This window comes from Gastrolobium bilobum, unplaced genomic scaffold (assembly GCF_033153095.1).
Source record: "Gastrolobium bilobum isolate Gb01-03AN ecotype WA unplaced genomic scaffold, APGP_CSIRO_Gbil_v1 utg26468, whole genome shotgun sequence".
Taxonomy (NCBI): domain Eukaryota; kingdom Viridiplantae; phylum Streptophyta; class Magnoliopsida; order Fabales; family Fabaceae; genus Gastrolobium; species Gastrolobium bilobum.
In genome coordinates this window covers 72,090-132,258 of record NW_026898419.1, presented here as the reverse complement: position 1 = coordinate 132,258, position 60,169 = coordinate 72,090, and the positions used below count along the sequence as shown (strand labels likewise).

Sequence of the window (60,169 nt, the reverse complement as noted above, 5' to 3'; positions counted from 1 at the left end):
GTAATTTGCTATTAGTCATAGCGAATTATGTGACAATATGGGAGCAGTCTGATAAAAAATACTATTCACATTACGTTTGTATAAAATTTTTGAGAAAAAATAACATTTTGAGCACTGTTCATCGTTCAAAGACTTATGGTAGCGATAGTAATCCACTCGCCTTTTGTTGTCACTTTTGTTGTCACTTTGTTGTCACTTTTTTGTTGTCACTTTTTTAGCCACACATTAAACACACACAAACCAAACGCACCCAAGTACGAAGAACAAGTTCCCATAATCATGTTGATAAAACAGAAAAGAGTTTGAATAAGCAAAATAAACAGCACCAAATGAATACCTATCAAGTTCACACGTTCCCCACTCCATTTCGCGTTCTGACATATCCATCCACAAAGCAACCAAACATGCATCTCTTGCTCTTGCTTCATGCCAACACTAACACCACCCTTTGTTCCTCACTCACCGATGACTCCTTTTCCATCCCAAAACCAACACAGGCACACTCTTTTTTTTGTCGCCCATTTTGTTTATTTAAAAAAACACAAACAAAACCATAATTTTTTTTTTCTTTTACTTTTTTGTGTGGATAATGTGATGATATTTTTGTGACAGTTGGGTTACAGTGCTCCAGGGGAACTGTTCGGACTGGATGAGGAATTTAAGCCAAGGTCTCTACTTTTTTATTTTTATTTATTTATTTATTTTTCTATTTTATTGTCATAAACCATAAATTTGCAGTTTTATTCAAGTGGAATTTGGGTTCTTGCATGTCTGAATTTTCTGCAGCATTGTAATGAAAATATGATGTTTATTAAGGTTTAGCTGCATGCGCCTTATGCTCAGTTCACTCAGCATAGAGAAACTTGTACTCTTTTGGGTCTGGGGTTTTGAGAAAACAAAAGCTAGCTTTAAGCAAAACAATGGTTTTGGATTTTTTACCATGATTGAGTCAGTTTATAGAGGTGCACTTAGTAAAGACTTGAAAAAGGGTAATCAGAATATTATTGAAATGTGTAAATAATCTGTACAAAGAGTTCTTTATTTATAGAGAATAAAAGACCTAATTCTTGACCTAATGGGTTTGGCCCAATACAACAAATAATAATAATAAAAGACATGATATTTACAACACTCCCCCTCAAGCTGAGGAATAGATATTTATCATTCCCAGCTTGCTAGTAAGTTCTTGAAATCTGTTCGAAGGAAGTCCCTTTGTCAATAGATCAGCTAATTGACGCCCAGTGGGAATGTATGGAGTGGTAATCAACCCGCTATCAAGTTTCTCTTTGATGAAATGGCGGTCGACCTCAATATGTTTAGTCCGATCATGTTGAACCGGATTATGAGCTATACAAATAGCGGATTTATTGTCACATAGCAGCTTCATAGGTCCCTCACATTTTATTTTGAGATCATCAAGTAAAATTTTCAGCCACACTAACTCACAAATGCCTTGAGCCATAGCTCGAAATTGAGCTTCTGCACTTGATCTGGCAACCACATCTTGTTTCTTACTTCTCCATGTCACTAAGTTACCACAAAGAAACATACAATAACCCGTGGTAGATCGACGGTCAGTCACGGATCCAGCATAATCAGATCAGTGTAGACTTCTAAAGAGAGATTGCTATCACGTCGAAATAACAATCCTTTACCAGGAGTAGCTTTAAGATACTGAAGAATTCTCTCTACTGCCTGCATGTGTTTCTCCTTTGGATCGTGCATAAACTGACTGACAACACTAACAGCATAAGCTAGGTCTGGTCTAGTATGAGCCAGATATATCAATTTCCCAACTAGCCGTTGATATTAACCTTTATCAACTGGAGGACTTTCCTCTTCATAGCCTATCTTGTGATTCTGCTCAATAGGAGTATTAGAGGGTTTACACCCGAGCTTTCCTGCTTCTTTGAGAAGATCAAGAACATATTTCCTCTGGTTGATAAAAACTCCTTTGCTTGAATGAACTACTTCTATCCCTAGGAAATATCTCAGTTTCCCAAGGTCTTTGACTTCAAACTCAGAGGCAAGCCGTGTTTGCAGAATTTGTCTCTCCACAAAATCATCACCGGTGATAATAATATCATTAAAATATATAAGGAGCACAGTAAGCTTCCCATTTTGGGAGTGCTTGAAGAAAAGAGTGTGATCTCCTTGACTCTGTCTGTATCCTAAGGTCATCATAACCTTAGTAAACCTTCCAAACAAGACACAACGTGACTGCTTCAATCCATACAAGGCCTTCTTTAATCTACAAACTTTATTTTCTCCCTTCACAGAATCAAAACCAGGTGGGATTTCCATGTAGACTTCTTCTTCTAACTCACCATTGAGGAAAACATTCTTCACATCAAATTGATTTATATCCCAATTGTAATGGGCAACAAGGGATAACAAGACTCTCACCGTATTCATCTTTGCAACTGGAGCAAAGGTTTCTTCATAATCAATGCCATAGGTTTGAGTGTAACCTTTGGCGACTAATCGAGCCTTGTATCTCTCAAGAGTTTCATCAGAATTATATTTCAGGGCATAAACCCATCTGCACCCTACTGCTTTCTTTCCGTTAGGTCTATCAATAACCTCTCATGTTTTATTTTTCTCCAATGCATTCATCTCCTCTTGCATGGCTTGAGCCCAATTCCCATCTTTCAAGGCTTCATGTACTGATTTTGGGATTGAAATAGAATCTAGTGCTAAAACAAAGCTTTTGTGCTGCACAGAAAGATTAGAAGAGGAAACAAAATGGGAGATATGGTATTGAGTACAAGAATGACAGGAAGAACAAGAGGAGGAGACATAGACACAGGTAAAGGAGTAGACACTGAAGATTCAAAGAAGGAAGGTGATGAGTTTTCTGGTGAATTATTCTCCCCCTGAAGATGAGGACCTTGGAAAAAGGACTCAGATTCCTGAAATGTAACATCCATAGAAACAAAAAATTTCTGACTCCCAGGGTGATAGCACTTGTAGCCCTTCTTATCAGGAACATAACCAAGAAAGACACATTTAATAGCCCTAGGGTCCAACTTACTGCGATGATGTTTATGAACATGAACAAAAGCAACACCCCCAAACACTCGTGGAGGAAGACTCATAGTTGAAATAGAAGGGAAAAAAGAAGTTATAGAGTGAATAGGACTTACATGGTCAAGTACCCGAGTGGGTAAACGGTTGATCAAGAATGCTGCAGTAAGAATAGCATCCCCCCAATAGTATTTGGGTACATGTGTCTGAAACATTAATGCACGAGCCACTTTAAGAAGGTGACGATTTTTTCTTTAAGCAACCTCATTCTGTTGAGGGGTGAAAACACAAGTAAGTTCATGACTCATACCGTTATTTCGTGTAAATTGGGAAAAACTGTGATTAACATATTCAGTACCATTATCTGTCCTTAGTCTCTTGATTTTTTTACCAAATTGGGTTTCAACCATTTTATAAAATTGAAAGAACAGTTGTGGTACCTAAGAGTTTTCACGCATTGAGTAAACCCAAGTTACACGAGTGAAATCATCAATAAAAGAAACAAACCATTTATTTCCAGAAGAATGAGGGACCTTAGAAGGACCCCAAACATCAGAATGAATAAGATCAAAAGGTTCAACACTCTTAGTAATACTAGAAGGAAAAGACACACGATGATGCTTAGCAAACTCACAAACATCACAATGAAAAGACTCAACAGACTTAGACAAAAAACAATGATGGAAATAAAGACTTGAGTAAACAAAATGGAGGATGTCCCAAGCGCTTATGATGAAGCCAAATCAAAGAATCAGCAGTTGATTGACCATGAGACAGCAAGATATGATCTGTTACTTTATTGGCGGGAGATTGTGACACCAGATAGTACATCCCACCTTGCTCTTTAGCACTACCAATCGTCTTCCCCGTGGCGAGATCCTGAAAAACACAATGGGTAGGGAAGAAGGTTACAGTACAATTCAAATCTTTTGTAATTTTATGAATAGAAAGAAGATTTGTGGAGAGTTTAGGAACATGAAGAGAATCTTTAAGATGTAAGGACTGCTGTAAGTTTATGTTACCAGAACCCGCAACTGATGTATGTGAGCCATCAGCTACGGCTAGGGCTGCAAAAAAAAATTGGTTCACCTCGCCCCGCCCTTGATCTGACCCATAATTACCAATTTTTTGAACTGGATTTAATACTGACCCACTTTATGTGGGTCAGGTTTTAGACCTGACTTATTTTATAATTAACCCATTGACCCAAAATTTGACCTATACCCATTATGTTAAAAAAAAACCTAGAAATCACGACAAATTGGGATTAGGTTCTCTGACTTCTCTCTTCTCCCAACACTCTTGAGTCTTCGCTCTTCCCTAATCACGGTATATTGTTTAGGTTCTCTTTTCGCTCTTCTCTCTTGACCCATACCCAGTTATTTAGGTTCTCGTTTTGGCGAGGAACTCGAAACCACCGTTAACGGAGTTTTATTGTTTACTTTGTGTGCAGATTTCGTGGCTGCAGATTAGGAGTTAGGAACAAGCTTTGTGACTGGGTTTAACGTCATTCAAGAGGAAGGAGAAAGAGATTTGTTAGGTATTTGGAACCATCACAGAGGAAGACCCTTTTCTGGATTTTCTGTAAGGTTCTATCTATTTTTTTTTTTGCTTGCTTACCTTTTTCACTGTTCTGCTTCTACTTGCTATCTTCTTGGTCAATTAGATTCGTGGGCTTTTGTTGTTGTGGTTTGGTTTTGTGCTTGTTCCATTACCCAGTTGATCTCTGATTGTGAAGTCTCAATTTTTTTGTGCATGTTGAAAATTTTATCTGTGCTTAGCTTTCTCATGTTGTGGGTGTTATTTGCTTGATAAGTTGCCCCGTCAATCTAGCTAATCTTTCTAGGTTTTTCACCACCTGTTTGCTGCTTGGTTTTTATGATTGGTTGATGAGAGAATCTTTTTAAATCATCATTATCTCATGGTCTATGCTTATGTTGCTCGAACTTTCGTGTTTGATTTGTGGATGAATTTGATCTATGAAATCAGGATTGCTCTGATCTAGTAGGTATATTGTTAGAGAGATATAATAATATATATATATATATGATCATGTGCTTGTGTAATATGACGTTGGTTCATTTTGCAGGTATCACTATTTATTATCCAACTTTACTTTTAGTTTGGATTTCTTGACATGATTGTGCAAGCTTTGCTTCGGCACATCATGTGTTAAGTGAAAAATTGCTTAGTTTGTACTTGGTGTGGGTGGTAACCTAAAGAGTAGTGTTGTACTGCCAAATATAACAAATCTTTTACATGAAAGATGTGTCGAATTTGTTAATTTGAAAGAGATAAATAAATTAGAAGTCCAACTTCATTTTGAAACATCTTATAAGTTTGATCTTGTAAAGTTAAAAAATGTACCTGATCAACTGAATTCTTGACTTTCCAAACATTTTCTTCTTTCTAATTTACTTTAAAAAAATCCTAATATCCACCACTTGCCCACTTTTTCCCTTTATGTACTGTTTAATTTTCAAATGCAAGCTTTATAAGTTTTATATTGCACAAGTTTGTTGCTTGTCAGCTCCGTGAATTTTAAAGGTCCTTTTGAATTTGGACTGACATAGGCAAGTTTGCAATAACTTTTAGATATTCATATAGTCAAAACAATGTTTTTTTAAGAACATTATTCAGATTGTGTTAGAAATAATTTGATTTCAGCCAGAGCACAACGTAAAATGGTCACAAGTTGTCTTTAAAACTGGGCCAGTAAATTATCCAATTAATAGCTTCAATATCAAAGTTATATAGTATTATGTATGTGTGTATTTGTATATATATGTCACTTTCCTTGTGTTTGTATATGTTGTTCCGTCTTTAATCCTTTTAAAATTAACCATTTGGATTATGAATGCGGTTTTGTTTTTTGTTCTGGTTTTACATGATCACCTCATTTCTTAGGACACGACAACAACTATCAAGGAACATATACTTCTCACATTCTGCAACAATCCCATCTTCTGTTTTTCAATCCTCAATATGGTTTTCTGGTTTGCATAGATTTTTTTGGCCTGTGGTTGAATTGGTTGTTTCATGTTAAATGCTAATTATCCTTGTTGGTGGCGAATCAAGGAAAGAAAGTGGCACTTGGAAGAAATTACTAGAGCTGCAAATTCTATTTATTTTGGTTAAGGCAAATTCTCTACAGGCCTACAAATGAAAGCCTTCTTCGTTTAGGCCTTTTGGGCATCTTTTTTCTGGTATGTGGTGTTTGTGGTGCGGTTCAGGTCAGATTTTTTTAGGGTGTTTTATTTTTTATGTTAAATACATAGATTTTTTTAGGGTGTTTGTGGTGCGCTTTCTCAGTGACGTTTATGTGTATATAATTTTTTTTTTAATTTTCTCTTAACCATGGCAAAGTACATTTCATTTTAGTGTCCATGGCAAAGTACATTTCATATTTTATTTTTTTTGCTTTCCAACAGATGGATGATGAATTTCCAGGCAGTGAGACATCATAGATTTCATATTTCATATTTTATATATTTCAGATGAATAAGATGTCATAATGTCTAACATGCAAAAACTTGATAACTGCTAAAAATATGCTGCACAGTTCACCTACTGTAGGTGTATTTTAATTTTGAAGATAGTATTATAATACCCTGTGAATAGTTTTGAGTTCTATAAAATCTTCCATCTCTAAAATCGTTCTATAGTTCACTGGGTTTTTAGAAATTTTGATTTAAAAAAACTAGCTATATTGACCAATCAATTTTCACAGCATGTGGCCAACCCACTTTTTTGAAAAATCTAATATTAGAAGTCATTTCTTGCATTGCTTTGAAATTTTCTTCTTAATGATTATTCGGAAGGGAGAAAAACCTTGCTTTTGTTTTTTGTTTTCTCCTCCCATTATCTGTATTTCAAGATTGATGAAAGAATTACAATTTGCTGTGTTTGGTCCAAACTTGTTCAGAAGATGAATAATAAGAGTTTCATAATGAAGACGCCTTCATAATGAAAATGAAATAAGAAAATTGTAGGCTTAATATACTTCTTCTCAGCATAGAGTAGAATATCTGAGCTTAGTAATTTATTATTGCAATTCTACAGGGGGCATTGGCTGATATATCTGATATTATATATTATACAATATTGCTAGTTATATATCACTTGCGTTTACAAATTTGGGTGCTGATTTGGTTATTTGGTTTTGACTCAGGAAATCTGGATGAGAAGGGTACAGAAGGGGGGGGGGGTTATATTATCTATTAATTCAAGTAGGAACACTCTTCAAAAGGCCTTGTAACTCCCGTTGAGACCTGGATATGTTTACATCCTTATTTGCAATTGTGGATTTGAACCTTTGCTTCAATGATTGCAAGTTTATAAGATTATATAAATTATCTTGTGCTTTTATTTGTTGTTGATCTTTGAATTCCAATGTTTAATTTAGCATTTAAGATAATATAAATTTAATTAAGATAATATAAATTTCATTAATTTAAAGAGTAGATCATATAAATTTTTAAAAAAAAAATACTTTTTAGCATTTAAGATTTTTTTGATAAAATATGGTATTTGGATTTTAAAGTTAAATAACATTTTTGCTAAAAATTTTACATTCCTTTATTTATTCAACAAATATTAAATTTATTATATAATTTATATATTTTAAAATAAATAAATAATTAAATTACACGAGTTTGACAATTAAATCAATAACTAAAAAAAATTAAGTTTTGAAACCAAGTCAAGAGTGGGTTAGGTCGGATTTGACCCAATTTTGAAACTAAGTCAGACCCACTTTAAAAACCAATTCAGGTCAGTCCTGATCCAGTTCTGAACCAGTTCAAGAAATATTCAAATCGGGTCAAACCTGACTTGGATTAAATAAACTGGGTCGGGTTAAAATACCTGACCCATAAAAGCAAGTCGGGTCGGGTCGACACAAATACCTGACCCAACCTGACCCATGCACAGCCCTACTTCAAACTATGCAAGAAATATATGAGCCACCACTAGGGGTGAAATTGGGTCGGGCCAGCCTACAGGGGCCTATGGCTCGGCCTATGTTAGGCTAGTCCTGACCTAGTATATTTTGTAAAATAGGCCGGGCTTGGACCTTGAAAAAGCTTGTTTAATAAAAAGGTCGTAGCCCACTTTCACAAAGCCAAGCCTATAAGCCTACAGGCCGGCCTATATTATACTATTTATTTTAAAAAAAATAATATAAAATAAGTATGCCTTGAAGAAAAAAAAGATATAAATTTAATCAATTGCAATTATTTACAACTTAATTATATTCAATTATATTTTAATAGAAATCTGAATTTATTTCTTATATAGGAGGAACCAACATCTCACCATGTTAGATTGTGTATATGATTATATTAAAAGGTTTTTGGGATAGGTTATACTTACTACAAGCATCATGATGTGTTGTTGGATTCATGTAGTTATTTTAATTTACATAGTATGAATTTGTTTGTTGGATATGATGAAATATATGTTATTTAGTAGGGGTGCTAAACGAGCCAGGGGCCTTACAGGGGTCTTTGGCTCGGCTCGTGAAGGCTTGAGCTTACATGTCTAAAATTGATTGTTGGAACAAGGCTGGACTTGTATAAAAGCTCGTTTAATAAAAAAGCCTCAAGCTTCAATTCAAAAGCTCGGCCTTAGAGACTCTCAGGCTGACCTAATATTTTAATTTTTTATTTTTATTTTTTATTTTTTATTTTTTATTTTTTATTTTTTATTTTTTATTTTTTATACTACTTGTGATAGCCCTCTCTCTCCTCAATCCATTTCTTCTCATTTTATTAATTAAACAGAGTTTTTGAATGATTTTGTTTTATATTATGCTATTTGGATATACATTAAATTTATGAATATTTGTGAAATTACTAGTGCTTTGATTGTATATTTTGTTTGGATAAATTTCTGCTGTCTTATTTTTTTTAAACAGGCTAAATCAAGCTTTTATTTTTGTAAATAAGACAGGCCTCAGGCTGAAATTATATACATAACAGGTAACAGGCTTGGTCAGACTGACAGATTTAAACACAAGCTTAGCCTTTTAAGACCGAAGCTCGGCTCGGCTCGGCCCGTTAACACCCCTATTATTTAGTTTCAGCATTTTGCTTTTGAAAGTGACTTAAATGCAGATTGTATGAGTTTTGTTGTGATTCATGATTCTGTTTGGACATTGAAATTATGATTTTTGATTTAGCAACAAAATTTGAGTATTTTGTAAAGTTGATTCATGGTTCTGCTTGGAAGTTAAAAATTAACAGGCCAACGGGCTAGGCCAGGCCGTTTGTTTTTTTATAAACGGGCCAAGTCAGGCTAACAGTTAGACTTATACTAGGCTTGGGTCAGGTCAAATTGAAATTTTTTGACATAGGCTTGGGCTTTTCAGAGTAAAGTTTGGCCAGCCCAGCCCACTTTCACCCCTAGCCACCACTATCAGATAACCTTTTAATTAGAGCATTATATTTCAGTGGAGCAAATAAGTATTTTCATACATCATCGTTGAAATGGATGGAGTTATATTTTTCATACATATCCACCGGTACATATGGAATTTAACATTGTAGTTTTTAAATTTATATGCTTTATATAAACAAAATGTAGGTAGTACAATAAATAAAATGATATTATCATTATTATTTTACTTAAGAGAAATTAAACTCAAGAGCATTTATAAAAAGTGGTTTGTTAAAGAATATCTTAAATTGATATAAGAATGCGTTTTTTTAGAAATATTTGGAGAAAAATTTAGTTTCAATCAACATAGAAATTGACTCAAAAATATAAGGGTTTGGTGTTTATCATTTTAAATCACATAAGTTATGTCATTTTAGGAGGGAGATAGACACAAAAAAATAAAAATCATAGGAGAGAGAAAGTGGGTGGTTTTTTAATTTAAATTTTAAATAAAAATATTATTTTGTGTCCATCTCTCTTAAAATGACATAACTTTATGTTATTTAAAATAACAAACAATTTTCTCAAAATTATAATTGTTAAACAATGGATTCTGTGTATTACTTCTTTTGTACAAAGGTAATGATATATATTAATTTTGGGCTTCAATCAAGCCATAAATTACTCTAAAAAATAAAATTAAAATCAGAGAATTGATTGCTCCTATCAATCGATTCTATTTATAATTAATTCCTATAATTGCTAACACAATCAAAATCAAATTAGTTAATCAGAGAATTGATGTCTCCCTATCAATCAATTCTATTTACAATTAATTTCTATAATTGCTAACACAATCAAAATTACATCAATTACGGATTGTATATAGCTCAACAATAATTAGTTAAAAAAAACTCATTACCATATATGTACTCATTAATCAAACACATTTGCCTCTTGCGAAATATACAATCCACAACTTTCATGCACCCTTTTTCAAAGTCTTGTCACATTATTTATTTGGTATAATGCGTAATGTCATATTTATATAATTCGTACTTATATATTATACCATGTAAGATGTGAGTGTAAAAATATAAAATTCAAAAAATTATCGGTTGAAATTTTTGTGCTCGTCGATTAAATTTATTTTTCTTTTAATCTTTTTTAGGTTAGTTGGCCTTTCGGATATTCTCATAAACTTCAATTCTTTGAACTGACTACGTGACTAATCTCTAGTAGGAGCGTAGTCACAATTAAAGCTCATCGTCCCTCCCCAGAGATATATTTAACGAGAATCGAACTCAGGTTCTTTTCCCACTCTACTCAACTTGTCAATTTAGCTACTCATTGGGTAAATTTTATGTATAGAGACAATTAATATTAAAAAATTGGGTTGAACTGAGTTTTTCCTTTTATGGTTTGGTTCGATATCACTATGCTATTATATATGTGATATTAACTTGTGACTTTATTTCTTGTGTCGTTCCTTTTGACAAATAGTTATCCAGATGACACAGCCACAAGGCCTCAAAAGTTTGTGCCATGATATTCCACAACGAGTGGAAGTACCCCCAACCCAACGCCTCACAAGTGCAAGCACCCCCACCATTATTTGTCGCTGCGCTTATTAAAACTTGTAATCATCAGCTACCTCCATTCTATCCAAAATCGTATCCACCAAATTAATCTTGCGTCTTGAACAGAACGCTTATTATTCGCAATTTTATATTAATAAAACTTATAACTAAACAAAGTAAATAGTGTATATATACAATTATTATTTAAGCTAAATAATAACGTAATGTTACGAACCTGATATCTACCATTTGGAAGGTTTTGTGCCAACAGAATTAACTACAATAAATTACAAGTGATGAAATTAAAATTATATATGGTAACACAGTTATATAAACTTAACCTATAACTATAATGCTAGTGTCTGTTCAAAGTGGGTTCAATTAATACAAAGTATATCAAAACTTTTCCATCTTCATTAAAAGAGGCTTGTGGTGCCCAATTGCCGATTGCTCGCCACATGACGTAAGTTGGGTCTTTGATGTTGGATCTAGGGCTCTCTCTCTAGATACCTATGTATTAGGTATCTCAGGGACAGCGAATCACTACACACTATATGATGGCCATAGCCTGAAGGGGTGTGTGTGTGCACTGTCGTGATTGCATAAAATAGGGTTAGAGAAATCAGTCATACATGTGGTCTCTAGCTCCTATTTATAGAGCTTACCTTTGGGCTTGTGCTGATTGGGCTGCTTGCATACGTGGGCCTTTCCCAGGTCCATAACAGTTGTCCCCCAGCCCGGTAGACTAAGTCTTCAGGTTGCCGGGATGTCCAAGTCAGGTCTATTGTTGTAAGTGCTTTAGCCCGGTCGTTGGCTATCTGCCCAGTTTTCTTGTTACCTCGGCTTAATAACTCGGTCAAAGAAAGCTTCCTCAGGTTTCTCCAAGCACACTCGTATCCGGGATGCTTTATCGCCTAGCACACCCGGGTTACTCTACCATGGTCCTGGTTCTCTGATCATCTTAGACTAGGAAACTCGGTCGTTTATTTCGGCAGCGCAGCGAACGATCGCACTGACTGCCGTTTAAATGACTGTTGAAAATGTGAGAAACGGTTTCTCTTCCACGTGATGATTACTTTTTCCACGTATACCCCCTCAACAGACGCAACGTGTGATATCGTGTGCTCTTCGCCGTTTTAGCATTAATTACTTTTGAAGCAATGTCCCTCAACTGTCCTGTCTATCCTCAAATGACCTTGTTACCCTTGCCTCTTGGTTTTCGCGGGTCCTAAGCTTTTGATTTCACTTACATTGCTTACCACTTCCATCACCCAGAGTCACACTGTTCAGAGCCACTCACCCTCATTTGCCTTGTTTCTCTGTGACGTTTGCCATCTTCCCTCTTCCTTGAAGCTACTCTTCGCAGGTAATCTCAACCCCTTTCCTTCCTCTCTGGTTTATTCTTTCTTTACTTTCGGCTTTGACCGTGGATTTTGGCTCTGTGATGCTTTCCATTTATTTGTGTCCATTTGCATATCTTCCGTATTTAATTGCATATGGCAATTTGCATCCATATCATGTCACATTGTTTCTGTCTGATTAAACTTTCCACATTTGCCTTATGTTGCGTGTATAAGATTTTACTGTTGCCTGGTCATCTCCTGTGTATTCTTTCTTGAAACTCTTCCTGGTATGGGTGAGAGGAATTTTACTGTTCGACCGAGGCCCACCTGCCCTCGAGTTTTTGGCCGTATTGATGAAATTGATGCTGAGGAGGAGGAACGACATGCAGCAGAAGAGGAAAGGTTCATCCAGAGTTTGCCTCCTAGACCTAGGTTCTAGCTGTATGGTCGGCCTCAAACCGAGGAAGAGACTCAAGCTGCTTTATTAGGCGACTACCGAGGTAGTGGAAACAAAGGGGCCTCCTCGTCTACCCCCCCCCCCCAATCCGTGGTCGTGGAAGCCGAGCCCAGGAAGCCGAGGTGAACCCAGCCAAGAAAGGTTCTGCCCCCGTGACCAGCGATCTCCGCACTCAGTATCCATGGGTTATAGAGGAAGTTCTGAGTTTTGCGTCCGAGGTGTCCACTGAAGAGGTATTCGGGCTCCCAATCGGTAACCCGGTCAGTTTTAATACCTTTACTCTTGCAGATGATGAGCCCGTCTGTTCAAGGCGGAACCCTGCAGAACCACACTTCTTCTTTTTCTACCGAGATCTTGTGACGAAGATTGGGATTCGGTTCCCCTTTTCCCCATTCAAGATACAGCTTTTAAATCACCTACTTCTCGCGCCAACCCAGATTCACCCCAATGGTTGGGCTTACATTGTTGCTTTCGAACAGTTGTGCAGCTCTTTGTCCCTGCTATGCACTGTCCCCTTGTTCTTGTATTTTTTTATCGTTTATACCTCGCGTACCGGCTCGGAACCTCCTGAACTTAAGGGATGGAGTAGCATTCAAGGTCGTTCTAGCAAACCCCCACGGAAACTATTTTCCGTATACAACGACTCTTTCAAGGGCTTCAAAACCTATTTCTTTAAGGTGGTTGCCGAGGTGGGGGAGAAACCGTGGTTCATTGGTGAAGATGGGGAACCCATCTTTCCCCTCTATTGGTCTCAGGATCATCACCTTCGCAGGCCTGCCGATTTCAAGCTGAGTCTGTCACGAGAAGATAAAGCCAATGCCAAGGCTTTGTTGGCCCATGTGGGATCCAAGGGTCATCTGAGCGCGGCCTCTTTAGTCGCCAAATCTCATTCCAACTCAGAACCCACCAGTATGCCTTATGCTATTAAAACTTTGTTATTTCGGTTGTTTTCCTGTTACTGTTATAACTTTGTTTTTATTTGCAGATTCCGACATGAATTTTGACGAAGAAGAAGAAGGGCCCGGTCCAGGTTATATTTTGTCTTTGACAGGCCAAACCTCTGTGCCACCTGCACCACCTTCAAAAAGGCCAAGGACGGTTAGTCCGGTTGCCGCAGCTTATACTCCGGCTTTCAATTCTGGTGTCTCCATTCTGGATTTTACTGATGACTGTGAGAATATGGAGACTGATGCAAATCCAACCTCTCTGATTTCGACTAGTGGTGGCGATACACATGCCGTGATCACTCTTCCTCGGGGTACACCTGCCCCCGCCGCTCTCCCAACTAGACTTAGGAGGGGAGCATTGTGGGAATCAGGGGTAACTGCCGAGTTCCAGGGTGTAATCCTTCCTCCTGCTGCGTTTTTTGGCTCTGGAATTATCTCGAGAGCCGAGATGGAGGAGCTCCAGAAGGAAGAATTATACACTTTGAAAACTGCTTCCTTAGTAAAACCGTATTCCTTGCTGCTGGAGAAGCATGCCGAAACTATTGAGGAGCTTGGTGAACTCCGGGTGAGGCATGGCCAGGCTATTCGTGACAACGAGAGTTTAACCAACAACGCGGCCGAATTGAAGACTTCTTTGGAGAATTCGCAGGCAGACCTGAAGTTTATCTCTGATGCCCTCAATGTGTCTGCTGATAAAGATAGCATTGTAAGTTATTTCAAAGAACAATCAGACGCTTTGAAGGAGAAGGATTTAAAGGTTGCAGGTCTGACTGCGGAGAACGACAAATTGAAGTCGAATCTTCAGAAATTGCAAACGGCTTATGATTTCAACCGATCTGCTCTTGAAAAGGCCGCCATTAGTGCCTTTAAAAATGGTGTTAACCAGGTAAGGTATTTTAACCCCGAATTTCCCTTGAAGCTCGACCAGCTAGACTGCTTTGGCTACATTCGTGGTGGGGTTTATATCCCCCCTCTTTTAACTATCCAGAACATGCCTGAAAGTAGCACCTCGCAAGTTGGGATGACTTCAGGGGTAGAGGCTGTCGGGATCACTTCAGCGATGGAGGCAGCTGGAGCCGAGTTCGATGCCGAGATGCGGGAAATAATGCATAATGACGGTCCAGAGTGAAGAGCCGGAATGCCAGTTTACCATGTAATTTGTTGTTCTCTTGCTTTTTGATAATTTCGATAACTCTTCCTGTTTTTAGATTTCTTTGACTGATAGTGTGAATTTAGTTCCATGCCCTTGTTGATGTACTCTGGTATTTATTGTTTGACTAGCTTCTTTTTGTAAGGATGTTAGGGAATTAAAGGTGTCACCCTAATTTCCCGCCTTAACTTGTTAGGCTAGCATGCCTCCCTTGCTCATTTTGGCAAGGTTGATACTTATTCGGTAGTTTGCCCTTAGGCTAGACGGGCTAGAACGCCAATCGTGCTTGTTAGCAAGAGGGTTCAAATACCTCGACTTTAGTGGTCGGGCTAGAACTCTGTCTTGCCCTTAGGAAAGAGGGTTCAACTACCTCGACGTTGTTTGTCGGGCTAGAACTCTGTCTTGCCCGTAGGCAAGAGGGTTCAAATACCTCGACATTATGAGTCGGGCTAGAACTCCATCTTGCCCTTAGGCAAGAGAGTTCAATTACCTCGACGTTTTTTGTCGGGCTAGAACTTCGTCTTGCCCTTAGGCAAGAGGGTTCAATTACCTCGACGTTGTTTGTCGGGCTAGAACTCCGTCTTGCCCGTAGGCAAGATGGTTCAAATACCTCGACATTCACTACTAGAAAATCCATAAACAGTGACAGAATTTTGCGATGGAATATTTTCGATCACAAATTGTGATGGATATTGCGATGGAAATATCACCATCGCCAATTGCAACGAACTTTGCAACGGAACAACAATCGCGGCGGAAATGGAGCTACAGTACCGTCAAAAACACCAGTCGCAAAAATCGTCGCATTTCCATCACAAATACCGTCCCAAATTCGGACGGGAATATATTCCGTCGCAAATATGGATAACTTGCGACGGCTTATTGCGATGAAAAGTTTTGCGACGGGTATATCGGATGCAAATTTTGAGAAGGAAAATTGTGACGGCACTTACAGTAAACTCGTCGCAGATTGCGATGGACTTTGTGAAGGAAAATCTGGATATAGCCTGCGACGGAATTTGCGATCGCATTCGGATAAATACTAAAATTGCGCATTTTCCAAATTTCAAAACTTTAAAGATGGCTCTCCTTTTGCGATGGAATCAGTTTCCATCGCAAATTGCGACGGGTTTTGCTACGGATTTCCTAGACTAGAAGATTGTGAAATAGATTGAATATTTGCGACTGACTTTGCGATGGCATTCAGATATATATTAAAATTGCGCGTTTTCCAAATTGTAAAATTTTAAAAAGCCTCTTTCCTTTTGCGATGGAATCAGTTTCCATCGCAAATTTCGACTAGTTTTGCGGTGGCGTTCAGATTTAGATTAAAATTGCGAGTTTTCCAAATTTCAAAATTTAAAAAAGGCTCTTCTTTTGCGATGGAATCATTTTCCATCGCAAATTGCGATAGGTTTTGCAATGGATTTTCTGTACTAGAAGATTGTGAAATGGATTGAATATCTGCGACGGATTTTGCGATGGCTTTCAAATTTCATACTGTATAGTCTGACACCTGCACAGTTTGTGGAATCCTTCTATTTCGTGTATTGTTTGGATTCATTCCTAATTATTCAATTTAATAGTGCAGTTTATTATACTCATATCCTCCTAGCCCCTTCAATAGTAGCTTCCAATAATGGAGAAAAGTGAGGGGTTTTTTCATGTTTGGATGAGAGAAATGATGAAATGAAATGGGTTTTCTTGGTCACACATGTGGGTGATGCCATGTGTGCGTGTGTATGTATATATGTGCACGCGTGTGGATTTGTATATATGCCTGGATGTGTATGATAGCATTTATTTTCTTAATGCCACTAAACATTGAAATAATATTATTTTATTATTTAAAATTATTATAATAATAATTATAGTTATTTTATTTAAAATAAATAATATGATATAGTCCAGCTTGTAGTATTATAAGAAATACCTTATAAAAGAAAGCCGATGACTTAATTTTTTTTTTTAAAAAAAATCAAAGTTTTGAGTCTGGGAATGGTGGGTTTGATTTCTATAAGGTTTGGACAATCCCCACAAATTCCATGTGAGTTTGTCGTTGGTTTGTAGCCCTTTTGTGTTAGTTCCTGGTGTAGCACTTTTCGGGTAACTTTGCTTAAATTTTTTCGCGTATAAATAGGATATGTGCTACAAAATTCAACACGGTAAAAATTCCTCTTTTATCTTAAAGTCCTTCTGTTTTTTATCTTTAATGCATGCAAGAGCAAGATGAGTAAAAAGATAAGTGGTGTTTCCTACAACTAGGGGTGTTAACGAGCCGAGCCGAGCTTTGGTCTTAACGGGCCGAGCCTGTGTTCAAATATGTCAGACTGGCCTTAGCCTGTTACCTGTTACGAATATAATATAAGTCTGCGGCCTGACTCATTTACAAAAAATAAAAGCCTAGTTTAGCCTGTTAGCCTGTGTAATAAGACAACAAAAATTTATCCAAACAAAATATACAATCAACAGCACTAGTAATTCCATAAATATTCATAAATTTAATGTATATCCAAATAGCATAATATAAAATAAAATCATTCAAAAAGTCTGTTTAATTAATAAAATGGGATGAAATAAATTGAGAAGAGAGAGGACTATCACAAGTAGTATAAAAAATAATAATAATAATATATTAAGCAAGCCTGAGATCTAGAGGCTCTAAGTCCGAGCTTTTGAATTGGAGCCTGAGGCCTTTTTATTAAACGAGCTTTTATACAAGTCCAAGCTTGGGTCCAACAATCAATTTTATACATGTAAGCTCAGACCTTCACGAGCCGAGCCAAAGGCCCCTGGCTCGTTTAACACCCCTAGCTACAACCTATGATGCACGGACACGGACACGGGACACGGGACACGACACGACACGCCGACACGTTAATTCTAAAAAATATCATATTTCGACACGTTGGGACACAATTTGATATTAAATAAAAAATTTAATTTATGAAGTATATATTATATTTAGTATTCAATAATTTAGTTTTATTTACATAAAAATATATATTATAAATAATTAATGATTAATATTTAATTATAATCCCATTTTATTCAAATATAAAAATGATTTATTATGTTTTATATTTTAAATAAGTGAAATACATTTTTTTTTGGTAGACAGTGAAATACATTTTTTTTTTGGTAGACAGTGAAATACATATTTAAATAAAAGTTGTTGTTGCACAAATATATATATATATATATATATATATATATTATTTTATATCTTACTCATTTGAAAAATAGATAAAATATATTAAAGGAAAGTGTTGTTGCACGAACTCACATTTGTTATTATTTTTTAGTACAAAGTTGAAGTTCACTTTTAGCCCACACTAAATGATCCAACCCCTGGCCCAATCTCAAATTAAAATGAAACCCTAATTTTATTGTTTCATTGATTGAGAAGTGCAGCCACCATCTACCATCACGAGCTCGTGTGACCAAAACAGCGAGAAGGGGCAGCGCAAAGAGCCTCCAAACCAGCGAGTTACTCCTTAGTCTTACTCCTTAGTCCCACTCCTTAGTCCTTACTCGTGTTACACGCTCCCGACTCCGAGTTACTCTTTCTTGTTTCGGTCTTTTCTTCCTCTTCTTCTTCGCTCCGTCGGTGTCCATTTCATACCAATTCGTAAGTTGATTCTGCACTCAGTCCTCTGTCTTTCTTGTTGTTATTAATTTTTTTTTTATGATTAGGGTGTTGCTATATATGTTTTGATGGATCTGTAGTGATTGTAAAGATGATTTTTTTTTTATGTTACTCTATCTTAATCGACGCATGATTTGGGTTTAGTGGTGGAGTTTGTGGGTCTTAAAAAAAAATCTGAAAAGAGGAAGGGGGAACAGTGGTTGGATTCGAAGGATTGGGGGTTGGGTTTGTATGATGGTGGTGAGGCGGTGAATGGTGGATCGGTTGAGGGAGGCTAGCCGAATGTGAAAATAATGGCTGTGGGTGGCAGTGAGGTTTGGAGGATGTGGGGCTGGGTCTTGGTTGTCGGTGGCTCAAGGATGAGGATGGGTTGGTGAAGGTTGTGGGGTTGTCTTTAATCCGTGTACGTGCAACTCCATATGCACTATTCATGATGAATAATTTAATGATAAATAAGAACTTGTTGTAATCCTATGTTTTCTTTCTTCTTTATATATACTATTACTCATTGTAGTACCATTGCTCTTATTTTTTAAGTATAATTTCTTTGAGTATGCTGCAACTAGAATTTCATTTTTCTTCATATTCAGGATAATACATACTGAATATTCATTGGTTTGATATCTTAATACATACTGAATTTCATTTTTTAAGAGCCGATTATTTCAAGCTCCAGAGGCAAATTGAAGGTTTCCTTTTTTGGCTTAATGCACTTTTTGTAATTTTTGTTGGGGCTTCCTTACCCTGCTTCGTTGACTTTAGTTAGCTTTGTTTATCTTTTTTTCTTTTTGGGACTTTGATCCCTTTGACATACAAAAAAACAAAAACAATATTTAATATCTTATAAAAAGGAAGGTAGGAGATGGAGTTAAGTTCCCACAATTATTTTCTCCTCTTAATAATTCCATGCTTTAAAGATGAGGGCAGAGGCATATCTACCTGTTATCTTGTCCAACTTTTATTTTATTTTGTAGCTTGGTATGATTAGTAAGTAACTTATAATAAGTAACTTAGTATTACAATGAAAAAAGTCTTCTGAATGTTTGCTATATGCGCTTGCCTATTGTAGTTTATAATATATGATATCAAATATGAAATATCTTGTCATGAAAAATTGATTTGAATATTAAGCTTATCGACCTTTCCTTATATGGTTGAATTGATATTATTACCTAGAATAAAAATAATTATTACTACACCTCTGCATGTAGAATCCTGTTCAGTTTTTAATAAGGCATTTATCTTTCTTTTTTTTTGTCTGCCTCTTCCGGAAGCACATCCAAATAGAAGCACACATAGTTAGCTTTTATTGTTTAGTTTTTAACCCATTTATTTATGTGCTGTACTTTTTGCTAGATATCCAGAAAATTAAGGAGGACCACATTTTTCTGTTGTTCTATATAATAGGTTGATGATGGTGAAAAAAATAAAAGACTTACTTACCGTAATTTAAATGATTATATTAAATATATATTGAAGTATATAATTAGTCTTTGATTCATTTTTGTAATAACAGAAAAAAACCAGAAGAATGCAAGGGAAAAAAATAAAGGAATCCACTTAATAACAAACTAAGATAAAAGAATCTACTTAAAAAATACATAAGCATATATTTTCACACTATAGCCCTAACCCTAAAAGTTGATACATAAGTACTATGAATGCTAATGGTTGGTTTTTTTTTGCGCAGCTGGATAGTGCTTGATTCACACCGACGTTTCTTTCATATCTTTATCTGTCGTTTGAGGTAACAAATTACATATGTTACGGCATGTAATTGTGTGTTTGCATTGCGATGAAATTTTATATATGTTATCCCCATGTTCTGTAATATGTCCCTATCTTCTTGTGTACTTTCCCATTCTTTGGATGTTCCCTCTGAATATATGTCCCCATCTTCTGGTGTACTATCCTAATTCTCTGGTTGCTTGCTGCAATTGTCCCCTGATGAATGCATGTGTTTGTTTTCCACTTACTTCATTAATTTAATGCAAAATGTTTGTTAATTTTTTATAAAGTCAGGAGTATGGAAGGCGGTAATGATAGGAGTTGGATGTACAATCGTCTGAATAATAGAAGACAAATAACTAGAGCCTTCCTTGACGGTTTAGAAACGTTCATCCAGTTCGCATGGGATCGAAGAGTACCACCAAGTAAGGATATCAGTTGTCCGTGTGTGAAGTGTAAGTGTATGAAATTTCAAAGTACGGACCACGTCAGGGTGCATCTGTGTCGCAAGGGCTTCATGGAGGGTTATGAATGTTGGTATCACCATGGGGAGATTCAACACACACCAAGTGGTTATTATGGGGAAAGTAGTCAACGAAAAAACCACAATGAATATGAACAGTTGATTATGGATGCAGCAGGACCGTCGATTGGGCAACATTTTGATCCCGGTACTCATACTGAAGCTAATAACATGCCTGAGGATCCTAATCCGGAAGCTGAAAGGTTCTACAAAATGCTTCAAGATGCGCGACGTCCATTATGGGATGGTTGCGAACACCATGAAGCTAGTGAACACACATCATTATCTGCTACCCTAGCAACACTTTCCTTGAAGAGTGATCATCGAATGTCTGAGGCTGCTTACAACGAATGGATGCAGTTCATGGGTCGAGTTGTTCCCAAGAACAATAATTTGTCGAAGGATTTTTACCAAGCAAAAAAAAAGGTGAAAGCGCTCGGGCTAGGATGTCAAAAGATTCATTGCTGCCCAAACGGTTGTATGCTGTATTACAAGGAAAATGCTGATCGCACTAACTGTGAGTTTTGTAAACATGACAGATACAATATTGTGAGGAATGGCAAGAACACAAGCCGCAAAGTGTTTAGCAAGATGTGGTACTTTCCTCTCGTGCCTAGGCTTCAAAGATTGTATTCTTCGGAACAAACAGCTGGTCACATGAGATGGCACCGGGAGCATCATAGGGATGACAAATTTGTGACGCATCCATCCGATGCCGAAGCTTGGATGCATTTTGACGAGGAAAATCCTTTGTTTGCAACGGATCCTCGTAATGTCCGTCTTGGTTTATGTTCGGATGGGTTCGCTCCTTTCAAACAAACGGGTAGAAATTATTCTTGTTGGCCTGTGATTGTGACTCCGTATAATTTCCCACCTTCCATGTGCATGCGAAGAGAGTTTTTATTCCTTACAGTATTAATCCCTGGACCCTCCAATCCAAAAAAGAATATAGATGTATACCTTAGGCCTCTGATAGACGAGTTGAAGATGTTGTGGAGTGAAGGGGTTCTGACGTATGATGTATCATTGAGGCAGAATTTCACGATGCGGGCCGCCTTAATGTGGACAATAAATGATTTTCCTGCATATGGGATGTTAAGTGGATGGCAGACATCGGGGAAACTTGCATGTCCGGTTTGCTTAGAACGTAATGTCGGTTTTACCTTGCAAAATAGTCGCAAGGTTTGTTGGTTTGACACTCATCGGAGATTTCTGCCACACAACCATCCGTATAGGAAAAATAAAAATGCCTTCAAGAAAGGGAGAGTTGAAAGGTCAGGTGCAATCCATCCTTTAAGTGGCAATGACATATGGGAGAGGGTGAAGCATATTCCAAGTGTTGAAGAGGCACCCGCTTTGAATGAAGTAGAGGGGTATGGCGTAGATCACCATTGGAACAAACGCAGCATCTTTTGGGATCTACCGTATTGGAAAGATCAATTGTTAAGACATAACCTTGATGTAATGCATATTGAGAGGAACGTGTTTTGCAATATTCTATACACTGTGATGGACACCAAAGGATCAACGAAGGACACTCTAAATGCAAGACTAGATATAGCTAACATTTGCGTAAGGCCGGATTTGCATTTGGTTGAGGACACCAGGGGACGGACTTTCAAACCTAGAGCACCATATACACTGAACAAGGACAAGAAATTAGAATTGTTGCGTTGGGTTAAAGATCTAAAACTCCCAGATGGTTATGCGTCAAAGTTGTCGAGGTGTGTTGACATGAATGAGGCAAAGTTATTCGGGATGAAAAGTCATGATTGTCATGTTTTCTTTCAGAGATTGTTGCCGTGGGCCTTCAAAGCATTGCCTAAACATGTATGGAGTATACTTACTGAATTTTCAATGTTCTTTAGAGAGATTTGTGCTTCTCAGCTTAATGCTGAAAGGTTACGGCATCTGGAGGCAAGCGTGCCAATAATGCTATGCAAGCTGGAGATGATATTTCCTCCGACCTTTTTTGACTCAATGGAACATTTGCCTGTTCACTTGGCTTACGAGGCAAGGGTTGGAGGTCCGCAACAATATAGATGGATGTATCCGTTCGAGAGGTAAGATTCTGTTTAATGTGTTTAGTTGAGCCACATAATGCTTAGTTTATAACAGTACACTTTTCTTGTGCTTGTAGATTTTTAAAAACACTGAAGGATAAGATCAGCAATCAAAATTACGTTGAAGGCTCAATTGCTGAAAAGTATCTCATCGAAGAGGCAAGTAAATTTGCATCGTACTATTATCCCACTGAATACATATCAAGATGGAGAGGAGCCCCTCGAAACGATGATGGCGGTGATACGAGTGGTCAAATATCAATATTTAATTATCCAGGACGTGTCGTAGGAACGACAAGTAAGTCAAATCTTGAAGGAAGAGATAAGCAAGTAGCGGAGTGGTACATTCTAAACAACTGTTCAGAGGCTGCTCCCTACATTGAGTGAGATTTTATTTTTTTTAAATTGGTGCCAAATGTTATGACTGTCTGTGGTTAAGAGGGGATAAGAATAATGATCATTTTTTTATTATAGTCTCTTCTCCAAATGGTTCCGCTCCAATAATTCCAGCTGGCCAAAATCTGAACTTGATCAGCTCATTTCCTCTCGGTTTCCTGTATGGTTTCGAGAGCACTTCGTTGCGAACACATCAGCTGCACATGATGTTGCATGGAGTTTAGCTGACGGAGCTGCAACAATTGTCAAACGGTTAAGAAAATATATCATCAATGGGTACAGGTTTGCAACTATAGAAGCGAATGTAAATACATCTTGTTGTAACTATGGTGTATCTGTTCGAGGTGGCCTGGTCGACGGTACTGAGGATGACTACTATGGGAAGCTACTTGACATAATTCAATTGGATTACAGGGGGGGAAATAAGGTGACTTTGTTTAAGTGTGACTGGTTTGATAACACTCCACGTGGGACAAAAGTTGATAAATATGGCAACGTTGAAGTTCATCAGTCAAGGAGATATACAGTGGGATATGACCCATTCATACTTGCTCAGCAGGCCGAACAAGTTTATTATACATCATACCCTACAGCCTCACAAGGGTGGATGGCAGTTATCAAAACCAAAGCTCGAAATATTATCCCGGAGTCCAAAGAGTCCCAAACAAATGAATTATCTGAACCATTTCAAGCTAATGTGGGAGATTTACTTCCTGTAAATATTGTAGAAGATGATGTGCCAATCAATCTCTTTGATTCTGCTGCAGAGGTAGACATGATTCCTATCCATGAGGGGAATGAGGAATCAGATGATGACGAACAAGAGACTTATTCAGATAGTGAACCTGAATTGGACGAATATGAGACTCCAGAGGAAGGCGCACAAGAAGAAGTAGAAGAACAGGATTCATCCGAATGATCATCCTCCATATGTTTATTGATGTTTGTTATGCTAAAGACATTTATCAATTTGCCTTGACTTGTAAACTTTATTGAGATTGTTGTTCCGAACATTTCATTGCGCTTCGATTATTTATGATAGAGCTCATTAGTAACTTGTTTATGGCGAGGTATTGCATATTATTTTGTACATATTCAAACATTATTTTTATAAAGCTTTGCAGATGGATCATTCTCAGCCTGGCATAGGTGCATGCAGTAGAGGACGTGCCCGTCCTATCACCGCCAGCAGAGGAGATAGGATAGAGCTTGTGATGCCTCCCACACGCTTATCATCCTCCCCCTCTACTACCGACTCTGTTATGGGTCCCATTGGTCTTCCTCCCACTCCTCCTACACTTTTGGGCGTGCCCGAGCAGGTTAAAACTAACTCCAATTGGAATAAGTTAAATATTAATATTTTAATTATAATTTTTGACACTAACTGCTTGAATGGATAACTTATTTGACTTTTGTAGGATCCGTCCCCTTCCTCTTGTGTGGGAGATACTTCTTTTGCCGAGGAGCCATTGTGGGGATCAGTTGATCCCGTCACCAAAAAGGTTTGGATTCGTCCGTTAGGGAAAACCGAGTAAGTTTTCTTTGTTACAATAAGGTACTAATTTCTTTATTTTTAACCCTGTTGTTTATATGCTAATATTTTGATTTATTTTTACTATCAGGTTCTACCCATATAAAGAACCCAACAAATACCTGAACAATATGATTTTTCGAAATTACACCCACACATGGGGTTTTTGGAAAGATGTTCCACCCAACCAAAAAGATGCTTGGCGTGATTCTTTCTTGGTAAGTTTTCCCATATTTTGGTTACTATACCATTTTTATCAACATGCATTTTAAATTAATCTCATACATGATAATGTGCACTAATCACTTGTCTCTTGAAATATTTGTAGAACAACTTCAGGTGGTTGCCCGAACACCGTGCCGATTTGATAGCTGCTTTCAAATTTAAGGTTGGAAAAGGGTATGCTAACAAAATGCACAATTTGAGGTATGACAAGGGTGATAACTCTTGGTGTCATTCTGAAGCTAAGCGTATCATGTTGGAAAACTGGGCTGTAGATGAGGGCTTTCAGGCAAGGTCCGCCCGAAACAAGCAGAATAGGTCGCACATGGAAGAAGGCACTTATGTTGGCGGCTGCATTTCTATCTCCAAGCATAAGAGAAGAATTGTAAGTGTGCATAATTTTTTATCTCGGTATTCTATATTTTGCACTTGTAATTAATTAATGATGCCAATTTTTATTTGTAGCAAGCTTCTGGGGAGGTGCCCCCAGATCAGGTTGAGTTTGCTACATTTCAGAGAACCCACACACAAGAGTCTGAAGCAGGGACTCGACGGTGGCTTAACAACACATCTAGACAAATAGCGGTAAGTTATTAGTTACCATATGTTTGTTTGATTTATTAGCGTTTAATTCACTTCGTGGTTGCACCATATTTTGTTTTCTTTTTTTTCTTGCTTGTAGGAGGGATTCCAAAAGCTCCAAGAGGAGACACAAACACAAGTGACAGACGATGGAACCGCCTCCTCTCAGGTCGATAGCAATGAACTCTTCATTAAGGCGACTGAGCCATTTAATAAAAAGGGAAGAATTTTTGGCCTAGGAGCATCTGCTAGCAGCATGAAGAGCACCAAGCGCCCCTCCAGACAACTTCCAAGTGTTTCCGAAGGTAAAGGCATTTATAGTTAATTGTTTCAAAATTTCACTCCCTACTCCATTTAAATTAAATACAAAACAATTGACCTAAGCATGTGTTCTTATTATTACAGATGAGCTTGCTGTAATGCGAGAAGTGACAGCTAAATTGGAGGCAGAATTGCAGCAACAAAAGGAGCAAAAAGAAAAAATGGAAGCCGAATTACAGCAGCAAAGGGATAAAATGGACACCGAGCTAAGGCAACAAAAGGAGAAACAGAAAAAGACGGATAATCTGTTGCAGAAATTACTGAACAAAATGGAGAAGAAGAAAGAGAAGAAGAAGCAGAAAAAGATGATGAAGAAGAAGAAGACTGTACACTCCTCATCCTCATCCCCATCCTCATCGCACACCCCTACCTCATGATGTATTCGAAACTTTTGTTTATGACTACTTTTTTGATACATTTTTCTAATTGTATGAGATTATAAGTTGGTTTGTATGAGATTATAGTGTTGGTTTATATGGGATTATAATTTGTTAGTTTGTATGAGATTATAATTTGTTAGTTTGTATGAGATTATAATTTCATAGTTATTTCATTTTAATGAGACATAAGTATTTTTGCTATGGTTGTACTGTTTACAGGTTTGAAATAAATTAATTTAAATTTATTTATTTTTTAATTTTTATAATTTTGCGACGGAAATTCATGGACTTTCCATCGCAATTTTCGTAGATTATTGTTTCTTTGAAAAATTTGCGATGGTATTTTTCACTATTCCATCACAAATTTTGGACGTTTTTTTATATTTTTTGACTAAGTTTTTCGACGGTATTATAATATATTCCCGTCGCAATCTCTTGTGATTATTTGCGATGGGATTTTCATTGCATCCAAATTTTGCGATGGGATTTTCAAAAATTCCATCGCAAATCTGCGACGGTGTTGTAATATATTTCCATCGCAAACTTTGCGATGGGTTCTTTCCTAAGTTACTTTGTGATGGATAATTTTGCGACGAGAATTCTGTTTCAAATTGCGATGGTATTCCAAGTATTCATGTCAGCATTTTGCGATGGAAAATAAGTGTTTTGTGACGTTTTTTTCGGTCACAAATTGCGTCGGATTTCATAACAACAAAATGCCGTCACAAAATTAGTTTGCGATGAGGCTTTTATCGACGGCTTTTTTCAATCGCAAATTCCGTCGCAAATGGAGTTTGCGACCGATATTACCTGTTTTGCGATGGAAAATGCCCATCACAAAAACCCAATTTTCTAGTAGTGATTATGAGCCGGGCTAGAACTCTGTCTTGCCCTTAGGCAAGAGGGTTCAATTACCTCGACGTTGTTTGTCGGGCTAGAAATCCATCTTGCCCGTAGGCAAGAGGGTTCAAATACCTCGACATTATGAGCCGGGCTAGAACTCTGTCTTGCCCTTAAGCAAGAGGGTTCAATTACCTCGACGTTGTTTGTCGGGCTAGTACTCTGTCCTGCCCGTAGGCAAGAGGGTTCAAATACCTCGACATTATAAACCGGGCTAGAACTCCGTATTGCCCTTAGGCAAGAAGGTTCAATTACCTCGGATTTCTTCTGGAAACGAGCTTCTGAAAAACACTTGATTTATCAATTTATTGAACTTGAAATATAAACTACAATTTATGAGTAAGATTTTTTCAACTAAAATATTTCTTCAATTTGTCCGCGTTCCAAGTCCTTTTGACTTGCTTCCCCTGTGGGGTTTCCAACACATAAGCTCCTTTTGATAATTTGGCTTTAACTTTGTATGGTCCTTCCCATCTTGGAGCCAATTTTCCTTCAGTTGCGTTTTTTCCTCCGATATCTGCCCTTCGAAGAACCAACTCTCCCACCGCAAATGACTGCGGCCTTACCTTTTTGTTGAATCGGTTTGCCACGTTTTACTTTGCCGCAACATTTTTACAATGAGCAGTGACCCGAGCTCCATCTATCAAATCCAGCTCCACAACTATTTTGTTACTATTCTCTTTTTTTTTGTGATAAAGCTTGGATCCTTCGCCATGATGGTTCTCCTAATTCCACCTGGATCATGGCCTCGGTACCGTAGGTTAACCTGAACGGGCTTTCTCCAGTAGAAGTTTGCATCGTAGTTCTGTATCCCCATAGTACATACCATAGTTCTTCTACCCACTTCCCCTTGGCACATTGCTCCATTCTCTTGCGTAACCCGTCTATGATAACCTGATTTGTCGCCTCGGCTTGTCCGTTGGACTGAGGATGTTCAACAGATGCAAGACGATGCCGGATGTATAGATTTGCCATTAATTTCTTGAAAGTCTTACTTGTGAATTGGGTCCCGTTGTCGGTAACCACCTCGGCTGGCATTCCAAATCTGCAGATCAAGTTCCTTTCGAAGAAACGTTGCACCCTTGCCGTGGTAATTGTTTCCACTGGCTCTGCTTCTATCCATTTAGTAAAGTAATCGACAGCCACTATTAACCATTTTAATTGTCCTTCAGCCGCTGCAAATGGGCGCAAAAGGTCCATCCCCCATTTAAAGAACGGCCATGGAGCTGTGATCAGACTTAACTCTTCTGGTGGTGCCAACAGGTTCTTACCGTGCTTCTGGCATTGATTGCATTTCTACACATGTTCCTTCGCATCATGACTCATAGATGGCCAGAAATAGCCTGCTCTGAGAGCTTTCCGAGCTAGTGCCTTGCCTCCAACGTGCTGGCCATTTATCCCCTCATGGATTTCAGATAGGACATATTTCGCTCTATCCGAGCTTAGACATATTAGTAGAGGGGAATAGGCTCTTTTTTTGTAAAGTTTCCCTTCTACCATTGTGTATAATGTTGCGTCCTTAACCAGCTTCTGAGCTTCTTCTTTTTTGGGGGAGCGACCCGTTTTCTATGAAGTCAATGACGGCGCCGCGCCAATCTTTGCCTTCAATTATCTGCATGACACATGTAGGTTCTGGGATATTCTGCTCAACCACCGTCCTGTGGTTTCCCCAACCATTAGTGCTTGCCAGCTTTGATAGTATATCAGCCCTGCTATTTTCATTCCTTGGAATATAACTGACCTCTACTTTTTCGAACTCCGCCATTAACTGTCTTGCAGAATCCAAGTATTTTGCTAACAAAGGTCCTTTAGCTTGATAGCAACCTGTAATCTGGGAGGTGACCAGTTGCGAATCACTATAGATTTGCAGTCTCCTTGCTCCGAGCTCCTTGGCCTGCTGAAGCCCGGCTATGAATGCTTCATATTCTGCCTGGTTGTTTGATGTTTCAAAATTCATTTGCATGGAGTATTCAACCGAAACCCCTTCCGGGTTCTCAATTATCACTCTGGCCCCGCTGCCTTTGGAGTTTGAGGATCCATCCACGTAGATTTTCCAGGTGTCTAGGTTTGTTGAGCTCTCTTTTTGGATTGAAGTAAGCTCTCTAACAAAATATGCCAGTGCTTGAGATTTGATCGTTTTTCGGCTTTCAAAAACTATATCAAATTCTGATAATTCCACAGCCCAAGCCATCATTCTTCCTGCTAAGTCCGGCTTATGCAAGATTTGCCGAATTGGCAAGTCTGACCTGACTACAATCCGGTGTCCTTGAAAATATGCTCTAAGTCTTCTAGCTGAGATTAGTAAGGAAAAAGCCACCTTCTCTAACTTCTGATAACGGAGCTCTGCTCCCTGCAAGAGCCGACTTACGAAGTAAATTGGTTGTTGTCCCTCTTCATTTTCTTGAACTAGGACCGAGCTAACAACAACATCTCCCACAGAAAGATATATTATCAATGGCTCCGCATCTCTTGGACTGGATAAAACTGGTGGTGATGCCAGCTGCTTTTTAATTTCTTGAAATGCCACCTCACACTCCGAAGTCCACCCATATTGCACCTCCTTTCGGAATAGCTTGAAAAAGGGTAATGCCGTTTCCGCAGACCGAGGCAAAAACCTAGTGAGAGAAGCTAGCCTTCCTGTCAACTGTTAGATCTTCTTTTTGCCTGCCGGAGCCTTCATTTCCAGCACGGCTCTGCACTTGTCTGGGTTAGCTTCTATGCCCCTGTGAGTCAGCATAAATCCTAGAAATTTTCTCGCGAGGACTCCAAAAGCACATTTAGCCGGGTTTAACCGAATGCTATGTTTTCACAATTTGTTAAAGGTCTGCTCCAGATCCTCAATGTGCATTGCTGAATTAATTGATTTGACTATCATGTCATCTATGTAAACTTCCACATTCTTGTCGAGCTGGTCTACGAACACCTGGTTCATCATTCTTTGGTAAGTGGCCCCTGAATTCTTCAGTCTGAAGGGCATCACATTATAACAATAGTTTGCCTTCTCTGCGATGAAAGCAGTTTTCTCTTGGTCTTCAGGGTGTAGTGGGATCTGATTATATCCCGAATATGCATCCATGAAGGATAGCATCTGGAACCCGGATGAGTTATCCACGAGCTGATCTATATTGGGCATGGGGTATGCATCTTTAGGACATACTTTATTCAGATCTGTGTAGTCTGTACACACTATTCATTTCCCATTTAGCTTTTTGACCATTACCACGTTGGATAGCCAGGTTGTGTACTGTATTTCTCTAATAAACCCTGCCTCCAGCAACTCCTTTACATGATCTTCCAGTACTTGCCGACGTTCCGAGCTGAGCTTCCTTTTCTTCTGGGCTACTGGCTTAGATCCTGGGTATACTGTAAGCTTGTGACAACAAAAACGAGGGTCCACTCCTTGAATTTCTGAGGATTTCCAAGCAAAAACATATGTGTTCCTCCTTAGGCACTCAATAAGTCAGACTTTGTCCTCATTTGCCAACCCTTTCTGATCTTGGCTGTTTGAGTTTCCTGTCCAATGATTACCTCTTCCAGCTCTCCATCAGGTTCTGGCCTCGGGATTTGAGTGTCGTCCATCATGTCCAACTCTACCATATTAATTGGTTTCTTTTCCTTCTGTCTTGAACTATCCTGCTTACCACCAGGGTTTATCTCGTCTGGTGTTTTAAAGTCATTACTCACTGCCCTAACCGACTTGAAGTAGCAGTCCCGAGATTCCTTTTGATCCCCAACAATGGTGATGACCGTGTTCTGCTTTCCAATCATCTTGAGCTTCTGATGCTTGGTGGAAACCAGTATATCCCAATCATGGATAGTTGGTCTTCCCAGAATTACGTTATACTCCGAAGGGAAATCAGCTACTATGAATCTTATCCGTTCTGACTTGTAGGCCTCCTTCGTTCCCAGAGTAAGCCGCAGGTCAATGTATCCTTTAGGAATAGTGTTACGGCCATTGAATGCAATCAAAGCCGTGTTGCAGGGTTTCAAATCTTCTACATCCAGGTTCATTTTCTGGAATGTCTGCCATAGGATTATGTCGGCACAGCTGCCGTTATCCACGAACATCTTTTTGACTTTACTATTGACTAACGTTTCGGTGATAACTAACCCGTCAACGTATCCCGACATTACATCCTCCAATTCCTTCTTAGTGAAATACAATAATGGTGCTTCTGGTTCAGTTTCTTTGAACTTAGGTCGCTCTCGTATTGAAAGCACTTCTCTCAAGTACTTCCTCCTGGCATTCATGGTATCGCCCCCTCCACCGAAAGCTCCACTAATCACATTGCACTCAAATTCTGGTTCTATGAACTCATCTTCTTCTTTGTTCGGCTTCTTACCTCGGCCCTCTTCCCTGAATCTTTTTTCTCGAGGCAGGCTCATAGGCCGCCCTCCTCTTCTCTTCTTATTATTCTTCCACCCTTGAGTTCTTATCAGATACTAGCGTAACTTTCCTTCTCTGATATACCTTTCAATTGCATCTCTGAGATCCCAGCATTCATCAGTGGTGTGACCGGGGCCATCATGAAATGCACAGTACTGAGATTGGTCAAGCCCGGCTGGATTCAGCAATGGCCGAGGCCTATCCACCTTCTTCATTTCCGTGGATGCCACCTCCCTCCAGATTTGTGATCTGGATGAATTCAGAGGCGCATATCTGTCAAACCTTACTTTGGTTGGAACTTTCTTTTATGGCCTCTTACCCCGGAAATCACTTTGCTTTCGACTTCCAAGTTTCTCTGCCTGGCCGAGGTGATGCCTTGGGTCTGCATTTTCAATTTCCATCTGTTCGAGCTCCAAATATTTTTTGGACCGTGTAGTGAACTCAACTAGAGTTCGGATTGGATCTTTGTATACAGATTTAGCCAACCTGGAGGATCCTTGCAGTCCGGCAATCACTAAATGTAGATTAATGTTTTCTGATAGCCCGGGAACTTGCAAGGCGGCCATTTTAAAGCGGTCTAAATACTTCTGCAAAGTTTCACCAGGTTGTTGTTTTATTTTTCCCAGTGCGAACTCGGACTTTGGCTGTTTTTTGCTTGTAGCAAAATTCAGCAAGAATCTTCCTCCGAACTCTTCAAACGATCTAATGGATCCCGCCGGTAAAGACAAAAACCATGACTGAGCTGCTCCCGTCAGCGTGGTTGCAAATAGTCGAGTTATCAGCGGCTCTTCAATTCCCTTAATGTACATTGCCGTGTCAAAGGCATCCAAATGCACTTGGGGGTCTTGCGTTCCATCGTATTTCAGAATTTCGGATAAATTGAGGTTTTCTGGAAATGGTGCCTCCACGATCTCGTCCGCGAATGGGCTATCATTGTATTGTCCCCTGTGATATTTCCTCCTATAGACTCCAGATACATCGTTTGGGTTCAGATTTCGAGATGGGCGTCTCCAATCTGAGGATTGATGATTTTCTCCTAGCTTTTCTGGTTGCCCCTCATCGTTGTTGCGAACTTCCGGTCCCGCATTGTGAACCACGTTGGGAATGCTTCCTTGAGGTCGGCCTTCGCCATTTCCAGTGTTTCTCCCCTGAGTCTGGGTTCTACCGGGGTTCTCCTGGATGTTGGTGATCCTCAGGTCATTCATAACCCGGGTTATAGCATGTTCCGGGTTCGGGTTAGTGGCTTGACCTACTCGAGCCTCCACCTCTCGCATCTGTCTGGCACCTTCCTCCCTTTCAAGCTCGTGCCTACACTCCATCTCTTCCATTCTTCGAAGTACCGCGGCAACTGCCAGATCTGTTACCCGAGTATCACCAACTTCACGATTTGGTACCTGCACGACATCCGTCGTCCGTTCCTCCATTGGGTGCAAGCCTTGCACGTATGGGGCGTCCGGATTGACGGCTGGGGTTGATGCCGAATCAGAGTGCACATCACTAACATGCACTGCATCAGTATCTATCTGCCGATGATCCGTAGGATCCTCCCTGATAGGAGAGATTGGCTGGATTCTGGAATTCGATCTTGAGGGTTGCCGAAATCCACTTCTTGTCATCCTTGCCATCACGGCCTTTGATCACATAATAGTGGGAAAAAGTCTCCCCACAGACGGCGTCAATGTTCTGCCTTAGGCAGATATGTCCGATCGTAAGTCGGGTCTTTGATGTTGGATCTAAGGCTCTCTCTCTCTAGATACCTATGAATTATGTATCTCGGGGACAGCGAATCACTACATACTATATGATGGCTGTAGCCTGAAGGGGTGTGTGTGTGCACTGTCGTGATTGCATAAATAGGGTTAGAGAGATCAGTCATACCTGTGATCTTTAGCTCCTATTTATAGAGCTTACCTTTGAACTTGTGCTGATTAGGCTGCTTGCATATGTGGGTCTTTTCCAGGTCCATAAGAACAACAAAACAAAGTATAGAGACTACATTAGTTTGCCAATTTGTGAACTCGATGGATAAGACCTTGTCCTAGATGGACCCAACCCAATCAAGGTGGGCATATACATCTGCATAGTCATACATACCCCACCAAAGCGCAACAATGCCATTCTTCCTTAATTGTTGCCCTACCAAAGGGAACCCTCTCATTTTTAAAAAGTTCCTTGTCCAAACCGTCCCATCTGTCAGTATCTTTGACAATGAAAACCACCCATTAATTATTTTCTTGTGATGTTTTACACATTGAGCCTGAATATGTAGAATCAATAATTTAACTTGGGATATAAGCAAGGAATATGTGTACACCAAACTTCAATGCATGATGGCTAAGAGAGATAACAATGGAGTGGCTTATTTGTTGGAGCTATGTGTTTAACATGTCGGGAATAAATGATGTGATGAGGGCCTACAATGAATGCATCCACGCTGTATAGAGAGATTGTTATCTCATTTTTGGTGTCATTATGTGGTTCGTTGAGTACAATTGAATCTAATCACAAATTTATCAATTTATATGTCAAAGCTTCTTATCTTTCTTACATATCATACTGTTCTTTTCTACTACTTTTATTTGGTTTCATACCACTTCAACTTTACAGCATCGGATACCTTTACTGAAATCATTGTCATTTGCTCTCAGCTTGGAGGCGCTATTGATCTATTATTTTGAGCAATTTTTCTTACAGCCACAAACCTATGTTAGGCGCCCTAATAAGAGGTTTTTACTTGTAAAGTTGTAAGTGTGCTTAAGATAGGTCTTTTTGCCTATGCAAAAATATATTGTTATTTAATTTCCTGAACCAAGTTATGAAAATTGATATTGATTGGTCTAACCGGTTCATCTGAAACCGAATTCCTAACCTGTCCGGTTCTAGCATTAATTGTGCACTTAAATTGGTCCAACTTCATTCGTTTTTTTTTTTTTTTTGGTAAAAGCCTCAATCGGTTTTAGTTAAATCAGTTCTATGAAATTTCGTGTAAAATATCTGTAAAGTGCCAATGGAGGGGATCAAAGCTGCAATAGGAGGAATGAAATTTGCAACACTTACCACTAAACTTATTTTATTTGTTGGTTATAAAGCTTCTAATTTTATATTTATCGCGTATTATTATATATATTTAATTCAATTAGTGATCCATTGTCCAATACCCCAAATGAGTCAGTGATCAATTCAAGTTTAATAATATTGTACTATGAATGAATCCATGTGCGTGACATTTTAACAATATTGGAGTTGTCATATGAAAACAATAATTTGTCATTCGAGTTTCTAATGGCGTTGTCTAAGTGAGGAAATGGTTTCTAGAAAAAAAAATTTATTTTTTTAACTCCAAATCGATCTCTGATTAAGTGAAATAATTAAGTTTTGAAGCGATTTTGGAGTATAAAAATTGTGTGCTCCTTGATGTGATATGCATGTTCTCCTGTCAAAAAAAAAAAAAAGATAAATGATTCAAAAACAAACCACATGAGTATTTGAACTTTTCCTTAATTTTTTGTAAAAAATGTTGACTATGTTTAATTAATTTCATTTAAGAAAAGAGAGCCTGATCTTTGGCAGCAGTGAAGCATTTCTTTTGTTATTCTGTATTGTCATATGGAATAAACATCGATTATGGATTTGACAGTCGGAGTGCATGAACTTCCAATACGCCAAACCAGTATTACAATTTTATTTTATTTTAATATTTTTTTCGGCGCATACGGCATACCTATATTATATGCCATACATTCTCACAATTTTTGACTATTTTTATCAGTAGCACGGGTTGCAGCGTAAGCTCACAATTTTTGACTTTAACAAGTTTATGTTGCACCGAAAGGTACTTTCTCTTTCTTTCTTTTTTTAATGAATTCTAATTACTAAAAAACAAAAAACAAAAAAACATGCCATAGTTATATAACCTTGTGAGCTTTATGCTGCATACACGAACACACACTCTCTCTCTGGCTTATCTTTCTCTAGATATCCTATATGCGAGTTGCTTGTTTGGTAGCAAAAAGCTAGGGGAAGGTAACATGTTAGGTTCGATGCTGAATGCTAACCTTATTTTGGGTTACATATAAACAACATCAATATTATATTGATCAAAAGATTCAAAAAAAAAAAAAAAAAAAATTTGACGAAGTACAGTGAGCATTGTATTTATTTATTTTTTGGATATATTTTAATCAGTTCATCGCGACTAGTCTAATTTGAGATGAATACCAGAATTATAGTTTTAAATTAACCTCTCTCAAAAATAATAGTGGAAAAGATCGAAACATGCTCTTATCTCCATTGCTCATTTCCTAGCGCCAACGGTCATCCGAGCTAATAAAGTAACCATTATATTATATGAAAGAAATAATAATACCTTATAATGTGAATGCCATGGTGTCTAGGATATGAGTGTTGGGAAAGTAGGACGCAACTATGGTTTTAGATAATTCGCAGTTATCCAATATGCACATGGATCGTTTGGCGTCTTTATACATGTTTACTCATAATGGACGTTAATCAAACGGGTAATTCTTATGATTCTGATTTACCCAAAAGAAGATAAAACCAGTTTCTTTTTCTTTACACGATAGATTTATTATGCACATATACTAGTTACTTATATGAAAAATAGTATAATATATTTATTGGGTACACATTACTTCAAATATAGCTTAACTTTTTCTATTCGAGTCAGGGGCAGACAGAGGGGGTGCTAGGGTAGGCGGCCGCCCCCCTCAAAATTTGAAGAAATTTTTTTTTTGGTACATAGAAAAAAAAATTTAACATAAGTATAATGCAAGAAATCTCCATTTTTTCTTTCCTTTAATGTGAAGTAGTTTTCTCCCACCGCAAAGAGTTTATAGAGCTTCTTTATATTCTCAGGTCCTATATCTATTGAAACCCCTCTAACTTTGATTGCATTTTTTCTCCCTCCAAGAAATTTAACGAAATGAACAAAACAAAAAAAGAATGAGAAAGAGTGCAGTACCATGATTGGCACTTTCTTGTCTTTTTTTGCTTTAACCAAAAATAGGTTTATTTAAGATTTCATCATGTTGGGAGTATCAATGACCACTAATAGAACTACATGGTTTCTCTTAGATCAAATTCTTTTAGCTACGTGGTGCTTGTTTGTTGGCACATACCTGGTGGTAACAATTAGCATATGGAATTAGCATTAAATTATGGGGGAAGATTTGTTTACAAATTTTTTTTTACAAATTACATTAAGTATGACCAATCATACACTCTTGATTAAAGTATGACGGTCAGACACAGAGTCATTTGTAAGAGTTTCTAAAAAAAAAGTTTATAAATATAACATTCCCCTTAAATTATAGTTTAAACCTCGTCTTGAAACTTACCGTTTCAACTTTTATTATGCTTAGATTAGCACAAATATTCTCATCCATGAATAAAAATAAGAAGTCCGAGAGTCTTATGAAAGAATCAACCTTATTCTTTCGATCCCTCTCCTTTTCTTATGATTCGTGACAGAGAGGAAAGTCAAGGGGAGAATGGTTTTGATGATTGTGCTTCTTGGCAATTTGTTTCTTCTGATTTATCTTTGGCTTTTTTTCTTGTTGGGCTAACCGTGAGTAAATAGAAAAAGAGGTTAAGAAATTAGAGGGGTCTGCTTTGAATTATCTATTTAGATTATAGTAATTAGTACATATTTTTTGTGAAATCTAAACCTTTGCTCTCTTCTCTTTTTCTTTGTTTTCTTTGCATAAAAAATGTTCATTTTAGGGGTTGAAAAGGTGTAGTTTTTTCAAATTGATAGTAGATTTTACTGTGACATCTTTCACCTCTCTCTCTCTGTCTCCTTCTTTCTCTCTATAACAAGTTAAAAGAGGTATTTATAAGTTATGTTTTCTGAATTGGTGTTTTGGCCTCTCACATATTGTGGTTGAAGAGAGGAACAAAGATTTAATTATTCGTATTTTAGCCTCTCATATATTATGTTTGAAGAGAGAAACAAATGTTTAATATTTAGCCCCCACAGGAAAAATTACTGGGTCCGCCACTGATTCGAGTTATCATAATGATTATAAGTTGTGATCCCTGTCCCAAAAGTTTAAGTGGCGAATAAATTAATATTTTATATTTTTATATTATAGTTTTAATTCTCTGATGCAAGTGTCAATTGAGTTTGAAGGATGAATAATACAAAATTCACTCACACATGTGCTAAAAAAAATTAGAATATTATAAAAATGGGGGAAACGATGATTAAATTCTAGACCACTTGATCGATCATAGAGACTTCAATACCATATTATTAAAACAAATAAACAATAAATGAAGGAAGGTGAGAAAAAGGACAACACATAGAAAAATATTTGTGGTTCCACCATTATAATTTATACCCACAATAACATATTTATCCCCTCTCAAAATCAGTTCCATTGAATTGAATGATGGCCAGGTCAAATTTCGGATCGGTGATATCTAATGGGTGAACGGTGATATGATTACTCTTGGATATATATGTTGCCAAGTGCAACTGTCGCTGCCCTTATCCCAGGCGTGTAGTTCTTATTATTTTATTTTTTTAAAGCGGAGATATTCTTAGTACCAAAAAAACTTATTATTAATCCACTACTTACTTAATTACCATTAGATCAAAAAGAGAAAATGTTAAAAAAAATCTGAAGAGAAAAAAAATGTTGATACTGGTAGGTAATGGGTTGATACTTGGTAGTAAGTTTTTTTTGGCTATAAGAATATCCACTTTTTTTTTTGATGCATTGCTAGGAATTCAACACATAATTACATAATATAAACTACCCAAAGCTCTTATTAGACCCATCTAAGTGGCTTTAAGGAGTGTAGTTCTAGCCATTGAGGAGAGAGACAGAGAGGCAGCCGATCATCTCATTTTGACCACCTTTTTTGGTGCTGGTAGAGGCATCTACCACCACAAAAGATCGAAGAGAAACTCACAGAAAGAACTGTAATTTCACTTAAAACCGATCAGACATAGAAATGGTAACTTGGGTTGAAAAACAATAAGAAATTGGGACATAAAAATAACACATATGATGTTATGTAACCGACTCTCTTAAAAACTTAAGTTGTTAGGTGTATGCAGATGAATATTTTAATTTACATATTATAGTTGTAAGTTGTAACATGTCTCTTCATATAAGAGTTCATTTGGCTTAAAGAATAGATAATAAATAAGCCCACGTACCTATGTATTAATACGAAACTCAACAATATTTAGTAGAATAATGAAGACGGCAAATATCAAACTCTAGATTATTTAATTTGATTATAGAAGCTCTCATGTTATATTGTTAAAAGTGATAGATGGAGAGGATGAGAGAAAGGACAACACAAGAAAATATTGTTATTTGCTAATTGTTATGGGCTTATCGTTTCTCAAGTTGATTGAGATAACTTTATCTATGGCTACTAAATCATAACCGTACAAAGATAGAGCAATGGTAATAAAGGAAGAGAGAAAAAAAAGAAATCATAACCATTCAAGGGCGAATCAATAAATATAAAAAAATAAATAAATAAAACGATATAGTTTTGAGCTGACCGGAGATAAATATATCTCAAACAATTTGAAAAATATTTTTCTCTTGTTATATTTAATTTTTTTTACAAAACCTTCTCTATAAATATATAGGCCAACTTATATCATATTTGTTTTATTTAAATAATTATAATAAAATTATTTTAATAATTTAAATAATTTTTTTTTAATTCTTGATAATTCTCGAAGGTTTTATAAATTTAAATAAATTAACAAACTTATGTTGAATTTTTTATTTTTAAATTTAAAACAAATTAAACACATAATTTAACCTAAGGGTAAAATTGTGGGTTTAAAATTTATAAAGTTACTCGCGATAAATTTATTTAATGTTTATCAAAATATACATAAAAAAATATTTGAAATTCATATGAACCCATGTGACAGAAAAGAAAAACATAGACTCCACATATTTTTTTATGTATATTTTAATAAACATCAAATAAAATTATCTAAAATAATTTTAAAAACTTTAAACCCAAAAATTATATATCAAATGTAGAGTTAATCCACTCTGTGTGTCTCGGATGCAAGCTTGTAAGCTGTCAGGAGCGCAACTTTTCACCCTACAACTCAACCTTAATAATATCAGCGCCTCGTGAACTTGCCTTGGGCTTTAGAGTTCGCCAGGCATCAGCGCTGCTTGCTTTGACTTCTTCAAATCATATGACCATTTTCTTATTCTTTCTAATACTTCTATAATTCTTCTTTTTTCGGGGGGGGAGGGCAACTTTTATTAAATTATACACAATTTCAACTATAAAGAAATATTTCATTTTATAGCCAAAAAAATATTGTAAAGATAACGCATTAAATAAAAACCGTTATGATAAAATGAATGTATGTGGTAGGATTTGTATAAAATTTATGGAAAAAATATGTATCATTTAAAGGAAGAAAAGTTATGTCATTTTAAGTTAGAGAAAAAAAAAAAAGGAGAGAGTGGATAAAAAAATATAAAAATATAGATCACACATTTTTATGAGAGTGAAATGACATAAATTATGTCATTTAAAAACACAAACATTCTTGCCAAAATTTATATAGTATTTCATTTATGTAAATGACATAATCCTGTACTAAATGAATATACATACATCAAGACATTTGATTATGATATTACTGGTTTTGGGAAACATAAACTAGTGCCTAATGTTATCAAAAAAAAAAAAAAAAAAACTAGTGCCTAATACATGAGTATAATGTATAATAATTACACTTGAATATAAAAAAAAATATATTCATTTATCTGATAACTACTTGATTAGTATTTAACCAGCATTTTGAATTTTATAACGGGGTATTTGAAGAGGCTGTGTAGATTAATTCCTGTTTGAGGTTGGCCACAAATGTATAGAGTAGAAAAAAATTTCTTTCTCATATTTGTCGTATGGATCAGGATAAAATTGAATAGACCCAAGACCACAGAAGAATACCTGAGCTGAATGACTATTGGCTGAACAGACTCCTGAAAAAAGAATAAAGGTGCCGCAATCCGCGAGACGAAGGATAGAGGGCGACCTTTCTTTATGACGTGGCAACTTATGTGTGGGTCATGCACTATAAATTTTTTCAGGCTCTGAGCGTGGTGAGTTGTGACATATGTAGTAATACTGACACGGAACACGTAACATGATACGATACAATACTTTGACATGTTAAATTTTAAAAAAATTTAGATTTTGACACGTTAAGACACGTTTAGATATTAAATAATATTTTTAATTTATGTAATATATATTATATTTAATATTCAATAATTTAACAAAAAGGTGAAACTAAACTTATAATATTCATCAATTTTTTACAAAGAAATATAAGATATCCCAAATATTTATATTAAACTCAATAAAATGGTATTCGTAATCCGATGAATCTAATAGTTAGAACTAAAAACTTAACACAACGTAATATTCGAATCTTTTTTTGAATTTCTATAACATGTTGGAGTGTCAAAGAGTGTCAGAAAGTGTCAGACACGACACATCAAAATTTTTAAAGTATAGATACTTCATAAGTTGTGATGTTGCACTATTGGACCCCAGACAAACATGCCTTAACGTTCTGCACTCCCTTTGTTGTTTCTGTTTGGCATTATCTTTCATCGGAGGCAACCAACTGAAATTCGGATTCTGAACCTACATTATGGTACAAGGACAAATATATCCCTTCACATTATTGCTATTACCCTCGTCTCCCTCTCCCTCACGTGCCCTTAAACCGTCCACCAAACTTGCTTGCAACTTGCAACTAAACCTGTCCGTGATCCCTTGCTTTCAATATTATTATTATTTTAAATTATTTTAAATTGCACTACAAATAAAGCTCGTTCTTGATTTACCTGTCTGTCATTAATGATTTTTATTGTAATTAAATAACATTAGCAACTTTCGATCACTAAATAAGATATATAAATAGGATTCTGTTTTTTTTTTTTTCTCTCTCTAACGGTCTTAATATGTCATTAATTGAAGTCTGGAGAGAATATTTCAGAGAGGTCCACGCTACTGTTTATAAGTCAACAACATTAATGTGTCTTCAATTTCTGCAGCAATTCACCTTACCTAATTAGCCCCATGAGCAATCCTGGCCGTTGGATGTGATATCGTATTCATGCATGGAAGGAGAACAATTATTTCATAAGATCAACGGCTGAGATTGATCACCTTCGGGATTTCAACCAAAACTCACGTGCATGTCATCCACCCAATACAGCGTCATCAATCAACTATGCACCTTGGGATCCAGTGCGATAGATCCCATTCCCCATCCCCGTGTCCCCCTGAAGCGATGTTTACTCATCGTGCATGTTAGGTAATTCGTGTAATCGTGATCTAAACTGCGCCAAGAAGAATAGTGGAAACGACACCGTTCGGTGCTGGTACCTTTCCCATGAAGGTGTGCGTTTCCCAACGATGGAAAAAAAGGGAACAACTTTTTACTCTTACCAAATCCGCTTTTAATTAATGAAAAAGAAAAAGGGTAATCAATCAATTAATAAAATATTTTATTGCTACGCGTGATAGTTGGGTCCCGCTCGCGAGGATTTGAAGGATGTGAAAAAGAGGTAACGCCGTTCTCGACGGATGTTATGAAGGAAAAGGGTGAGACGACGCGGCTACATAGGCTTTAACGGGGATTTGACTCCGTGAATGACGGGTACCTTGGATTGCGGTTTTTGCAAGGTGGGGTCCAGTTGGACAACGGCTACTCTGTGATGACGTGGAGACAGCGTGTCACGTCAGCTGTCAAGCACCGAGTAGCAACTTGGCCTTGGAGGTTGATATATTAGGAAAACAAGGCAAACCGAACATCGTACTGTTTGAATATTGTTCTTAAAAATAATTTTTTGATTTCTAGAAAAAAATAAAAACATTTCTTTGATAAACCTTGTTTTATAAAAATAATTCTAAAATTTATAATTATTTTATGTTTTGATTTTTAACTTTAAAAAATAAAAATAAAAATAAAAATGAAAAACATTAATCATTCTACAAAACAATTTAAAAAAAATACGAAACACAATTAAACAGACATTAACAGCACAAGACCCTTTGTCAAACTTATATATTTTATCATAAGTTTTTTATTAATTTATATTATTTAGTTTTAATAATTATTTTTATTTCATTTTATAATGTCAAAATATGACTTTTATGATGATGATTATTATAAATAACTTTTTCATGATGTAATAATATATAATTAATTAACATTGCAAACATATTTATAAAAAAAAGTAGATTAAATTTAAAGTCATAGTGATTTAGTATCTACCCAAACATAACGCATTTTATATCCAAAGACATTTAATATATTTAAATACCTAAAATATCTATTTGATAAGATATTTTTTGTCAGACATTAATTTTTCATTTTAAAGCCAAAAGGAAAAGGAGATTAAAAGGAGAAGTTGAAGAATCATTATGCCAAGCTTAACCACATAATGAAAAATCATAACCTTTGGAATTTGTTAGATTATAGCTTATATTATAAGCTGATGAATCCCAACCATATCTATATTATAAGTCATGCGTTTCGATTGGGTGGCGCGTCAAATTCGACGCCAAAGAAAATTGATGGTCACGTGATAACCACATGACAAAATCCCCGGAGCGCCGAATTTTAGAACGCTGGCCCACGCCGTTCCCGTTCCTCGTTTAATTGATCGGAGATTGGGAGCGTTCAAATTTTTGTTCTACTTAATGCCCTCGTCTATCATCCCCATTTACGCAATTTCTAGAGGGTAGGCCAGTAGAATTGTGAGGGTATATAAGGGCATAAATGGCTTTCTAAATCTGAAATTAACAATGACTCGCTTGGGGACAAGAGCTGTGGGTTGGTTCCGATTGACTCATCCAAAGTGCAACCAGCTGCTGTAATTCCCAATTTAACCTTTTGTACAAATATATATTGAATTATAATAAAAAAATGTAATGTATTAAAGGGGTTCTCCTTTTTGTGTGCCAAAAGTTTAGAGAATATGATTATTTTGGCCTTAAATCATTCGTACTTTTTCTTGTATTAAGGCTGGTTTCCTGCTCCGCTGTACTCTACTCCATTTGTTCCTTTTCACTTTTGTTTTTATGGGTTTTGGCACTTTATCCCTCTCTCAAGCCTTCAAAAATTAATTTTCAAGCTTTTATTATTATTTTAATTTAAAAGCAATGTGAATCATAATCACTAAATTTATACTTAACTATCTTCTTCTTTTTCAAAAAAAAAAATTCAAGTACAAAGGTATGGGATTCTTATTGATATTTTATTTTAGATAGATAACATGTTTTCCTTTCTTTCTTTTTTTATCCCAAACATATACTATCATCAAAGCTAGTTAATTTTTTATAATTGAATGAGAGACCATGCGCTATTATTATTGACATATAAACTTAAAGCCTGGTGTACATTATTTAAGAAATAAAGTTTAATAATTGTTCAAACAAGGAAGAAATATAACAACTCTCAATTTTAATTTTTGTAATAGATTTTCTCTCCTGTTAAAGGTAGTTCCGGGAAAATATAATTGCTTTCGCATGTCAAATGTCATATATTAAACATGGTCAAGGAGATTAGCGTGGCTTAAGGTAGAAGGGGACACAGAGGAATACGTTAGAAACAGAACTGCGTGAGTCAACAAGTCTTCGTACTGTTAGAAAATAAAGCAGGAAAAACAGACCAACAAAGAGAGAGAATTAATCAATAAATCATGGAGCACAGGCACCATGTATTTCTCAGTTTTCATATATTTAACGTTTCTTAATTGCTAATCAATGAAAACGAGGACTCCAATTAAGCACTTTTCTCAAAGAAACTTTCGAAAACAAAAAACAAAAAAATTGTATGCGTTTGAACACAGCTCAACACTCTCAAGCCAATTAAATAAGCGTTTCATTTCGCTGTGTCGTTATCTCTAACCAGCCCTTTTCGGCTCTCTATCGCTTCTAGCTGTAGTAGGGATATTCCAAACCTCTCTCTGTCTCTCGTTCCTTTTCTTTCTCTTTCTTCTTCATCGACCTTCTTTGCACCACTTCTTATATTTTTACATTATCTCTGAACTGAAAAAAATCACTTCAAGGAAGCAATCATGGGAGGGTCTCATATGGGGTTGCTCATGTTTTGCTCTATGCTTTTTGTTTTGGCTTCCGGGTCATCCAGAAACTTGCCCATCATACCCTTTGATGAAGGGTACACACCCTTGTTTGGGGACAATAACTTGGTCATCCATAGGGATGGAAAATCTGTTCATCTTTCACTTGATGAGAGAACAGGTCTTTTTCTTTTTTTTTTCTCCTCGGTTATCATTTATGGTTTAACAATCTATATGGGGTTGTTTGATTCTTCTTGAGATGGTGATTTTCTGTCTAAAGTCTTGACCTTTTTGGTTTTTCCATTTTTGAATTGTGTTTGCAGGCTCCGGGTTTGTGTCTCATGATCTTTACCTTCACGGGTATTTCAGTGCTTCGATTAAGCTTCCTGCTGATTACACTGCGGGTGTTGTGGTTGCCTTTTATGTGAGTAATTGGCTCAAATTGATGATTAAATAAAAATGACATTTTTGTAAAAAAAAATTCATAAATCTATTTTTATATTTTATTATCCTATTTTAGAAATTTAATCATTCGTCATCATCACAGAGTGTACATGTGTTTTTACCCCCGTTTGATCAAGATTTCTCCTTCACTCCAGTAGCTTAATCTCTACTGAGCTAGTCTGATCAACCCCTCCGAATGAAGCTTTGTGTATATATATATATTCTTCCTTTTTTATCTATTATTTTCCCCCCTTTGTTTTACCAGTAAGGTGTTGAGGCATGCTTTTAAATTTTTTGTGATTTAATAATAAATCAGGTAGTTTTCAATTTCAAGTTCGCCAATGGAGACTAAATTTTAAAACTTTATACAAAATTAAATGACTTTTTAATTGGAAAAAGTTCAATTGTTTGAACCAGAAAACCTCAGTGTTTATGTCTTTTTGTTTTTATTTTTAACTTATTCAGAAAAATGGAATAAGAATAATTTATTACATCATATTTTGTGTTTGCAGATGTCGAATGGTGACATGTTCCAGAAGAACCATGATGAAATCGACTTTGAGTTTTTGGGAAATATTAGAGGCAAAGACTGGAGGATTCAGACAAATGTTTATGGCAATGGAAGTACCAGCATAGGCAGAGAGGAAAGATATGGTCTCTGGTTTGATCCTGCGGAGGATTTCCATCAGTACAGTATTCTCTGGACTGATTCTCAGATCATGTGAGTGTCTATCTGAACCCCCCCTACATACTATATTTGGTTCTCTTTTGAATTTTATACACTAGACCATATATCTACATCTCCTTTGTTATGGTAATTTTTTTTTCTCAATTTTTACTTTCGTCTTTCACACTCTATGATCCCTTGTTTGTAAGTAGTAATTTGATGGTTTTTGTCGATGGGTTGATGATGTTATGTTCAAAGATGTTGTTGGTTTTCTTCTTACCTTTTACTAAACCCCTTGTTTTATCAAACAACCGGTTTTTTTCCCCTATAATAGTAATGCTATTACAGCTGATGCATTGGTGGTTACTTAATGAGAATGAATAAAATCTGATATTAACATAGCTAATGCTTAAATATTACATATCCTTTTAGGGTTCGATAATTATTTTTGTCTACCTAAATTCATGAATTGGTAATTAATATTCTTTGATTTCTTTCCTTAATTACTAACTATAGTTAGCAGATGGAGACTCAAATGTTGCTTATATAATATCTGGAAGTTATAAGGAAAATTATTATGGATTTTTGTTCTTCTTATTTAACCTTATGAATAACTACTTTCTAATGTTTGTTATGGTTTTACTTGTTTTCATAATCGTGTATTCCTGTTTTTCCTTGTGCAGATTTTATGTAGATAATGTTCCTATTAGAGAAGTTAAACGAACAGAATCTATGGGAGGAGATTTTCCTTCTAAGCCAATGACTTTGTATGCCACAATATGGGATGCATCTGATTGGGCTACCAATGGAGGGAAATACAGAGTAAATTACAAGTATGCACCCTTTGTTGCTGAGTTCTCTGACCTTGTCTTGCATGGTTGTGCGGTTGATCCCATTGAGCTTGTAGCTAAGTGTGACAATGCTCAAAGTTTTGAAGCAGTTCCTTCTGGTGTTGCACCAGTACAAAGAATCAAAATGGAGAACTTCAGGAAGAAGCACATGACATACTCTTACTGTTATGACAAACTCAGATATCAAGTCCCTCCATCAGAGTGTGTGATCAATCCCCATGAAGCTGAAAGACTAAGAAAATTTGATCCTGTCACATTCGGTAGTGGCCGGCGTCACCATGGGAAACGACACCATCTTCTGCCTGACCATCACAGCCGAGGAAATCAGGCAGAAGATGCTTCATTCTAAGATGGTTCCGTACAAAGATATATATTTTCATCCTTGATTCAGTTTGATTGTTACCTGGGTTGATATTTTTTCTTTTTTTCTTTTTCCTTTCCTTTTGGTATATATAGAGAGAGAGCCAGAGAGGCATAGAGTTCCCGAATATGATAGTTTTGATATGGTTCTTTCTGGTGGGGTATGTGTATAGTTCATACCTTTAGGGGTTCCCAGGTATTTTGTTATTCATGTCTTATGCTTTACAAATTGAATCTGTTTATTTCTGTATTTAGACCACACCTCAGTGTTTCAATAAATTATTTAGCCAATTAGCCTGAGTTCTTTATAAAATGTAAGGTATATATATATAAAACTTCTATTGTTTTATTCTTCTGTCCATGATTGTCCAGATATACATACCTATCTTGTTTATGTGGTAATATACACATACACATACCTGTCATTTTATCAAATCTTAATTGGAATCCTAAGTCAAGCTGAAGAATGACACAGACACACAGTAGAGTTGCTGCAACTGGTTAAGTTTCTTTCTTCAATTTTCTCTTTCTCATGTTTTGTTTTGGTGCATGATACCTTGACAGTAATTTTATCAAGGAGAAAAGTTAAATATAAAGGACTGAATTATTAAAGTGGGGGAAAATGTATAATACTGAGTTGATTTTGAAGAATTTCAGTAAAAGCTTATGGATTTCAGATTTTAATAAATTTCCTTACCTAAAGCCTAGTTAGCATCTTCGAAAATATATTTTCTTCATCATCAATTTGATAAAATATGTCGTATCCTTTAGTGTTGATGATAATTTCGGAACACGTAACTAACAAATGAACCGAGCGATAACAAAAAAAAACAAAATTGATAAATCACGTGAATTTTTTATGGGATATAATCTTGTTTGAACAGGAAATATTTACATTATCATGAAAAGAAAAATTTTTACATTTACAAAAATTTAGAACATAAAATTTTACTTAAACGGAATCCAACATATTTATCGTGAATAACCGAGATAACACTAGTTTGCAAAATATCCCCAACTCTTCGTAATAGGGAAATTTTAGCAGAAGCTTTTGTTAAAAAGCAATGCGGTGCACTATTGTGTTAATTAGATTAATTAAGGGGTTTGCATTTGTCATTTAACATGACACAATAAAGTTTTTTACACACACAATATTTTGTGGGGCCCACACTTTTTGAACAAAAAAAAAAAATTATGGCACGCAAAACGAATCTCTATAACATTACACGATCACTTTTTCTACGAGATAACTCTTATAAAACTCATTAATTAAATACTAAAGGATGTGCCTTGTTCTTTACGCTTTTCTTTTTTGGAAAAATAAAGAGAAATAAATATAGGGGTTTGATTTTCTCATGTTAAATGAGAATTATAAAACCCATAAATATACCTCCTTTTTTTCTCTCCCTTTTATTTTATTTTTATTTTTGTTTAAAAAGGAAAAGAAGAAACGTAGAAATATAACGTATATTGTACCAAACCAAACACCCATTTTAAGGAAACAATGTACACAATTGATGCTAGGTCAAAAAGTAATAAAGGACTGCAACCAACAATGCATTAGACATTGGATCCCTGATAAAACAAATAATGTATCCAAAAAAAATAAAAAAAAAGACAAGCAATTATAACCAGAAGAATCAATAAAAATAAGACAAGCAATTATAACCAGAAGAATCAATATGAATTTGACTTTTGTTATCAAGTATTAACCTGAGAAATCTTCAAAGCACATAAAAAGCAATGGCCATAAAATAAAATTTCCCCAGTTAACACCCGTCCCCCACCGGAAAAGGCTCAAAGCTAAAATGTATGATGTGATTGAAGAGGTTGCTTTTTACAATTAGTTTCCAGAAAATTAGGGCATAGAATGGCATGCTCTCTCTTTTCTTTTCTTTTTTAATCACAGGCTATCCCTTTTTTCTTCTACCCATTTGATTTGTTGTCCCAGTTATCAATTTTCATTTGACTAAGACTCAAGTTGTTGGGAAAACTCAATCTTAATCTTAATCTTTCATAATAGAACTCAAGCAATTTTTGAAAGGGTATAAACACCCTTCTCAAAAGAAAATAATAAATTCAGATAAATTAGGAGTACCCCTTAGCAATTGGCACAAGTCATCTCTACTTGCTTGGAAACCCTGTGTTTTTTTATTTTGACACATTACATAAGGAAACTCAGGTAAAATTATCATAGGAGGAATCTAAACATTAGCAGAAAACGACAAACTGAATCGAGATTCTGAACCAACCATTCTAGCCGTGACTTTAAAGTGTGACTGACGAATGTATTGTTAAATATTCATGTTCTTGGATACGAAACATAACTCTGACACAACCTGAAACATGCCTTCATTGATATTCTATTTAAAATTTCGTAAGCAGAAGTTTTTGTTTTTTTTTTATTTTATGTAATGTTGCGACTTCGACAAATGAACCGATCCTAAAAGTAATAAAAATGTATTGACTACAAAGGTGAATCCAGGTGTATGAGAAGGGGGGCAAGTGCCCACCCTTGAAATCTGATGCAAAAATATGAAAATGTGTTTCTCTTAAAATTCAAGTTTTTTCAATTTAATTTTTCTCCTTCTATTTTATTTTTTCGTGAGTTTTTTTTCTCCTCCACCTTCATTATCCACACCTAACAGCAGAGAGCTCTATTCTAGACCCATCAATTGTATCTATATACTGATTCATCTCCTCTCAAACCTCAATATCCGTTATTGGAAGTTGGAACATTTGCTTCTTTCTCTATCATCGGTCCAGTTGAGTCGCAATTCGTCCAGATCTAGATCTAAACCAGACCCAGCCAGCCGGTAGCTAGGTCGCGTTCCAGACCAGACCCAGATCTATATGTACTTGAACTTATTGAGTGTCTGCCCTTCATTAATTTCCTAGATCCGCCACTGACTGAGTACAAGATCGTTCCCATGAGGATTGGATTTCAATCACTAGTTCACTAATCGCGGTTTAGTTGGACAACTAAGATTGAGATGAAGAGAATAGAAAATAAAAACAAGTAGTAGCATTCAATTTCAGAATTTAAACAAGCTATTAAAAAGAAATTTGTTTTGAAAATCAAGAAATAACTTAGTAAGGTTTCGAATTCCCTCAATATTCTTCTTATGTCATGGATTAAATAATCAAGTACTCGCCCTTAATATAATGCCAATCGATTCCTCTAAAGTAATTAAGCTCAATCCCTTACTACCTTAATTCTATGTGATTTTGGAAGAACTCTAGTTTTTCGGTTATTCCCCAAGAAAACATGCATTAACAACAAGAATCTAAAGATTGCATAATTACCCTATATCTATCCCTAGATCACAAGAATTATGATGAATTTATCAAATCAAGGTTCATGCACCAAATCTCTATTGTCATACAATTCCCCTAAATCAATCTACATGGAGCAAACTGATAGAAAGCATTAAACATAGATAAATTCATTAATTATAAAAAAGGAAAAGCACAGATATAATTTAATTCATAAACATAAGAATTCAATCGAGTTCCATCTACCCTTAACTACATAAAAATCTAGCCTAGCATAGCAAAATCAAAAACAAAAGAAGATAAAGAAAATTCCCCAAACTCCATTGGTGTAATGGCAGTTGAATCTTCAATTCTTCCAATGTCTTTGTGAGTTCCACCCACTCCTAATGCTCCAAAGCATGAAGAACGTGTTTCTCTCTCTTCAATGTAGAATTCTCTCTCCCAATTGTTCCAAAGCTCTCTTGTTTCTGAATGAACCCTTTACTTATAGTGAAGAAACCATATATTTTAATTTCCCATAGGATCTTATGGAATCATCACTGAAATCTCCAATCATATCTTCAATTGGATGATTTTATAATTTGAATATGAATTGCATCGCAACTGGACATTCAAATGTTGAAATCAACATTTGAACGCGTTAAATCTTGAATTTTTTTTCTGACACAGGACATTCAAATGTTGATTTCAACATTCAAACGCGCTCTTAATCAGCCAAGTCCTTCTCTCTGCACGTTAGAATGTTGACAGCGACATTCAAATGTTGATCAGCGCGTTTCCCCCCTGTTAGATGGCATTTTAATGTTGGAAATAACATTTGAACACGCTCCTTGGCATGTGATTTCTTTCATGCTAGAGCATTCAAATGTTGGATGTGACATTTGAACGCGCTCCAACAGAGATTTTTCTTCATGTTTTAACATTTGAATGTTTATCTATGACATTTGAATGTTCTCATCCAAAAACTTCCTTTATCTTTGCTCAATAGTTAGCACATTTAAACGTGTTAAATAACATCTGAATGTGTTTCACCAGTGTAGATTTAACTTCTTTGATGAACAATGATATTCCAATTCCAACTTCAATCTATAAATCCATTCTTGCTCAAATTTGTATTAATTTGCCTTCAAAACCAATAAGAACAAGATATATTAGATAAAAATCCAATTTCCATGATTTTCAACATAAAACCTAAGTATTCATGCTATTAACTATATAATCCATGCAATATTTAACATGATAAACTAGAGGATTATCATGTAACAAAGAAATGTTTTCCTCCGTGGACATTATAAAAAATGAGAAAAATATACAAGGGAGCAAAGGGCTATCTATGTTGCGGTTGCTTTTTTTTTTTTTTGAGTAAACCCAAGGGTATTCCCACCCCTTCGGGGTAGGACTAATCCCCTTCGTGGATTGGAGTGATGACGGTTTCTCCACTGGCCCCAAAGTGCGGCTCCCTTGGTTCGAACTCCATGCCCTTTAGACCCACTAGCCCGAACGCTTGGAGCTCAGTCCACTACCAACAACTGAGCTACACCTTCGGGTTAAGCATGACATTAGCTTAAAAGGAAGGTTACATGACTCATAATTATCCCAGAATCACTAATCATTGTCATTGTAATTTCTGCTGTGCCAAATACTGCGCCCCCCCCCCCACCCCCCCCCCCCCCCCCCCCCCCCCCCCCCCCCCCCCCCCCCCCCCCAGCTGGTATGAAATGAAAATCTCTTAAACTACTGCCAACTTGAAAGTTGAAATGAAACCAATTCCATATTCTCCCAAGAGGAAAAGATTCTCATAAAGCAAACGTTTCTCCAAGTTCATTTGAACTTTTAAATTTACTGCTAACATCAAATTCCATTCTAGAACAGTCACATTCATAAGTGAAGGCTTCCGACATTGTTAAAACAATCTTTTGCGTTAAAAGATTATCTGGGTGTATATTTTGTTTTTACACTTTTGCTTTTTTTTTTTTAAAAAAAAAAAATCTCATATATAATTTCTTTTGATAATTTTTAGCAAATGAATTTTTAAACATCAAATATAAGGCTTTGATTGTAACTCGTGTTACTCATAATGAAATTTGTATTGGGTTGATTGTAACTCGTGTTACTCATAATGAAATTTGTATTGGGTTGATGTGATTAAAGCCTGTAGCTTCTTGGTCATTCTTCTTTTCTTTCGTTTGGCCATTATGCACATTAAACTCCCTCCTTTGCTAGGGTCTCTCTCTGTGTACAACCATATAACAATAACTTCATTAGATGATGTGTTTCAGATAAGGATCATCCGCAGTTACAAAAGTAACTGCATTAGATGCTTTGATACATTCGGATCACATTTTATTTGCACTTTTTATAGTTTGAATTTTGCAATAAAATAAGATATTTATAATGGTTCAGATCTTTTAATGTTTTTTTAAAGAACTGCAGGCAACCCAATTCCATTCTTTTCTGTCTCCATTTTATGCTTTCATTTGCATTTAATGTACACATACACAAATAAAAGGAAAATGTTGTTTCGTACGAAAGCAATTACATAAAAATTGTAAAAACTTATATGGTTTGTTAAATGCATATAATATAATGGAAGTGTACAATTACTTCCAAAACTAATTTTTCTTTGACTACCCATGAATCATTATTATTTTTATTGTTATGAAATGGTTGCCCTCTATTTATATGAGATCCAACTAATTCAGTTCGGGCAATCTAGTAAAGGGGATGAAACAAGTTTGGTCATATTAAATAGCATTCCACTAGATAAAATAGACAAAGGTAACTGACTTTATAAAACATCACACATACGAAAGACAAGATAAAATGTAGCTAACAAGAGCAATTATTTGTACATTTTAGGGAATAAACGTTTTCCTTCATGTCCTACGGTGCAAGTAGCGTTCAGCATTAATGAAATACTGTTTCATGAACCACCGGCCTCCCATTTTTCTATAAGCTTGGCAAAATTATGGACAATTGTCTTGCCTTCGGTGGTTATAATGCTCTCTGGATGAAACTGAACCCCCTGTAATTTTGAAGGAGTGAAACTTTAGCACCACTGATAATATGTAAAGAGAATGGAGACAATTGCAAGTTAAAAAATAAATGCATGAACTTCAAATCAACAGAACTACTACTGCTAGCTAGGAATGTTTTAGGTAAGATTTAATTTGATCTTAAAACCACCAAAGTAGCTGCACTTCCTATTCTTCATGATACTAATTTTCAACCTATAAACACTGAGAAGGGTAGAAGACACAAGGTAAAAAGGGTTGAAAAATCAGGGACAAAGATGTATTAATGATAAGAAAAATTTACTTGAGGAGGTGACTCAATTTGACAAAACAGGTAACTGATTCTGTTTAGCCTAGAAAAATTACTAGTAAGTAACAGAAGTTATACTGGGAATTATGTACTTTATGAAGCTAGCTGACAGAAATACTGTATGTTTGAGAGAGAGAGAGAGAGAGAGAGAGAGTACAGGAAATTCTAAATTCTGAATTTCTTTGGGCAAACTTAACACATACTTAATGATTAAATAACTCATCCTTTAATTTTTTATTGAACTCAAGTTGAATATTGAACATAGAAATGGTAATAAAGTAAATATTAAACATAATAGACCACACAAAAATCTCTACAAAGCCCCAAATTCAGATCCATGAAAGCAGACATGCCTACATATTTCAGAAATTACAAAATATGACCTAATGCTTGAAACAAATATTGAAAGAAATAATCATTTTCCTAGTGAAAAGAGGCATGGCACAACACACTAGAAGGAAGAATAGTTAGTGCAAGATATCAAATAAACCATATATCAAGAATGAACCTATTTTTCTCAATTTCTGGGAAGGACACTGAAACTTTTCTAGCTTAATTCCCAAGAAACAAAAAGATGAGAATTTATCCTCTCCTATATTGACACCACACCATTTTGCCAAAGTAGAGTCAGAATATGCATGCTTCAATCTGATAAATTAATCATCAAGTATTGAAGTACATATGCCCAAAACTTATTTGCTCTTCATAATAGAATATTCTTTATGCTCCATTAATGTATTCTTAAAGATAAAACACCCAGACCAAGTTAATTTACACTGATACTAATAGTAGAACTAATTATCATTTATCGAATGTTGATTTTAGTGCCGGATAAGACAATTAGTGCTGCAGCCTGCAGGAAGAATAAGATGCTACCTGGAGATGCTTATATTTCTTGTGGCGAGCAGCCATTATAAGACCATCCTCTGACCAGGCTGTTACCTCAAGTTCTTCATCAGGAAAGCTCTCCTTTTCAATTACAAGGCTGTGATATCTACCAGCCGTGAAAGGACTGAAAATGATATCAAGGCAACAGGTGAAAATAATGTCAGAACTAAGAAAGAGTAAAGAGGGAAGAGAATGTAGTAGCTGAACACATAACCAACAGACAATTATATGACACTCTATCTAAAAAATACAAGCAACAGATAATACACCCTCAAAAATTATATAAAATAAATAAATCTCTACTTTGGTAAACCAGCAAGTAATCCATCTTCTCCTTTCTCATCATAATACACCGAAGAACTTTTTCCATGCATGACACCAAAAGGAGAACGGACAATCTTCCCTGCACAGAATACAGGCACACAGTATTGTAATTGCCCAACAAAACGGAAGATGAACACAAATATATGAAGGAAATCTTACACTCCCTTATATAAACCAAAAATATCTTAGAAGACTCACCTCCAAAAGCCTCTCCAATGCACTGCAAACCCATGCACACACCAAACAAAGGTACAGCTGGCCCAAGTTCCAAAACCGTTTGCAAAGATATACCAGAATCTTGAGGTGTACCTGTTAAGGAGGGGAAATTGTATATAACAGTTTTACTCTACTCTTTCATTTTCTTTATCTAATATATAAATACTGATCATGTATAACACTATTTGTTAAAATTTAGAAAATGAAAAATAATTGAAAAATATAGAGAGATGCCTTACCTGGCCCAGGTGATATCAGCACTCCTCTAGGATTTTTCCTATTAATTAAAATAGAATTGTTGTAAACACGCAATAGCTTATTGAATCAGGAACCTTAAAGAATATGTATGCATCCACAACTTGCTTCATGAATAACAATGTGTCTGACATGCATAATCATCAACAAGAATTTTACCTTTTTAACTCCTCCACAGTCAACTCATCATTCCGGTAGACCTCGAAGTGAAATCCCAACTCCCCCATATACTTCAAATGTAATAAACAAAATGTTAGAATATACCCATTTTTCAAAAACAACCAGTAAAAGTTAACAGATGTACAAGTACAACACATTCTATATGAAGCACTCAACTCTATTCTCTTTCTCTACCTTGCTGCAAGAACTTCTACTAATTTGCACCAAACTCATAACAAAGTTAACAAATTCTAGTAATTGGATATTCTAAAATTCTTTTAATTAGTAAACTCCCAGGATTTTTAACAGAGAAATTTAATCCCAAAAAAAAGGGGATTTTTTTCCAAATAAAAATCTTGACAAATTAAACATCAGTAACAAATTACACAGATAGAAAAAGAATGAACCTACTATACCATCTCGAACCAAACAGTGAAAACAAATTAAAACAAACAAGTAATTTTGAGAAACTGATCATCAATAAGAAATTAAAAAAAAAAAAAACAGAATAATATTTCTAGAGTTAATAAAAATAAATTATCTGCATTTACTCCAAAAACAACATCGTTTTAGAATTGAAATATTAAATAATTATAATTATAAAGAGTATAATAGGGATGTCAAAACGGGTTGACACGACACGAATACATCAACACTAACACGACATAAATTTTTATTCGTGTCAAAATCTTCAACACTGACACGACACAAATTTTTTGCGGGTTGACACGACACGAATAACACGCAAAATAAGGGTCAAAACGGTAATTGACAAAAAAAAAATTAAAAATGGATCGAAATTAAAAAAATTAAAAAATAATAATAATAAATTAAAAATAAAATAACTTTAAAAAAATACGGGTCAACACGAACACGACACGAATTTTTTTGCGGGTCAACCCAAACCAAATTTTCGTGTCGTGTCGCGGGTCGACCCGCGTGTCAAAACCTATATTGACACCCCTAGATTATAATAACTCTGAAATAAATTAAAATTACAAAAATACCATAATTTTCATCCAAAACAAATAATATTACTGCACTAAAAGCGAACCCAAAAAAATAGCAAACGGAGGAACCTGGCAAAGGTTATAGGTAAAGCTGTCATAGTTGTCAATAACAACAATCGGATTGTTGGACTTCTTAGCCAAGATGGGAGAGTTCGAATTCGCTTCCAAGACACCCTCAGTGGATTTTGGCACGAACCCATTTCCCCCTTGAGCAAATAAACGTAAATCTGCAATAAAAATCAAATTTTGCATCAAAATCTCGAGGAAAAAAATAAAGAGTGAGATATACCCAAAAAAATAAAAAATAAAAATAAAAGGAAAAAATGGAGTACTTGAGGAAGAGGGTGGTTTTGTGAGAGTGTGGAGCAAGCGGGGAAAATGGTGAGCTCTGGAGGAGAGAGAGGGGTTTGGGTGAAGAAACGAAGCGCGAGAGTGAGAGTGAGTGAGAGAGTGAGAGAATGAGAGTGACAGCGAAGCCATGAGAATGAAGGGTGATGATCACACTAAACACTGTGGATTGGGATGAATTGTAAAAATGAACGTATCCCATTTAAATAGCTTCTAAAATGACATCTATTATTTTATTATTATGCTTACGTAGCTACATAGGAATTTGGGAAAGAGAGAGAGAGAGAGATTGATTTTTTAACTCACATGATCATTCACTCCTTGGTTGAATTTTTGTCTTAAAAAAGGGAGATAGATTTATTATACAAATATAAAACAAAAAACTTTTGCCGACTTTTAAATATCAAAACGGTTACTAGATTGAATGCAAAGTTATTAAAGGTAATATAATAAGTTTTTTGTTTTAAGAAATTAATTTTATTATATTATTATGGGATAGGATATTGTGACACCCAAGTTATGTTACACCCATGTGACACCCAGTCAATCTCACCGTTAGATCGCTTATGTTGATCCAACGGTTATATTTATTTCCATCTTTGTATGGTCATGATTTCCCAAATTTAAAGTGAAAGCATTAAATATGAGAAATCATAACCATACAAAGGTAGAAATAAATATAAAATATTAAATTTGGGAAATCATGACCATACAAAGATGGAAATAAATATAACCGTTGGATCAACATAAGCGATCTAACGGTGAGATTGACTGGGTGTCACATGAGTGTAACATAACTTGGGTGTCACAATATCCTATCCCTATTATTATATAACAAAAAAAAACTTTCGTCAAATTATTTAATATCCAAACGGTTACAATATTGAATGCAAAGTTGTAAAAGGTAATATAATAAGTTTTTTGTTTCAAAAAATTAAATTTTACTATACAATTTTGTCAAAAAAAACGCTTGTCGACTTATTTAATATCCAAACGGTTACAATATTGAATGCAGAGTTATTTTTTACTTAAAAATGGCAAAAAAAAAATTGATATATTGTTTATTAAATAAAAAATTACAAAATAGAAATATAATGTTGTAGGAAAGTTGTTAATTTATGTTATAGAGATAGAAATTGTGGGACCAACACTTGTTTTGTTTTGTTTTTTGTTAAAACAAGTGTTGGTCCCATAATCTCTATCTCTATAACATAACCTAATAACTTTCTTACAACATTATTCTTCTTTTTCCTTAAAAAATTACAAATTTATGAAGTTTTAGAAATAATTACACATTTATTGCACAATATCATGCTCAATTGGGCATTACCAATCACGCTTAAATTAGACGTCAAGAGGCAATCACGCCTAATTTAGGCATCACTAATCAGGTGTTGTCACGTGTCACATTTTTTTTTTCAAAAAAAAAAATTAACAATTTAATCCTAAAATTTTTTAAGGCCATAACTTTTGACTCGGGTATCCAAATCAGATAATTCTTTTTTTATTCCACATAACTTTTCAAGATCTACGCAATGACATCTCATTTGACTTATTTTATTTCTCACAAACACAATTTAAATTTGCAAGAATAATATTATAAGAGTGGTTAAATCCAGAAGCCTCTGAGTTCTGAGTTTGTGATTTAATATAAAAAATAATTAAAGATTTAATTTGTGATTTAAATTAAAAAATAATAATTTCTTTTATTTTTATTATAAAAAAATAAAATTGATTTGTGATTTAAATTAAAATTAAAAAAAATTATTATTAATAAGGAAAACAAAATAAAAATAAAAAATTATGACCGCTCTGAGAGCATGGTATTTCCTGTCAAAAAGAAAAATAAAAGCGATTGAAAGAAAAATATAAAAAAAAAAAAAAGAGTTTAAGAGTAATTTTTTTATCAACAAAAAAAAAAGGAGCACCAAAAAATTTGGTAATTCCTAGCATTTTAAAAGTTTTCCTATGAGACACTACTTTTATTTTTTAAATTAAAAAATGGAATACCGCCAATTAAATTGTGCCACATAATTGGTCCAATCTTCTTACATTCTCCTTTTTACAATATATTCACATAATCACATCCTCACATTCACTCGCTAACATTAATTACTAAATAATTAAAACTATTGGTTAATGCATAATCATTATTATTAAATCAAAATTAAAACAGAAAAATATTTATGCCGTTAATGCAGATAAGTTATCTGTATTTATTTCTAAAACGACGTTGTTTTAAGATTGAAAGATTAAAAAATTATAATTATAAAGACTATAATAACTCTGAAATAAATTAACATTACAAAAACGTCATAATTTACATCCCAAAACGACGACGTATTAGGCTTACTGCATATAACTTATTATATATAGTAACTGTAGAAAAACATGAACCTAAATTAAAAATCACTAATTACTATAATTAATATAATTAATGATTTTAAATTTTAAAAAAAATTAATTTTGATAATTGATAATCATTAATTACTAATTTAAGTAATTATTGATTAATTATTAACTGTAGTAATTACTAATTTTTAATTTCATGACTGATTATTAATGTTAGTAATTAATTATCGTGTATTAATTAATAAATTTAATTATTTAATAATTTGATATTCACTGATTTTTAAAATAATAATTTAATATTTAATTAAAAAATAATTATCACTCTTCACTTATTACAATAATTAATAAGTACTAATCACTAATTACTAAAATTAATAATTAAATCTAACTTATAAATTACTAATAACAAACTACAAATTACAGTACTTAATATTTAATAATTAATTTTCACTTAATAATATGTTAATCACTACCAAAAATTACAAACTTACGCTACAAGGTGAGTGGATGTAAGGTGAATAACAAATTATGTATTAAAAAAAAGGTGAATAACAAATTTTGGGGTTAGGGATTGATTAAAGTTTTTTTTTCGATTTTTAAGTATTTAATTTTGGGTTGACAGAAATACTTAAACATTATTTAATTTTATCATTCCATCAATGTTTAATTTTATCAATGTTAAATTTTGGGGTTAAAAGCAATACCACATTCTCTTCAACTCTTCACACTCTCCTCCCACACCCTCTTAAAAGAAATAAAAAATTAATCATATTTAGGAGTGTAAATGAGTCAAGTCAAGTCATACTTTAGCCTAAATGAGCTAGTTCTATGTAAAATATTTCAAGCCTAATTTTTTCTTTTTTGGTAAACTTTTCAAGCCTAGTTTTGCTAGTTAGTCTAATACAAGCCAAATTATAAGTTTGGTCTGAGTTATTTTTAAAAAGTACAAGGTTTGGCCTGACCTATCAAGGTTACCAAAACTTCAAAAAACATATTAGACT

General features: G+C 35.5%; 5 protein-coding genes across 5 annotated transcripts; 3 read left to right on the top strand and 2 right to left on the bottom strand.

Annotated features, from left to right (window-relative positions):
* Nucleotides 1–20,776: 20,776 nt before the first annotated feature.
* LOC133316129 (uncharacterized) lies at nucleotides 20,777–24,160 on the top strand. The gene is made up of 3 exons (XM_061517844.1): nucleotides 20,777–22,845; nucleotides 22,923–23,228; nucleotides 23,320–24,160. The coding sequence occupies exons 1-3, from the start codon at nucleotides 20,777–20,779 to the stop codon at nucleotides 24,158–24,160; spliced, it is 3,216 nt and encodes a 1,071-aa protein (XP_061373828.1).
* A 205-nt stretch (nucleotides 24,161–24,365) lies between these two features.
* On the top strand, nucleotides 24,366–26,512 carry LOC133316128 (uncharacterized). Its single transcript, XM_061517843.1, has 8 exons — nucleotides 24,366–24,560; nucleotides 24,660–24,772; nucleotides 24,864–24,990; nucleotides 25,101–25,379; nucleotides 25,460–25,579; nucleotides 25,677–25,881; nucleotides 25,982–26,108; nucleotides 26,497–26,512. Exons 1-8 carry the CDS (start codon nucleotides 24,366–24,368, stop codon nucleotides 26,510–26,512), a joined length of 1,182 nt encoding a protein of 393 aa, XP_061373827.1.
* Nucleotides 26,513–28,696: 2,184 nt separating this feature from the next.
* Nucleotides 28,697–30,310, bottom strand: LOC133316127 (uncharacterized). Its single transcript, XM_061517842.1, has 2 exons — nucleotides 29,988–30,310; nucleotides 28,697–29,792 (listed from the first exon to the last, which is right to left on the bottom strand). Exons 1-2 carry the CDS (start codon nucleotides 30,308–30,310, stop codon nucleotides 28,697–28,699), a joined length of 1,419 nt encoding a protein of 472 aa, XP_061373826.1.
* A 14,222-nt stretch (nucleotides 30,311–44,532) lies between these two features.
* On the top strand, nucleotides 44,533–47,331 carry LOC133316113 (probable xyloglucan endotransglucosylase/hydrolase protein 28). The gene is made up of 4 exons (XM_061517824.1): nucleotides 44,533–44,875; nucleotides 45,018–45,118; nucleotides 45,651–45,859; nucleotides 46,489–47,331. The coding sequence occupies exons 1-4, from the start codon at nucleotides 44,692–44,694 to the stop codon at nucleotides 47,003–47,005; spliced, it is 1,011 nt and encodes a 336-aa protein (XP_061373808.1). The 5' UTR covers nucleotides 44,533–44,691; the 3' UTR covers nucleotides 47,006–47,331.
* A 5,730-nt stretch (nucleotides 47,332–53,061) lies between these two features.
* Nucleotides 53,062–56,978, bottom strand: LOC133316119 (anthranilate synthase beta subunit 2, chloroplastic-like). Its single transcript, XM_061517830.1, has 8 exons — nucleotides 56,801–56,978; nucleotides 56,538–56,695; nucleotides 55,459–55,529; nucleotides 55,284–55,321; nucleotides 55,027–55,137; nucleotides 54,808–54,907; nucleotides 54,493–54,628; nucleotides 53,062–53,317 (listed from the first exon to the last, which is right to left on the bottom strand). Exons 1-8 carry the CDS (start codon nucleotides 56,946–56,948, stop codon nucleotides 53,216–53,218), a joined length of 864 nt encoding a protein of 287 aa, XP_061373814.1. The 5' UTR covers nucleotides 56,949–56,978; the 3' UTR covers nucleotides 53,062–53,215.
* Between the last annotated feature and the right edge of the window lie 3,191 nt (nucleotides 56,979–60,169).

What these genes read in the sequence shown, in the direction of transcription:
- LOC133316129 (XM_061517844.1), top strand. Translation starts at nt 20,777, where the DNA reads ATGGAGGGTTATGAATGTTGGTATCACCATGGGGAGATTCAACACACA. An exon ending in TGGATGTATCCGTTCGAGAG is followed by an intron (nt 22,846 to 22,922) that starts GTAAGATTCTGT and finishes TTGTGCTTGTAG; the next exon opens with ATTTTTAAAAACACTGAAGG. An exon ending in GAGGCTGCTCCCTACATTGA is followed by an intron (nt 23,229 to 23,319) that starts GTGAGATTTTAT and finishes TTTTTATTATAG; the next exon opens with TCTCTTCTCCAAATGGTTCC.
- LOC133316128 (XM_061517843.1), top strand. Translation starts at nt 24,366, where the DNA reads ATGGATCATTCTCAGCCTGGCATAGGTGCATGCAGTAGAGGACGTGCC. An exon ending in TTTTGGGCGTGCCCGAGCAG is followed by an intron (nt 24,561 to 24,659) that starts GTTAAAACTAAC and finishes TGACTTTTGTAG; the next exon opens with GATCCGTCCCCTTCCTCTTG. An exon ending in ACACATCTAGACAAATAGCG is followed by an intron (nt 25,580 to 25,676) that starts GTAAGTTATTAG and finishes TCTTGCTTGTAG; the next exon opens with GAGGGATTCCAAAAGCTCCA.
- LOC133316127 (XM_061517842.1), bottom strand. Translation starts at nt 30,310, where the DNA reads ATGCCCAATATAGATCAGCTCGTGGATAACTCATCCGGGTTCCAGATG. An exon ending in GAGCAGACCTTTAACAAATT is followed by an intron (nt 29,793 to 29,987) that starts GTGAAAACATAG and finishes TTCTCTCACTAG; the next exon opens with GTTTTTGCCTCGGTCTGCGG.
- LOC133316113 (XM_061517824.1), top strand. Translation starts at nt 44,692, where the DNA reads ATGGGAGGGTCTCATATGGGGTTGCTCATGTTTTGCTCTATGCTTTTT. An exon ending in GTGTTGTGGTTGCCTTTTAT is followed by an intron (nt 45,119 to 45,650) that starts GTGAGTAATTGG and finishes TTGTGTTTGCAG; the next exon opens with ATGTCGAATGGTGACATGTT. An exon ending in TGGACTGATTCTCAGATCAT is followed by an intron (nt 45,860 to 46,488) that starts GTGAGTGTCTAT and finishes TTCCTTGTGCAG; the next exon opens with ATTTTATGTAGATAATGTTC.
- LOC133316119 (XM_061517830.1), bottom strand. Translation starts at nt 56,948, where the DNA reads ATGGCTTCGCTGTCACTCTCATTCTCTCACTCTCTCACTCACTCTCAC. An exon ending in AAAACCACCCTCTTCCTCAA is followed by an intron (nt 56,696 to 56,800) that starts GTACTCCATTTT and finishes TTTTTATTGCAG; the next exon opens with ATTTACGTTTATTTGCTCAA. An exon ending in TTACTTGCTGGTTTACCAAA is followed by an intron (nt 54,629 to 54,807) that starts GTAGAGATTTAT and finishes TATCATTTTCAG; the next exon opens with TCCTTTCACGGCTGGTAGAT.